Source organism: Haliotis cracherodii, unplaced genomic scaffold (genome assembly GCF_022045235.1).
Source record: "Haliotis cracherodii isolate W230 unplaced genomic scaffold, xgHalCrac1.p SCAF_12, whole genome shotgun sequence".
Lineage (NCBI taxonomy): Eukaryota > Metazoa > Mollusca > Gastropoda > Lepetellida > Haliotidae > Haliotis > Haliotis cracherodii.
In genome coordinates this window covers 8,387,779-8,459,867 of record NW_027266267.1, presented here as the reverse complement: position 1 = coordinate 8,459,867, position 72,089 = coordinate 8,387,779, and the positions used below count along the sequence as shown (strand labels likewise).

Sequence of the window (72,089 nt, the reverse complement as noted above, 5' to 3'; positions counted from 1 at the left end):
AATCCAGTACAAGATATTTATATGACAGGGCATTTGGCATAATGAGATTAAAGGCTCCAGCTGTTATACTTCAGCTGGACAAGATAATCCTACAGTTGATAAGTAGGCATAGCTGTCTGCAGGGATGTCTCTATTAATCTTATCATGTCCATTAATATCATGCAAATTATTAAACTGAAATATTACTTGTGGTTGGGTATGTTGGTTAATGGTGGACCACCGCGAGGGATTAGTGGAAAGAGTGAGTGAGTGAATTGCGTTTAACGCCGCTTTTAACATTATTCCAGTTATATCGCAGAGTATCAGCTTAATGTGGGAGGAAAGCCCGAAGTGATGAGGGTCTCAGACGTTTACCACTTCGGTGAAACCCACAAGCACAGGTATGGTGCTGACAAACCTAGAAACATAATCGGGGTGAACCAGGATTCGAACCCACAATCATAGGGACGCTACTCTGCACAGCAAATCGCGGCGCCTTAGACGACTGGGCCACCCGTGCCCCCTAGTGGAAAGAGAACCTGCAAGTGAGAGGAACATAGTTCGATCCTCTTGCTCATCATACCAAAGGACTTTAAAAGATGTTACTTGTTGTTACCCTGCCTGAGTTTCGGCATTTAGGGGTTAAAACAAGAGCTGGCTGGTTTGGAGTCAGTATACCGTGTCTGAGTGGGGTATTCATGTTAAACTGTGGCATGTATCTCAGTGCTGAGGGACGGTCGGATAGTCTAGTGGTTAGAGCGTTCGCTCGTCACGCCGAAGACCCGGGTTCGATTCCCCACATAGTTACAATGTGTGAAGCCCATTTCTGGTGTCCCCCGCTGTGATATTGCTGAAATATTGCTAAAAGCGGCGTAAAACCATACTCACACTCTATCTGTAGTTCGATCCCCCGATGACAGTTCTTTTACAAAACATGTCACACAAACAAAATAAAAGAATTCAAGGAAATAGACATTTGTAATTCTGCTGAATTTAGGTTTGTTCGTCGTTGATGCAAGTTAACACTGTCCGGACCTAAATAGTAACTTTCCCTTCCCAGCATGACTTCAAAAAACAATCCATTAACTCTTCATGTTATTACAGAAACTCAAACTGTTCCTCAAAAGTGAGTCACATTTTTGTTTTAACTTTATACAGTTATTATATCAGTATTTTCAGCACAAAAAAAACATTTAAAAGTTCAAAGGTCAATAACTTCTTACAGGTGAATAAAGTATTATGTAAAAATATGAAGTATTATTCCATATTTAGATATTATGTTAGAAATTAGCACTTGTCCTGTAGATGTTACAGAAATGCCCCAAAGTTAAGGTATCACAAGGACTAGTAAAAATTTTCCATTTTTAAGGGTTTTGCTCATTCTAAGGACTAGTGGACAGAAAATGTTAGTTTTTTACCGCTGATATTGGTGCAATATCTTTTACATTCTTAAAAATACTTTTTCTCGTTTTTATGGAAGTAGCTTGATAATTATGACAAAGGCCAATTCCAAATATGGACCATATTTGACAACCAGGATTTCTGGTTTGGGGTCTCAAGGTGTTTATTTGGTGTATTTCAACAGTTTACTCTGGATTATATTGTCAACAGGTACAATCCTTTAATCCATTAATCTCTCATGTCCACAGTTCTCCGATTAGGCTATCACTTCTAAGAGTGCATGCTTTCAATGCCAGGCACAACGGCTATACATCATTATCATATTACAACCGTAGGCCCCTGACAAGGCCATTGAAGGTAAACAGAAGTGCCAGCATACGTGTATTATACAATCAAACCTTTTAATACATAAAAACATCATATAGTTAGATTGGGCAGTTAAAGTTTGATCAGAGTTTAGTGAGTGAGTGAGTGAGTGAGTGAGTGAGTGGGTGGGTGGGTGAGTGAGTGAGTGAGTGAGTGAGTGAGTGATTGAGTGAGTGAGTGGGTGGGTGGGTGGGTGGGTGAGTGAGTGAGTGAGTGAGTGAGTGAGTGAGTGAGTGAGTGAGTGAGTTGGTGAGTGAGTGAGTGAGTGAGTGAGTGTGGGAGTCAGTGAGTCAGTGAGTCAGTGAGTCAGTGTGGGAGTCAGTGAGTCAGTTTGGTTTAATGCCACTTTGAACAATATTTCAGTTACTCTAGGATGGGAGAACAGCCTGAAGTAATGCAAGTCTTAGATGTTGATCTTTTTACTGAAATCTTCAAATTGTCTATAGTGCTGACAAACATAGAAACATAATCAGGACTAACCAGGATTTTTATCTCAATTGGACTGATTTTAACCCCAACTTGATTGTTTTAAACCCCAATTGGATTGATTTAAACCCCAATTGGATTGATTTGAAACCCAACTGGATTTTTTCCAGAATTTAATTGCCCATAATTAAGGGTGCATATAACACACGGTTGCGTATAATACGCGAATAAATAAGTCTTGTGTACATTGATCAATCATAAGGGGTGCTAATTGGGATTGTTCACTGCCAATAAATTAGCAACTATCGCCGTGGGCGCTTATTAGAACGGGGCGCTTATTATGTAGAATATGGTAATGTGATTAAAATTTAGGGTAGTTTTCAAAACTTTACAAACTTTGGTGCCTCAGACGAAAGGGCCACCTGTGGCAACTGGTACCAGAGGAAGTCATTCTTATCCATCTTACATACCAGAACCGATTCACCGCAACATATTGGGGTAATAAAACCTAACTCAAGTGATTAAGAACACCATTAATAGGATGGATGTCAAAGATCGAAATCATAAAAGTTTGATGTAATCATTTGGTAGGTCCCGCCATCATCATTGCCGACACCTTTGCAAACGATAGACGAAAACTCTGGGAGAATATAGACTTTCAGGAATCACACGATGGCGTTTATGGACTTGACAATCTCATCACGACCTCGGCCTTTGGTAGCAAATATTGCAGGAACCGCTGTTAATCACCAAAATAGAGTCAAATACTAAAGCAGTAATATCTCGTTGGCCGCGACAGCGAAATGTTATTCAGAGTTGTGACATTGTAATCAACACAGACCGAATTGATTGCAAATCAATATCAGTGATCAATACAAGTGATCAATACTATGTGTAACACTGTCCGATATCCTGGTGATAAATCTGGGAATAGTTCCCCCTCTTGCTACACATGATACTATCGCGATATTCGGTTTTACTGATTGCTTGATAACCTTGTGTTCATGTGTTGTACAACACAAGACTACAGCAATAGTGAGTGGGCTTGAGTGAGTGAGTGAGTTTATGCTTTACGTCACATCGGCAATATTTCTTGGGGCTTGAGACAGTGTTTTATGTATGACTTGGCAGGAACGTAGTCAATGCACGGTATATTATGTACATTTACATGATAAACAGACTGTATTTTCAATGTTGAGCTAGGTTACCAAACTGAGCGAGTGAGTGAGTGAGTGAGTGAGTGAGTGAGTGAGTGAGTGAGTATTGTTTTACGCCGCTTTTAGTAATATTCCAGCAATATATGAGAGAAAAAATTACATTCATTAGTAAGCTAGGTTACCAAACTGAGTGAGTGAGTGTTGTTTTACGCCGTTTTTATCAATATTCCAGCTATATATGATAGAAAAAATTACATTCATTAGTAAAAATAGGAAATGATATACCTGCAATTCTTAAAGCTATTGCTAGTATACAAATATCAACGCAACGCCAAAACAACTTAAAACTACTATGTACATGACTGTATAATACGATGATAAAAACTAATATGTACTTGACTGTATAATACAATAATAAAAACTAATATGTACTTGACTGTATAATACAATAATACAAACTAATATGTACTTGACTGTACATGTATGATACAATGATATGTATCTGCCACAATATCACGGCGGGGGACACCAGAAATGGGCTTCACACATTGTATCCATGTCGGTAATCGAACCCGGGTCTTCGGTGTGACGAGTGAACGCTTTAACCACTAGGCTACCCGACCGCCCCTTATGGCACTGTGACAAAAATACATGATGTCGTAGTTGCCTATAGAAAAGCACTAAGTTTCAATCTCTCTGTTGTTCCAAAAACTTGTTATATACTTTCTACTTGATTTCGTGATTTCAACCAAAAATATTTTGCAACACATACTTTAAATAATGTAGAAACTGCAAATCTAAATTTTGTAACTTATAATTGTACAAATATTTATTTGAAAATGCCTTCTGACAAGTATATGTATTAGGTTCTGCTGTGATGCTGCCATTATATTGTCTGTTCAATCTGAGGTAGTCATTGTGATTTGATACCTCTGAGTAACCAATCAGCATTGAGTAATTTCCAAATTCATGGTAGAATGAACATTGATGTTGAGAAAGGTCAAATTAGACTTATACCACTTTGAACCCAAGATCATAGGATCCTGTCATGCTTAAGGGACACAACTCTGCACAGTGGAGTAATAAGACTGCTGTTGTAAAAAAGCACCAATACCTGTTACCTAAAGTCAGAATAAATACCCTTGCTTCACTTCCATAATAAAATTAAATTGCCAGATGAAAATATGATTTCAGTCTGTGTATCATCGAAACCAAAGACATGTTCAATTCATTTTTATATCCCTAAAGAAAAAATATGTTTTCACCTGTCAGGTTTATTTTTTAAATGTAAAATAATGCCAGATTTATTTGTTAAATCTAAATTGAAACTCAGATGATCCTCCATCAATAGAAATCACGACTTACATCAAAGTGTTTATTAGGGAGTTATGTCCACCATGTTAATGTCCATTTGTCGACCAATGATTTGATCAACAACATCTCAACACTGCCGCCCTAATTTCTAAATGTAATCAAGCTAATCGTGACCCATGACCTGTGTCATGTGGAGAGGCAATCTTGTTCGCTACGCCCCGCCACCTTCCCACAATAATTGCCGTCTCACAGGTATATCAATGATGTTCTATTGTTGGTAGTTGTGTGGCAAGCATGATGTGGGGTCAGCGGTCTGAATTTGTTGACCCGACTGAAGGCGTGGTCACTGAACCGTACGCCAGGCTGGATCTTATGGACAGAAATAGTAAACTGACACTGAATAGAGTGATGTCAATCATTTTCATAAGAGGGTTGGTTATTTTCTTTATTTAGAGAAGTATATGAAGTGAGAGAGAGAGAGAGACTAAGAAAGAGTGAGAGAGAGTAAGAGAGAGTTAGAAAGAGTGAGAGAGACACACACAGAGAGTAAGACAGAGAGTGAGAGAGACAGAGAGAGAAAGAAAGAGAGAGAGACACACAGAGAGTAAGACAGGGAGTGAGAAAGAAACAGAGAGAGAGAGAGTAGGAAAGAGTGAGAGAGAGACACAGAGAGTAAGAAAAAGAGAGAGAGACACAGAGAGAGTAAGACAGAGAGTGAGAGAGAAACAGAGAGAGAGTAGGAAAGAGTGAGAGAGAGAGAGACACACAGAGAGTAAGAAAGAGAGAATGAGTAAGAAAGAGAGAGAGAAACAGTAAGAGAGAGAGTGACACACAGAGAGTAAGAAAAAGAGAGAGAGACACAGAGAGTAAGAAAAAGAGAGAGAGACACAGAGAGAGTAAGACAGAGAGTGAGAGAGAAACAGAGAGAGAGTAGGAAAGAGTGAGAGAGAGACACACAGAGAGTAAGAAAGAGAGAAAGAGTAAGAAAGAGAGAGAGAAACAGTAAGAGAGAGAGTGACACACAGAGAGTAAGACAGAGAGTGAGAGAGAAACAGTAAGAGAGAGAGACAGAGAGAGAGTAAGAAAGAGAGAGTGAGAAAGAGAGTCTTTGATAAGATGATATATATTGCAGACAACATTCAATTACGGAACAGATGCAATACATAAACACAACAAAATCATTTAAAGAAATATCAACATTACAGATTTGATTTGTGTGAGGGTTTCTTTGATAGGCATTTAGAAGTTGGAGTATTATGTAAGGAAAGAATTTATGGACGAACAACTGCTTTATTACAATTTGGAACGACATTTCGGAGTAGGCTCTAACACCTTCATCAAGCAAGTGATAGAACCTACACCGAAACGTTCATCCATACATTCTTATCCTTACATTTGTGTGAGGGGTTGGAAGAGTGGTAAGGAGAGGAGAGGTTGGGAGGTTGCAGGAACCTCTTTCAAATATAACCGCCTCCATGGTCTAGTGGTAGAGCATCTGCCCGGAGAGCGGAAGGTCTGGGGTTCGATCTCCGACCGCGTCATACCAAAAGACGTTGGGAGGGTGCAGGCACCTCTTTCAAATATAAATGTATAATTGATTTGAATAAATATATATTTGTCCTTCTTCCCACCAACTGCTATAAATTTATTATTCCATTTACCAGGTTGGTTGGTTTGTTGTTTAACATCGCACTCAGCAATATTCCATCTATATGACGGCGGTCTGTAAATAATCGAGTCTGGACCAGACAATCCAGAGATTGATATCATGAGCATCGATCCACGCATTTGGGATCGATGACATGCATCAACCAAGTCAGCGAGCCAGACCACCCGATCCCATTAGTCGCCTTTTACGACAAGCATAGTCATCTTTTACGGCAAGCATGGGTTGCTGAAGACCGATTCTTCCTCGGAATCTTCACGGGTCCCATTTACCAGGAATATCACACAATAAATCCCTAAGTACTGCATTAGTACTTCAGGGACACAAGGCACAGTGCATGTACTGATGCCATCTCTCCATTAAACCGATAACGTAGGTATCCTTTCACAGCCCTCATAAACAATTAAAACAATAGGATAAACAAACATCCTATATCATGGCAGCAGCTGATTGTAACGGCCAGTTGATGTGATTTTCTCATATCAACAAGTCAATTTCATTCACGGCCAGGGATCTTAATAGCTTCATTTCTTATCTCGCCCAAACCCATTAAGACCAGACTGTTGCAGTTCCCTTAAAAGCTTTGGTAAAGGTTATAAAGATTTCATTGTATAAATGGCCTGATCGTAAGTGAAGGACGGTTTTTAAAGTCGTGAATTATGTACACGTGAGCCTGATTATCATGTGATTCTTATCAGTGAGTTTCGGACCCTGTCACCTGAAACGGTTACCTGGTGGCTTGGATGATAAGGGATGAGGAGGGGACTTCTTTGATGGGATTATTTTTGATTTCTTATTATCGAAGGATTATCATTTGTTACTGTTACTGTTATTGTTGAGTTTATCATAAGGACTCAACTGATCGTTGTCAAATATTCATGAAGATGTGGATTATCATCTATATCGTGACAGGTATACACTTCATGGTTTTCTGACAGTCATTGTGGCAGTACTTTATATTTGCTGTTTTTTATCACATTATTATTGAAGAAATCATTAGAAACTATAAATATAATCATCTTTATCATTATCATCACCATCGTCAACATCATCATCATCGTCGTCATCGTCGTCATCATCGTCGTCGTCGTCATCATCATCATCATCATCATCATCATCATCATCATCATCAACAACACTGCCACCACCATCATCATCATCATCACTGCCATCATAATCACTGTCATCATCATCATCATCGTCGTCATCATCATCATCAACATCATCATCAACACTGCTACCACCATCAACATCATCATCAACACTGCTACCACCACCACCATCATCATCATCATCATCATCGTCATCGTCATCGTCATCATCATCATCATCATCATCACTGCCATCCTCCTCATCATCATCCTCATCATCATCACCACCGTCATTATCACCATCATCATCAACATTAGTCAAGACAAAGTTATTATAATTACTTGATCAGGCACTTATTGAAGTGGGAGCTCAATACAGCAAATATGGTACTCTACACTTGAATCATTAGGAGGAAATTTGAAGTAGGAATCAAGAATAACACAAACATAAACTTTTCACCAGGACTGTGAAATATCTGCATTTATTTTAATCAAACCCGGTTTAAATAATAAAAAAGGCAAGTCTAGTAATCAGTATCTGAACATCAAAATCAATTTAAAACAAAAAATTATTGTGCAAGAGAATTATATATGGATTATATGTTTGTGTTATAATCGCTGTTTCTTGCTGTTTCAGCTGTAGTTGACAATACCCCAGCTATGTCACAACAGCCTGAAATAATTTAGTCTTGGCCAGTCGATCCAGTGATTTAGTTTCTCAGCAACATCCATTGCCCCAATGGCCCGAATCCACCAAGTCACTTAGTCCGACAACCAAATCCAATTACGCCTCTTACGACAAGCAACACAGACTTGAAGCCAGGTATCCCTAAGGCTACAACACCAGATATGTTTCATCATCATCATCATCATCATCATCATCATCATCATCATCATCATCGTTGTCGTCATTGTCGTCATCATCATCATCACAGCAAGCATCATCATCATCATCATCATCATCATCATCATCATCATCATCATCACAGCAACCATCATTGTCATCATCATAATCATTATCATCATCATCATCATCATCATTATCACTGCCACCACCATCAGCACTCAGCAACATCCATTGCCCCAATGACCCGAATCAACTAAGTCACTTAGTCCGACAACCAAATCCAATTACGCCTCTTACGACAAGCAACACAGACTTTAAGCCAGGTATCCCTAGGGCTACAACACCAGATATGTTTCAAGTACACTGTGGAAGAATTTGACATTTCTCCTGCAGTCTAAAGCGATACACTTTCCCTTTCAAAGGGTTAAAACAGTTTCACAGGTAAGAGAGAAATGCAGCACCTGCACCAGGTAGTGGTCGGGAGCAAGGCGCCACGTGGCACCTGACTGCACACCTTGCACCTGTGTCGCAGAGAATGTTTACAGTATTTACCTGTTGAGGGTAAACGATGAGGACAAACAAGAACCTGGTGACGGGGAAATGTGTCAAATTCTTACAACACCTCATCACACCTGACATATTTAAATAGAATCGAACTTTGAAAGTTTGTCATTCTTGCAAAGTGTGCACATGTATGTCTGTAGAACAGGAGCCGTTTAACCTTGAGATGTCGAAGGTGAATCATCAAATGGGTGTTCAAATGAATGGGAGTGTGCTGCAATATGATTGGTCGAAAACATTGTGTGCTACAATATGATTGGTTGAAAAACATTGTTAAATGGGATTGAATTACAGGAATCTTCAGCATGCAGCAATAAATATATATCAATTTTGATGAACATTTATCAGAATATTTTGTGAGTAAAATTAGAGTAAAGCCACTTTGAAAAGAATTTCCATAATATATGAGTGAGTGAGTGAGTGAGTGAGTGAGTGAGTGAGTGAGTGAGTGAGTGAGTGAGTGAGTGAGTGAGAAATCCACTTTGACCACAGCATGTCAGCTGAAAGTGATGCAGGTCTAAGGAAGAGAAATGGTGCTGACATACCTACACATAACTTGGGAGAACTGGGATTTGACCACAGGTTCCTGGCACGCCAAAGGGACGCAACTCTACACAGTGAAGGGATAGATTTCAACATTGATGACAGACTGACTCTGTGCATGTTATTTTGAGAAAAAAGGCAGTTTGGTAATTTACACCTACTTAATAACTTCATTATGATTCATTATAAAAGTTTTCACAACGTTGTGTGAGTTTGAGTGATATACCCTGAGGAGTGTCTGGTGAGATCGATTCTAGCTTCAAGTTAGTTTGTTTGTTCGTTGTTTATTTCCACACTCAGGAATATTCCAGCTTTTTGATGGCAGCCTGTAAATTACAACGTCTAGCATCTCAAAGTAAATGAAGAAGCAAATTCATAGCTGAATCTGATATAAGAATGAGAATTTTTAGATGTCAACTTCTTTTTTATTGGTGGCCAAGTCGTCTAAGGTGCCGTGATTTGCTGTGCAGAGTTGCTCGCCAGAAACCTATGATTGTGGGTTCGAATCCTGGTTCGCCCCGATTATGTTTCTAGGTTTGTCAGCACCATACCCGTGCTCGTGGGTTTCACCGAAGTGGTAAACGTCTGAGACCTGCATCAGTTCGGGCTTTCCTCCCACATTAAGCTGACACTCCGCGATATAACTGGAATACTGTTAAAAGCGGCGTTAAACCCAACTCACTCACTCTTTTTATAATGAGAAACACAATGTTTTGGAGAAAATACTTACTCCTTCATCAGGTGAATTAATGCTATGGTGAGGTGAGGTGAAATGGGGTTTGACGTCACGTCCAAGATTATTGCACTTATATAGCGACGTGCATGCATGTGTGTGTGTGTGGCTGCTTGTACTAGTCCGGACTGATGCCGATTTATAGTGCTAGCTCACTGAGATACCATGCCGCAGTTTAACATGAACACCCCACTCAGACACAGTTTACTGACTCCGAGCCGACCAGTCCTTGTTTTAGCCCCTTAATGCTGAGCGCCAGACAGGGTAACAACAAGTACCATCTTTTAACGTCTTTTGGCATGACGCGCCCGGGGATCGAACCCCGGACCTTCCGCTCTCCGGGCGGACACTCTACCACAAGACCATGGAGGCGGTCAATAAATGCTAAGAGGCAGAGAGCTTGTACGTGTACCTGTAAGAACAACAAAAGTAATAAGCTGACAAAGTAACAAGGCTAACCAACTGTTAATTGGTGCTGATAGGTGATTAGCGCTGGACAAATGGGGTTAACATTAACAGTTAATAAGCGCTGACAGGTGATAGGGATGGACAATGTTGTGTTTCCCATAATAAAGAAGTTGACATCAATAAATTCTCATCTTTATGTACATCACTTCTAAATGCCATTCATAACTGAATCTCTAGACTAACATCTAGTCTCTGAAATGAACATATCATACAGAAAAAAAGCAGTTGTTCAGTTATCTTAATAAAAATATAATAAAAGGGAGCCCAGTTACTCTCTTCATTTTCAGATACTGCCGTAATCTAGACTTGCCAAACATTATAGACTTGCATGGGCTGTATTTGATATATATTTGTATCAGGGTCTGTAAGACAGACTATGGTCACGTCAATCTAGCCTTGCTCTAAGGCTGTACTGAAAGATAAATCCATGGATGTGTAGTAATTCTATCCTCCTAATAGGCAAGTCTAGATATGTGGACAGTCTAAGTGCTCAAGTCTCTTATAGAGACAACTTGTTCTTATTGTTTACATAATCTAGAAATTATGATTTAAACTAATAATTATTGCCTTAAAGACCTGTGCAAGTCTAATGTCAATCTCAAGATTTTGATGTTTTCAATGTTTCCCTTTGATCTTAAATCAGGGGTAATACCAGGAATACCTACCAACTTAATTTCAATATCGCCAACAGATTTACATACTTTACACTTATTGTGAAGGTTTCAGGGGTAATACCAGGAATACCTACCAACTTAATTTCAATATCGCCAACAGATTTACATATTTTACACTTCTTGTGAAGGTTTCAGGGGTAATACCAGGAATACCTACCAACTTAATTTCAATATCACCAACAGATTTACATATTTTACACTTATTGTGAAGGTTTGTTATAAGCTAAGACGGGTCAATTATAAACAAATGTTCACCATCATCACCACAAGCCAGGTGTTTTACTCGGCAGGTGAGTTTTGATCCTGGCTCGTTAGTGATGGGAGGGCTCGGATCAAAGGAGACCATACCCAGGTAGGTGTGCGTCCAAGTGGTCAGTTTGCTTACCGGACCCCCAACATAGGTTAACGAGCTCCTGGTCAGGACGTACAGGTAACATAATGAGGGGAAATCCCCCAGGGGTGTCTATTTGTCACAGCTATTGAGAGGGATTATTTTTTTCGCCTTTTATTTGTCAGATTATGTCCACCGGGAGAGCTGGTCCTGGGTTAGAGGCGGGGGATTTTAGAAAGGGGTGGATTTTTTAGAGGGGGTGAGGAAAATGACAGGTGTTGCTAATTACAGGTAGTCTTGAAAACGTTTGGCAAAATTTACCTGGAATGTGAAAAGACAAGGTAGAGTAGTTAGGATGACTTACATCTAGTCTCTCCGAGTGTTGTTGGGCTTAGTAGTGTGGTGTGGTGTGGTGTGGTGTGGTGTGGGGTGGGGTGGGGTGGGGTGGGGTGGGGTGGGGTGGGGTGGGGTAGGGTAGGGTAGGGTAGGGGGATAATAAAATGTTGGATTTCAAGGGATTGAAGATTTTTTCACCCTTGGGACGCTGCCACACCATCAGATTACTACCTCCCAATCCTCAAGCCGTGTCTTACCTAACTCCAGGGGTTCCGGGACGGAGGTTCTTGTTTTTTTTAGCAAACTGTCATCACGTACCATCTACGTGCCTCAATCACGCCCCTACCCTGAAACAGGCATGACACCCCCCACCCCCCAACACGGGCGTGTCACAGGTGCTAAAATCCCCACCCCGGTGTGAAGATACCCAGGTCGAGGGGCAGCAAGACACCGGTGCTAAGTTAGCCAAGTCACACATACAAGCATTCACAACTTTTTGAGGCAAATTTTCGGAAACATGTTTTGTGTGAAACATTCACTCAAGCCCATGTGAACTAACACACGGTCGCCGGTTCCGATCTTTAGCAATAGGGTGGCCGGGCTCTAACCCCACCAGCATTGACGACATCAGGGAGTTTAAATATTGACAACAGTGGACCAGTGTGTGGACGTTCTGCAGACACAAATTGACGTGTGAAGCGCGAACTCTTGCCGTTAATTAGAAGAACAAAATGGACAATACCCCCACACTTCCACAGTTGGGAGGGCCAAACGAAAGTTGGCATGAACAATACACAAACGTTTTGTTCTCCTGTAGACTTCTTTGTTAAACTGTTTGTAGAAGCAATTGTCCATATACACAAGCTAATTTAAACGGGCTGTGTCTCGACAGGCACTAGACCTGGATAAATAATAATGTCAGATTGGAAACACAAATTTCTTATTAATTGAGGAAATTCATGCCTCTGTTCAAATTTAATAAATAATATGAAGGTGTCAGTTACCATTTTCGATAAATTTAGACCTGATTATTAATGATTCGTGTTTGTCAGTGAACAGCTTCCTTGTTTCGATGGAGGTGTTAACAAGCGTTTCATGTGGTTCTGACATCGAGTAGAAACATCCCAGATGTATGTGAAGAAACATTAGTAATTATAGCAGTGACTGCACGCCTGTTTACTCCTATAAGCCAAGTTTTAAATATTTATAAAATAACTTAGTCTGAAGTGCATAAAAAAACAATATATTATTTTTAAGATATTTTTTAAACTACGAGTCTCGTGATGTATCTTTCGTCATATGGGATAATTTTTTAGCCGGAATTGTAGGTCTTTGAATTTATAAGGATGGAAATAGAATATTTAGAAACAGATGTTTTGCACGTTTTAACTCTCCATAAGCACAAAATATATTGAAGTTGATTCTTAAATAAGACTGTCACTTTATGAAAATTGGGGACAGGGGTAGCCTTGTGGTTAAAGTGTTAAAGTGTTCGCTCGTCACTCACTCACTCACTCACTCACTCACAATGACTACTGGTTGTTATCATGGTTGTTTTGATCTAAAACCAAACAGTTCATAGCTTGGATGGAAACTGCCAGGAATAAAAATAATGAACAATTGCTGACATTCTGGATAAGGAGTTCTATGAATCAAGTCAAGCTAATTGTATAAAAAGGCCTTTGAGTGAGTGAGTGAGTGAGTGAGTGAGTGAGTGAGTGAGTGAGTGAGTGAGTGAGTGAGTGAGTGAGTGAGTGAGTGAGTTGGGGTTTATGCCGTCTTCAACAGTATTCCAGTTATACCACGGTGTGTCAGCTTTATGTGGGAGGAAAGCAGGTTTCACATGTTTACCATTATAACTCGTTATTGGTCAGGAAATAAAATATGTACCCCTAATATTTTATTAAATGACTTATAAATAATTCGGGGCTGTCGGGTAGCCTAGTGGTAAAAGCGTTCGCTCGTCACGCCGAAGACCCGGGTTCGAATCCCGACATGGGTACAATGTGTGGTGTCTGGTGTCCCCCGCCGTGATATTGTTGAAATATTGCTAAAAGCGGCGTAAAACCATATTCACTCACTCACTATAAATAATTCCTGTGGGTGGAATGCATGGGAATTGTCCTGACATACCTAGAAACATAATCGGGGCAAACCAGGCATTTTAAAGAGACAACGGGAATCCTAAACTTAGTTTTTGATGTTGATGTCGATGTCGACGTTGATGTTGAAATGTACAGCATCCAACTATCATGTAATTATTTTTTAAAAGTTATAACCTTATTTGCTGATCAGTTAAAATTTGATTTTCTTAAACAGATTTCAAAATGAAAAAAGATTGCAATTTTGTCAGGAGTTTCATATCAAAGTTGTTTTTAGGGAAACGTGATCTGTAAAACATGGTTAAGATGTCTGGTCGTTTATGCGATATGTCTGGCTGTAACATAATCGTGATTGTAAATTTGATGATTGAAACACACAAAAACATGGCTGTGACGGACAGCTATGCATGGCGTATGTTATCTGTCACTGTCAAATGCACTGGCTGAATAAATTGCGCTGCATTTTTGTGAAAATGGAGACTTTACGTGTTAAAAAAACAGTTGTAATGTTTTCGAACATTGTAGCTCACCTGGGACATTGTTATCAGTTGTGAAACATTCCATATTATACTGTGAGCAGACTACAAGTGATTACTTTTATAAGTAATAATGATTTTTTTCTAATTTTCATATCAAGTGCTCAATTAAAGAGGAATGACAATATGACTATGGGCTAAAAATAGATTCATCAAATTAGTGTCAAGAATCGGTATATGAAAACTTTATAAAAGTAATGCAACACATATACTGCCTGCAACCAGTCTCTACAAAGGGCTTCAGTAAGTTTTAAGAATGGTATCTTAATTCTTTCTGTTTTAATACTTTGTTTTGCTCATTATTAAATGTAAAAAAGTATTTGAACCATAGAAAATAAATACAAATCATATGTTGCACTCTTAAGTTGATATGTTTCCTCTCATAAGTGAGTGAGTGAGTGAGTGAGTGAGTGAGTGAGTGAATGAGTTAGTGAGTGAGTGAGTGAGTGAGTGAGTGAGCGAGGGAGTGAGTGAATGAGTTAGTGAATGAGTTAGTGAGTGCGTGAGTGAGTGAGTGAATGAGTTAGTGAGTGAGTGAGTTGGTGAGTGTGTGCGTGAGTGAGTGAGTGAATGAGTTAGTGAGTGCGTGCATACATGCATGCATGCGATGCGAGCATGAGTGAGTGAGTGAGTGAGTGAGTGAGTGAGTGAGTGAGCAAGCTGAAGTTGAGCTCAACGTGGGGGAAACATCTTAAGTGACTTCAGATATCTTTAAAGGATGTCATTTGCCAACAATCATTTTTATCAGGATGAATAAGGAAACAAAAACAAGACTGTAATTCCTCTCTGAAAATAATACTCTTATTCCTGATTCCTCAAAGACTTGATAACCCAAGGATGACTAACATCTCCGTTGTTATCTCCAGAGTCTTCCTCATCTCCCACATCCCCACAGGTAGCAAACAGTTTGTTTAATCTGGATACTTTAGAATTCCAATCAAACAGTGAAAAATATGACCGTGATACACTTTCAATGCACAGCACACTTGCAAGCAAAAACAGTCGCTATTTCCAAACATAAACTTCTTCCTCGTCTGATTGTATTTTTTCAGCTGACAGCAACCTGCATCTCCAGCAAACAATGATAAACAGCTTAATGAGTCGTACTTATCTCCGATGGAGATTTCCCCATCAAGGCTGGGCTGATAACGGTTGGTATACAACTAATTACTCAAGTTCAGACTATTTGTGGAATCTACATGGGGAGCTTCAGGTGGAGGCTGGTGTGGAGTGAGGTGCTTGGGGGTGCTGTGGGCATTATTCAACACCCACACCATGCCCTGCTGGCCACCACCTTGAGAGAGGATACAATCAAATCTGTTTTCAACAGAAATTTCATAAGAATATGTTCATATATATAATATCTCTCAATCTCCCTCTCTCCTTCCCCTCTCTATCCTTTTTTTTCATATTTTCTCAATATTATCCCCTCTCTCCTTTCTCTCCCAATCTCCCCCCCCCTCCCTCTCTTAATCTCCCTCTCTCTCCTCCCCTTTCTCCTTTCTCTGTCCATCCTCACTTTCTCAATCTCCCTCTCTCTCCCTCAGTCTCCCTCCTCTTTCTCTTTCTGTCCCCCAAACTCTCTCTCTCTCTTGCTCTCTCTCTCCTTCCTCTCTCTCAATCTCACTCTCTCTTTTCTCTCTCTCATTCTCCCTCTCTCTCAATCTACCCCTCTCTCAATCTCTCCCCCTCTCCTTCCTCTCTCAATCTCAACCCTCTCTCTCATTCTCCCTCTCTCTCATTCTCCATCTCTCTCAGTCTACCCCCTCTCTCAATCTCTCCCCCTCTCCTTCCTCTCTCAATCTCACCCCTCTCTCTCATTCTCCATCTCTCTCAGACTACCCCCTCTCTCAATCTCTCCCCCTCTCCTTCTTCTCTCAATCTCACCCCTCTCTCTCATTCTCCATCTCTCTCAGACTACCCCCTCTCTCAATCTCTCCCCCTCTCCTTCTTCTCTCAATCTCACCCCTCTCTCTCTATCTCTCTTCTTTTCTCTCTCAATCTCCCTCTCTCTCCTTTCTTCTTCCTCTCTCTCTTTCTCTCTCCTTTCTCTCTCTCTCTCCGTCTTTTCTTTAATTCTCTATTACTCTCATCCCTTCTCTCTCACTTGATCTCTCCTCTCTCTTCCTCTAAATATCCATTTTCTAGATTTCTCCTCTCTTGAATGTTTATTTGCTCGTTAGATGTAATTGTACTTTGTGCAGCTTCATCCTCCCAAGAGTTGTCTGTTTTGAGCATGAATGCCCAAAGGATGTCTCGTCTCGATAAGGTTTCACACCACTCTTTCACAATACTGAATATCGCTGGCAAGGTCTCACATCCCTGCAACATTTAAAGGAACAATTGTGTTTGCTGCTGAACAAGAACTCCCAGGGTGGTCATACAGTGAATTAACATTAGTGTTATATCAACAGAAGTTAATTAGCAATATCAAAAACAATACATACACACCAAAAAGTTTTTTTCAACCGGCAGGATTGTTCTTGTACAGCGTCTCATTTTAATGAGCAAGCAGATCCTGGTATAGCAAAGGCAGACAACTCTGCAATGCCTTTGACCACTGTGAAATTTTCAAAATTTACATCAACTTTTGTGTTTTATTTTGTTGTTGTTTACCAATGCAGTTGGCAATATAACAGCTACATTACAGCATCTTGTAAATAATTGATTCTGGGCGAGACGAAGACGAACCAGTGATTGACAGTGAGCGAGAGATTGAATGCAATGCTAAAAAACATCAGAATACCAGACACAAGGGAAAAATCACAGTCTTTGACCAAATAATTTCTTATTCCAATTTGCCTGCTACAGGTGCTAGCTTGAAACAGATTGTAAAACTTGAACTTGTCCAATGCTGACTCTTTAGTAAATGTTTTCAAGCAAACAAATTCGGATACTTGGTTTGCTTAAAATATACAAGAACTGTGGGTGCCATCTTAACATTCACCATATTTCTGAAAATTTACTTGCCTTTGCATGTGTTTGTGACACACTCACTTTTTAGGGAACACTTGGTCACTTTTTGATAGTGTTTCATTAACAGAGGCTCATAATATAGTAGCAATCTCCAATCGACTCGGCTTTTAGCAGAGATTTCTATTGAAAATGGAAAGGGTTGTGACGCTTTTATAGATATGTGGGGGAATAAATGAGACAAAATGAGACAGTGAAAATAACAAGTCCAGACAAAGACAACAATGAAACGCATCCACACAGCTCAGGAGTATCAAATTAATCATTAAGGCCTATTGGGGTATCAAATGATTATAGAAACAATTAAAGGTCTAGATGATTAACGCCGCAGATATTTAAATCCTGTGCATTTATGTTGGAAGTTTCTGTATCATGATACGTCTTGTATCGGGATGCATATTCTCACGTGAAGTAAGTGGTTTGGGATCCCCCATGGTGTTGACTTTGAACTTTGAAGAATCGCGGAAAGACTATTCTTACATAGCAACAGCCAGAGGAAGACATCATATTTCCAATTAAATCTGCAGACTGTTTCCAGATAGCAAGATAGACCTAGGCCGAAATGCCCCACAAGTGTGTTGTTGTCAATCTACAATCTTCAGTTTTCACAATCGGCAAATAAAAGCTTCAAAAGCTGTGATAAAAATCAAGGCAGGATATTTTACGAAAGGATAAAACCACAATCCTTTCAAATAAACTTTTCCAGAAGGGTTCAAAGATCGTGAAATGCACCATGACTTTACCGTATCCAATGTCCTTCCCCCATGGTAAACTTCACACGAAACTTTCAGCTCCTCTGGAAATCTGGAGGGAAAATCAGAATTCTTGATTAACGCACTTGTACAATTAGATTTTTTCCATTTGGGAGACTTTCTCTCCTCAGGAGACTGAAGATCAGAGTCTGGAATCTGAATGCACCTGTTTTGGCAGCTGTGGGATCTGTCGTCTGCTTCCCACTGGCAGCCATATTGGATTCTCGGCGCATCTGTTTCGATGCATATAATGAGAGCCCGGGCTTCACACATGCTTTTAGTGGAATAATTTGAACGAAATGAGGCCAATTTATCAAGTTTAGTTTCTTGCCTGTATTTCAATAGTCAATCTTCTTTTCACTTGATGATATAGACTTCCAATGTGTGAGAGTTCAGATAACTGAATGACTAAGTTTTTTAACCAATCTTGACAATAACTATAGTCAACAGTGTTCTGTCGAAGTTGTAGGGACCTACATGAATACTTTGAGTTTGACAAAACTGAAGATGATAAATAAAGAAGGAATATTCAAGCTTTTACTTCGAGACAACAGTGTTTGACTGTTGATTGTAAGTTTCTGTTGATAGCAAAGCTGTTTTGTTGATTTTTAGACAATAACATATTTTTAGCAATCAGAATTTTGTTACTTAATTTTGTAAATTGTTGTAAAACCTAAGATATTCTCCAGTACCTTTAGGAGCCAATTATTATTTCAAATAAATTGCTGTTTTGTTGATTTTTAGACAATAACATATTTTTAGCAATCAGAATTTTGTTACTAAATTTTGTGAATTGTTGTAAAACCTAAGATATTCTCCAGTATCTTTAGGAGCTAATTATCATTTCAAATAAATTTCAAACATCACCCCCCCCCCCCCCCCCCCCCCCCCTCCCCAACAATACTTACAAATAACCATGAACATATTTTACTAACCTTTTCAAAAGTGCTTTTTTAATTGTATTTTAAGAACTGACTTTATGGGTTGAGCAAAAAATATACAACTATATTAAAACAGGTAATAAAAAAGAGTGTAAGAAAACAACTATGTCAATAAGACCCTTTGTAGCAAACATGGAAGGTGAACTATATGAATCCAATGAATAAAAGTAGTATGTATGAAAAATGATGTCAAACATAATTCATGCAAAATCATATTCTTTAATTTTTTAAAAACAGACACAACAATATATAGAGATATGTTTCTAAAGTTAACCAAGTGTGAAATATGTAACAAGACCGGCCTAATTGTTTATCATACCCCAATGTCACAATGATGAGATCTGATTGGTCCACATGATCTTGGTAAAATACTATGTGTCCCGCCTTGGAGGGAAATACATTTCTCAATGGGAGAATAAATCCCTTATACCCCGCCACAAGCAAGACAGCCTACACATGGATTTCTGAGGGGCAGAATAAATCCCTTATACCCCGCCACAAGCAAGACAGGCTGCACGGGGATTTCTGAGGGGCAGAATAAATCCCTTATACCCCGCCACAAGCAAGACAGCCTACACGTGGATTTCTGAGGGGCAGAATAAATCCCTTATACCCCGCCACAAGCAAGACAGGCTGCACGTGGATTTCTGAGGGGCAGAATAAATCCCTTATACCCCACCACAAGCAAGACAGGCTGCACGTGGATTTCTGAGGGGCAGAATAAATCCCTTATACCCGCCACAAGCAAGTCAGGCTGCACGTGGATTTCTGAGAGGCAGAATAAATCCCTTATACCCGCTTTCAAAGCAAACAGCTGCACCCTTTTTCCGAGTCAATGAAAGTCACGTGACATAGCACGAGTTTACCCCTGCTCAATCGAACAACTGTTTTCTATCAATTTTAAATTTGTTTTAAGTCTTTAACAATGTCATTTTAAACCATGTCGGTAAGATAGATTCGTTGTAGCAGGAAAACTCCGGGTACACAGGGTTTTATGCGTCCCGCGTTAGGTTTTATACCAGGAGTGGCAGGCAAGTGGTATAAAATCTAACAAGGGACGCATAAAACCCCATGTACCCAGAGTGATCCTGCTACCTCTTATATTATCCTGCTACCTCTTATATTATCCATTATCCACCTGAAATATTAGTAACAACAAGATAAAAAGCCAATTAGCACTTTTCAACAACAAAATGCTGGTCTTCAAAACGACTACCTACTTGTAAAACTCACATCCAACCCATTTTCAATTAATATCTGATAAATAAAAAATAACTTTTTGTGTCTCTTTTCAGACATATCATTACCAATATTTTCATAGTTCCACGATGTTCATTCTCAGTTATCTAATATATCTGGAGTTGTGTACCGGCTCTCATTGGAAGCCTTGGCCCCCCAACTAACATAGAGCCAACCCCTGTTGTGACTTAACTCCTATCTCCTACCATTGGGGTACAGTTTCGCAGATCACAGGATAAATAGCTGCGAGAGTTCTCCGCTAATCTTTATAGTCATGCCTGTCAGACTGTTTGGGAAAGGCGATAACAGCCAAGCAGACCACTGATAAAGTTGTAAGTGAAACTATATTATTCTTTATGCTCTTACGATAATTTGGCTAATATTACTGGTTGTGATTTTAAGTGCAGTGAGAGTTGACTTGCTTGGTTTTGCATGTTTGTGAAAGGCAGAATGGCTGTGTGGATAAGTTTCTGTGGTTTTATGTTTTTATTGGAATAAATAACAATGTGCATGAAGAAATAACAAGCAAGGAAAGAAAGAACGTGGGTGAGTGAGTGAGTGAGTGAGTGGCTTGGGTGAGTGAGTGTGTGAGTTGGGTTTAACACCGCTTTTAAAAGTATTCCAGTTATATCATGGTGTGTCAGCTTAATGTTGGAGGAAAGCCTGAAGGTCTCAGAGTGAGTGAGTGAGTGAGTGAGTGAGCGGGTGGGCGGGTGAGTGAGTGAGTGAGTGAGTGAGTGAGTGGGTGGGTGGGTGAGTGGCTTGGGTGAGTGAGTGTGTGAGTTGGGTTTAACACTGCTTTTAAAAGTATTCCAGTTATATCATGGTGTGTCAGCTTAATGTTGGAGGAAAGCCTGAAGGTCTCAGAGTGAGTGAGTGAGTGAGTGAGTGAGTGAGTGAGTGAGTGAGCGGGTGGGCGGGTGAGTGAGTGAGTGAGTGAGTGAGTGAGTGAGTGGGTGGGTGGGTGGGTGGGTGAGTGAGTGAGTGAGTGAGTGAGGGAGGGAGTTTATTGTTTAATGCCACACACAGCAATATTCCAGCTACATGACGACGGAGTGAGTGAGTGAGTTTAACGCCATATACAGCAATATTCCAGCTTTATGACGGCGGAGTGAGTGAATGAGTGAGAGAGAGAGTGGGTGGGTGAGTGTCAACTAACATTGAATCATGGCTGAGACATACAATTCTGCCACTTGCCAAAGAAGACTCAATATAAACAGATAAATACAATAAAACAGAAGTCTTTAAAGAATGGAAAAAAATGTGAGTGTTAAAAGAATGCAGCAAATCAGATAAAAAGTTATCGCAAGTAAGTTTGCTAGACAATGACATAAAGGTCAAATGATGAGAGAATGCCATTGCAATAATCTGGTACTACTGATATTTATCAAGAATTCTCTCATCACTTCAGGAAACATTAATCTCATATTACACTCATCTGTGAAAAATTGTTTTCTTCATTGGGTCTACTTAAAATTGTCATTTTAAATAACTTTGAACCTTAGGTTCATGAAGGAATTTCAAAATGGGTGTTTCCAGGCAACCTGGAATGACAACCTGTCGTCACGGCAACAGTACATGAAACTTGTCAAGACATTCTTCCACTTAATTTCCAAAGACTTAATTGTTAAAATTTTGACACCTCTTTAAAACTCTGGTATTTAAACTAGTTTTAGGAGAACATCACTCATTACCCTGAAAACCATGACCGCTGCAATCAGTTGTCAGGGAGATATCACTCATTAACTTTTCAATCAGTGAGAAATAGTATGCCCATAAATCACCATTCAAAATGGCTGCCAGGAGATTTGAGTCCACTTTTATAGAGCTTTATAGGAAGATGCATTACAAAATGTGTTCAAATTAATCCATAATGTCCCAAATATAATATTACTCCATCTTACCTTCCCTTCAGTATAACTGTTTACTTGTCGGAGTTATATTCAGCAGACATGCGATTGTACAACCATTACTCCACAACAGTGTCATTATCAAGACCAAAGGCACATGTGTGGAAACATGGTGACAATTATCACTTCCCGACATGCAACATACATGTCCATAATGTCCATTTGAAAGTCCTTAAGAAATGTCATGGTAGAAATATGAACAACCAAACACCAATTACTGGAGTTAAATGTACAGTTTCTGCAAGCCCGAGCGTTTGTACCACGACAAAAGGCTGTAATTGTCCTCTAGGAAACAAATCTCAAGACTGATCGCTGATAATTTGAAATTTCTTAAATTCCGTTTCTAGGATCTTTGACTTCTTCATGTCTTGAACCAATATCATTCAAAGGTTAATATATTAATTTGAACATGGGTGTTACTGTCACACAGAATGGGTGAGTGAATGTTGTTTTCCGCTGTGGATAGCAGTAGTGAGTGAGTTTGGTTTTACGCCGCTTTTAGCAATATTCCAGCAATATCACGGAGGGGGACACCAGAAATGGGCTTCACACATTGTACCCATGTCGGGATTCGAACCCGGGTCTTCAGCGTGACGAGCGAAAGCTTTAACCACTAGGCTACCCGACCGCCCCTGTGGATAGCAGTAATACAGTATATATGTATTATGGAGTCTCAGATAACCTGTGTGGTGAGTATGACAAGTTAATGCCTCACCAATTAGTGTGTGAGTGAGTGAATATTGTTTTATGCCGCTTTTAGCAATATTCCAGCAATATCACGGCGGGGGACACCAGAAATGGGCTTCACGGATTGTACCCATGTCAGGAATCGAACCCAGGTCTTCGGCGTGAGGAGCGAACGCTTTAACCACTAGGCTACCCGACCGCCCCTCTCACCAAATAGCCTAGTCTTACCCAAATGCCCAGCTACCCTTAAAGGGACAGGCCGTCGACCATTCTGAAGTTTGTTTGCAAACAACAGGTGATAACCAGCTTACTCGGATCTTCTCGCCTCATACTGTTTCTGCTCCAGTGACCACACCGCGGTGTACACTTACGAGGGGCGTTCAATAAGTTTTGCAACTTCAATATAAGACCAAGTCACATAATATCTTTTGCACTTTTATTTTCAATATAATCTCCATTCACCTCAATACACTTATTCCATTTGTCCTTCAAGCTTTTAATACCACTTTTTATAGAAATCTGCAGATTGGCCCTCTAACTACGCCTCTAGTGAGTGAGTGAGTGAGTGAGTGAGTGAGTGAGTGAGTGAGTGAGTGGGTGGTAGGGTGAGTGAGTGAGTGAGTGAGGTTTTACGCTGCTGTAAACAATGATACAGAAATATCACACCAGGGAGACAAGAAATGCATTTAACGCATTGGAATCAATGACGAGCAAACACTTTAACCACTAGGCTTACCGTTTGTCATCAATAAAAATAATTTCAGCCAATCAATCAATGCTGGATGATAATTCAGAATATTCATAACAATTCCCTTGTGTCAAACTGCAATATCTCCCCACATACATTACATAACCTTACACCCAATGGACAGCTAAACGAACAGCGTTTCTCACATGCTCTGACCACCCAATTGATGGTAGCTGCCAAGTAGACATGGTTACCCAACAGTCATAATTTATGACATTTATGACTGTGTGACTCCTTGGGCAAGCTCTAGACGTAGTTTTACGACACAGAGATAAATTAATAGCATCAACGACACCCTTTAGTAACGTACAGAGACAACTGATTGCCTTGTTGGGATGGTATAAGGGGCCACTTGAAGACAAGCAGACATTGATTGTATTGGGTTGAAAAATTTAATTCACTTGAACTTTATATTGACATTGTTCAGGCTGCAATAAATTGAGTATTAGATTTCCATTCAAGCTTCCAAGAATGTGAGATGGGAGGCATATATTTTTTATAACTTTTTATAACTTTTCAAGACAACTATGTATACTCCTCAAAAGAAGTTTAAGAACACCCAAGTCTTTAATATTATTAAAGTTATCTGTTATGTCATGACAGATTACCTATAGTAATAGGAAAGAATCAAATCTCATTAAAATCTGATCTTAGTTCTTGCTATCCCTGAACAAAGATCTGAGGACATCCCTTTAAGGGTCACGTCAGAACGACCTTTCATCCGACCAATCAGAACGTCGCTTACCAGATCATGAAAGTCACAGTCGGAATGTGTTTTCTAATCATGCAACCACGAAATATTTAACACAGGGTATTCCGAACGACAGTTACTGGTTTTATGATTATATCCATACAATCTAGGCCATCTGTAAGCCATTCCAGAATGTTCTTCTTATCAGTTTTAATTTTTTTAATCGAGAATACGCCAAAATATGTTTCGAGGCGTTGTCGCCAGTTTGAAACTTGTGTCGTAAAGCTCGAGAAAGCTGCCTTCTGATAGGCTAATGTCGATTTCTTGTCAGTCATTTCATTGGTCAGTAAAAGTTCGCGCAAGGTCGTTTTGACGTGACCCGTAATGGGATGTCCTCCGATCTTTGTTTAGCGGCAGCGAGAACTAAGATCTGATTTTAACGAGATTGGAAAGAATCGGGTTTTTTTTAACTTCTTTTGAGTAGTAATATGGACTGTTCACGATGTGTGTGGTCTGTTTCAGTGAGCAAAGAGAGAAAGGAACTAATCAATAGTGATCAGACAATTTATTTTGTTTTCTGCACGGCCCTTCATCATTTTATCTGAATTTTTCCTTAAACAGAAATTTAGCCAGTTATCTTTTCACATACATTTACAAATGACATGATAGATACATCATATCTTTGAACAAGACGTGTTTGAAAGAAGACCACATTTTTAAATTGGTTAAGTAATTCATTTTCTTGAAGGATTTGACAAATACTTGTCTGAAACTAAAATGTATTTACAAGATCACTTGAAACATTTGGCATCTTCAACACTGAACCCGAGGTCTGATATTTGTTAAAATAAATCCACTCAAACATGAAAAAATCATCCACTTGGTTTTGAGCACTGGTACAATGGCACCTAAAGTGACAATGGCTAATTTCAACATTTTCAAGTGCTTTTGTTGTATTTGAAAAGTCCTGCCTTAATACTGAATGTAACTCCTCAATACTTCTGGAGTACTTTAGCTTAATCATGCACCACTTTCCTTCAAACAGTTAACGACACGCACACGCTATTGTTTTATCTCTTTGTTGTTGGATGACTTTGTCAGGTTTCCTCAAAACCATAAATCGCAATCGTGGACTTTGTGTTTAATATATGTTGTAAAGACACGCTTGTGTCGGGTGTCTGTTGTTGACTCTGTCGCGGAGGGGCTCGGAGAGGGGTATATTGTTCAGGTATTACACACACATCGAGACACGCCTTCATATAGGGCTTTATACAAGGAGCACGTTCCCCCGGTGTGGAGGGTTGGGATGGGCGCAAATTAATGAGGGTCTGGTCCTTGGTAGAGTGGAGTGGGGTGGAGGTTGGAGGGTAGAGCAGAGTGGGGTGAAGGGTGGAGTTGAGTGGAGAGGTGTGGAGGTTGGAGGGTGGAGTGGGGTGGAGTGGGGTGGAGGTTGGAGGGTGGAGTGGGGTGGAGTGGGGTGGAGGTTGGAGGGTGGAGGATGGAGTGGGGTGGAGCAGAGGTGGGAGGGTTGAGTGAAGTGGAGTGGAGTGGAGTGGAGTGGAGGTGGGAGGGTTGAGTGGAGTGGAGTGGAGTGGAGTGGAGTGGAGTGGAGTGGAGTGGAGTGGAGTGGAGTGGAGTGGAGTGGAGTGGAGTGGAGTGGAGTGGAGTGGAGTGGAGTGGGGTGGAGTGGAGTGGGGTGAAAGGTGGACTGGAGAGGCATGAGGTGAAGGGTGGAGTGGAGGTGGGAGGGTTGAGTGAAGTGGAGTGGAGTGGAGGTGGGAGGGTTGAGTGAAGTGGAGTGGAGTGGAGGTGGGAGGGTTGAGTGAAGTGGAGTGGAGTGGAGATGGGAGGGTCGAGTGGGGTGGAGGTGGGAGAGTGGAGTGGAGGTGAAGGGTGGAGTGGAGGTGGGAGAGAGGAGTGGAGGTGGGAGAGTGGAGGTGGGAGAGTGGAGTGGAGGTGGGAGAGTGGAGGTGGGAGAGTGGAGTGGAGGTGGGAGAGTGGAGTGGAGGTGGGAGAGTGGAGTGGAGGTGGGAGAGTGGAGGTGGGAGAGTGGAGTGGAGGTGGGAGAGTGGAGTGGAGGTGGGAGAGTGGAGTGGAGGTGGGAGAGTGGAGGTGGGAGAGTGGAGTGGAGGTGGGAGGGTGGAGGTGGGAGAGTGGAGTTGAGGTGGGAGAGTGGAGGTGGGAGAGTGGAGTTGAGGTGGGAGAGTGGAGGTGGGAGGGTGGAGTGGAGGTGGGAGAGTGGAGTGGAGGTGGGAGAGTGGAGTGGAGGTGGGAGGGTGGAGGTGGGAGGGTGGAGTGGAGGTGGGAGAGTGGAGTGGAGGTGGGAGAGTGGAGGTGGGAGAGTGGAGGTGGGAGAGTGGAGGTGGGAGGGTGGAGTGGAGGTGGGAGAGTGGAGTGGAGGTGGGAGAGTGGGGGTGGGAGAGTGGAGTGGAGGGGTGGGAGAGTGGAGTGGGGGTGGGAGAGTGGAGTGGAGGTGGGAGAGTGGAGTGGAGGTGGGAGAGTGGAGGTGGGAGAGTGGAGTGGAGGGGTGGGAGAGTGGAGTGGGGGTGGGAGAGTGGAGTGGAGGTGGGAGAGTGGAGTTGAGGTGGGAGAGTGGAGTTGAGGTGGGAGAGTGGAGTGGAGGTGGGAGAGTGGAGTGGAGGTGGGAGAGTGGAGTGGAGGTGGGAGAGTGGAGTGGAGGTGGGAGAGTGGAGTTGAGGTGGGAGAGAGGAGTGGAGGTGGGAGAGTGGAGGTGGGAGAGTGGAGTGGAGGGGTGGGAGAGTGGAGTGGGGGTGGGAGAGTGGAGTGGAGGTGGGAGAGTGGAGTGGAGGTGGGAGAGTGGAGTGGAGTGGAGTGGGGGTGGGAGAGTGGAGTGGAGGTGGGAGGGTGGAGTGGAGTGGAGGTGGGAGAGTGGAGTGGAGTGGAGTGGGGGTGGGAGAGTGGAGTTGAGGTGGGAGAGAGGAGTGGAGGTGGGAGAGTGGAGGTGGAGAGTGGAGTGGAGGGGTGGGAGAGTGGAGTGGGGGTGGGAGAGTGGAGTGGAGGTGGGAGAGTGGAGTGGAGGTGGGAGAGAGGAGAGGAGGTGGGAGAGTGGAGTGGAGTGGAGTGGGGGTGGGAGAGTGGAGTGGAGGTGGGAGGGTGGAGTGGAGTGGAGGTGGGAGAGTGGAGTGGAGTGGAGTGGGGGTGGGAGAGTGGAGTTGAGGTGGGAGAGTGGAGTGGAGGTGGGAGAGTGGAGTTGAGGTGGGAGAGTGGAGTGGGGGTGGGAGAGTGGAGTTGAGGTGGGAGAGTGGAGTTGAGGTGGGAGAGTGGAGTGGAGGTGGGAGAGTGGAGTTGAGGTGGGAGAGTGGAGTGGAGTGGAGTTGAGGTGGGAGAGTGGAGTTGAGGTGGGAGAGTGGAGTGGAGGTGGGAGAGTGGAGTTGAGGTGGGAGAGTGGAGTGGAGTGGAGTGGGGGTGGGAGAGTGGAGTTGAGGTGGGAGAGTGGAGTGGAGTGGAGTGGGGGTGGGAGAGTGGAGTGGAGGTGGGAGAGTGGAGTGGAGGTGGGAGAGTGGAGTTGAGGTGGGAGGGTGGAGTGGAGTGGAGGTGGGAGAGTGGAGTGGAGTGGAGTGGGGGTGGGAGAGTGGAGTGGAGGTGGGAGAGTGGAGTGGAGGTGGGAGAGTGGAGTTGAGGTGGGAGAGTGGAGTGGAGTGGAGTTGAGGTGGGAGAGTGGAGTTGAGGTGGGAGAGTGGAGGTGGGAGAGTGGAGTGGAGGTTGGAGAGTGGAGTGGAGGGGTGGGAGAGTGGAGTGGGGGTGGGAGAGTGGAGTGGAGGTGGGAGAGTGGAGTTGAGGTGGGAGAGTGGAGTGGAGGTGGGAGAGTGGAGTGGAGTGGAGTTGAGGTGGGAGAGTGGAGTGGAGGTGGGAGAGTTGAGGTGGGAGAGAGGAGTGGAGGTGGGAGAGTGGAGTGGAGGGGTGGGAGAGTGGAGTGGGGGTGGGAGAGTGGAGTGGAGGTGGGAGAGTGGAGTTGAGGTGGGAGAGTGGAGTTGAGGTGGGAGAGTGGAGTGGAGGTGGGAGAGTGGAGTGGAGGTGGGAGAGTGGAGTGGAGGTGGGAGAGTGGAGTGGAGGTGGGAGAGTTGATGTGGGAGAGTGGAGTGGAGGTGGGAGAGTGGAGTGGAGGGGTGGGAGAGTGGAGTGGGGGTGGGAGAGTGGAGTGGAGGTGGGAGAGTGGAGTTGAGGTGGGAGAGTGGAGTTGAGGTGGGAGAGTGGAGTGGAGGTGGGAGAGTGGAGTGGAGGTGGGAGAGTGGAGTGGAGGTGGGAGAGTGGAGCGGAGGTGGGAGAGTGGAGTGGAGGGGTGGGAGAGTGGAGTGGAGTGGAGTGGAGTGGAGTGGAGTGGAGTGGAGTGGAGTGGAGTAACGAGTCAGAGAGTCAGGGCAGAACCTACTAGAATAGAGCAGACTGAAACGAATAGAACTTAAAAGTAGGAAGTCTGGATATTGATATTCGATACTTACAAATCAGTTTATGATATCAATAAATAATGGACACTTTCCTCTGGGAGCGGACATATTCATTCTGTTTAGAAATTCAATCCCGGAATCCTACAACAGTTGTCCCATACACTCAAATAAAACATTACAGAGCTCCGCCATCAAATATCTCCTCTTACAGTCAGACAACTAAAACATTACAGAGCTCCACCATCAAATATCTCCTCTTACAGTCAGACAACTAACTCAAATCAAGGAATAAAAAACAAGAAAGTTATAAAATTATCCCCCAAACTTCATCCTCTCCTTTTGAAAAGGTGATGCTCACAAAAGCAATCTGTTGAATTGGTTCAATAATCGCGTTACAAGTTCCCAGGCAGTCTCTGGTGGACCACTACCAGACAACTGAACGTTACTTCACAAGATATTGTCAATATTTTCAAATCATGAACATACAGTTTTTCCCATTAGTGCTCTCAAAGGTATATTTTCACCATTAAATTCCAAAATTGTCTTTCAGTCGCCTAAACTCTGTGTCCCTTCCATCAACAAAACATTCAAAAATGGTCGTCAATGGTCACCCCCCGTCGAGTTAAACATCTGCCATTAGCCGGGAATATTACACTTGTTTGAGGCAAAACTCCTGCATTGTCCAACATGGGATAATCCTTCCTATTCCCATGTCCCATGATTCAAATTCGTTCCGCAACAGAAAATAACAATCGCAGGGGGCCCTCGGTATGCTGACAAGTAAAATTATATGTTTGGCCCGCTTCCAGTATTCAACAGTCTCTGTGAGATCATTTTCTCGGTCCTTCGGTTACGTTAGGGTATCTGTGATAATACGACCTTCACCTTTGTGAAATTATACGTTGAGGACATATTGATATAATTCACGTTTTAACTATTTCGATCAAGTTTCAGGTGATACTGACATGCTCGTAAAACATGGTGCACATAATCAATGTAATTGAGAGAAAATTGATTTCCACAGTAATAATTACACCCACCCCAGCTCAGTTTGGAAAATTGCTTGTCTTTAGGTCCAAAAATACAATTTTCTTTAAATGTCAATTTCGTGAATGAATCGACTAGTTGTTTTTTAATCTGATGAGGCAAAGTAATTATCTGTTTAATGTTGATTATTTGCCAAGATCTGAACCCAGGAAAGTTTAATTCTGGAGTCACGGGGGCCCAGTGGACAACAGATCTGCAATTCATAAAAGCAGAGTTGTCTCCCTTAGTCGGTTCAGGATCCACTGACGATGTGTTAAATCCCATATTTGCCCTGATTATGATTCTTTGTCTGTCACCACTATATTCAACACATGGGTTTCACCAAAGTGTAAATGGCTATCACATGTGTCTATTTGGGTTTCACTGACATGCGGGGTAGGATATGCTTAGTTCCACAACCTTTTCAAATATTGAACCAAGTGAACTAAAAAATATGAAAAAAAGGTTGACCAGAATATATATTATTCAGATGATGTTGTGCCCCCATAATGATACAAATAGCAACCCATTCATTGAGATGTTAAAAATATTTTTCTTAAAAAAATCGTTACTTGTTTTTAGTCGAATTAGTAAGACAGTTTCATTTGCATTTCAAAAATGGCTCCATTTTGGATTTGTCACAGGAAAATACCTGTCCGTAGGTGAACAAATAATTACAAAGCAGTTCAGATTTGTTTTTAGTTTACTCATCCACTGCAGGTACATGAAGGCTGTCGATAGCTTGTTTACGTTTCTATACGGAAATCTTGTTTGTTTTGTTTGTTTGTTTGTTTGATGCAAAGTTATTAATAGTACTGAATTTTCTTGAGTATAGTGCAGACTTTTTTCCCCAAAAACACAGCTGTGTAGAAGGGGATGCTTTATATCATTGGGTAAGTTTTAACCAAATCACCGGTATATTCCAAGAAAACGTGTGTACAGCTGATTGCTGTTTCTGGCTTAGTTAACGAGAAAATACACAAGGTAGTCTTAATCCCTGCATGTAAAACAATGCATGCAGAACAACAAAAAAAAAAATTTAAACGGTAAATAGTAATTATTTTACATCAAATTTGTACTGAGCAAGTTTCTCATCACCCGTTTGTTTACCGGAATTCGCTGAAGGGGTACGGTGTAATTTTTTTTTTAATTTTATATTTTTATTTTTTTTCCAAAATACTGAATCCGCTAGAGGGGTGTGTGCATTATACTTGGGTGCCACTATACCTACAATATGGTAGGTCTTTATTTTTGGTGCAATATGTTGTCTGTTTACAGTCAGCACATCCATAAAGCCAGTGAGAGAACAGTGGCCTAAGCCAAGGACTAAACAATTAGTGTGTCATAAACTTTCTGACTGCGCTGACTATAATGGATCTGTGGTCTTGGTGTTTACATCCAATTTCTCACAGATTAAATCCTGTGTGTGTTTTACACCAACCAAGGGACTTTGAATCAGGAGATTGGGATTTAAAGTGTCACGGAGGAGGGATGAGCCACACTATGTGTTTTGTACAGACAGGTACAGTGATGCATTACTTACGTAGAAAAACAATCCTCTTATACAAATTCTTAACATGATAAAGTGGGTATGCAAAAGAATCCTCATTTCGAGCTCTTTTAAATGAATAGTCATTTAGTAGGTTTTTGCAAAATTTTATAAATATATTTTTACAAATTAATTCTGATATAAAATTTATTGTTTTACAAATTAATGTTTCCTGCAAATAAAAACATACTATCTATTACAAACTATCCTCAAAGGATATTTTACAATATAAACAATTGGGTTGAGTGAGTGAGTATGGTTTTACGCCGCTTTTAGCAATATTCCAGCAATATCACGGCCGGGGACACCAGAAATGGGCTTCACACATTGTACCCATGTCGGGAATCGAACCCGGGTCTTCGGCATGACGAGCGAACGCTTTAACCACCCGGCTACCCGACCGCCCCCAATATAAACAAAAATATGCAAACTTTTATTAATATATGCTAATATTTTGTGTCCGCGGAAAATGAGACGTAGGTGGGGTGTGCTTCTGTGTACAGGAACTTTCATGTTCACTCTGTCAACACACCTGATACACTACATGCTCAAAACACATGTACATCAATCATGACGTCTTTGCTTAGTGCATGTATTGCTTGTGTGTGCATTGTGTCAACATGGGCTGTGCCCCAACTGCACAAGGACGACGCATGTCGGCAGTGCGCACTCTACAGATATCTGCACGTACATATTCCCCGGCACGATTACGGGACGTTGATTTAGGCTAGTAGACACTCTTGCCTCGGGAATACGATGTATGTACAACACACACAGTTATGTCTTTCAAATATTGATCTAAACTTAAAGAACTATGCATGTCAAATGCATGAATGCATACATAAATAACCCACAACTCCACAAGATAAGTGTCAGGAGTGGGGCGCTTTATATCGCAAATATGTAATACATTTGATCATTTATGTATTGGTAATCATTTTGTATGATTTTTAGATTGGAATCTGTCTATTTTTTTAATCCTTAAAAATGGAGCAGTCAGCCAATAACAATATATCCTGGGTGAGGAATTGGCTTCAGTCGTTCTAAACCATTAACCTCCCTTAAAGATGTTTCTTCTGATTCAGACAGGAAATATTCTCACGATTTATTAAAAAAAATGCTATTTAATATAAATTTGTGTTTTTTCATACTCCCCATCCTAGGACTGTTTGATGTTGTTATTTTTTTAGATACATCTTATCGTTATGCGACATGATAATAAATTTATTATTTTCTACAATAACGACAATTTACACAGAAAATCATACTAATATTGGTTTCTATAAAATTTGAAACCATTAGCCGTATCGTTCCATATGCTGTTAACAGGATATTAACGGCGAAATCGGATTTGAAAAATCTCTCCAGTCCTCAGAGTATTTGACACTGGTGGAATTCGGTTCACATCCCCACACCACAACGACAGCGTGACCTGCTTGTAGGAGTTGCTGTCGTCAAGGCCGGATGAGTTACTGTATCATCTCGTACTACACTATTTAAGTTTTTCTATGCCGACAAGATTGCTGTACCAAGACCAGCCTGGTGTAGGTTAGCCAAGATTTTAAAAGTTAACATTAACTTAACTTTCCTTTTGCTGGGTGACAAGCCATACATTGAGTGAGTGTAGTTTCACGCAACGTTTCGCAATATTCAAGTTGTGTTACCGTAATATGAACAGGGAAGGGTCTACTGGTACACATGTAGACAGAGGGACCAGTGAGGAGGTGGCCTGATACTTCAACAATACTTCAACAATATATTTTCAATACTTCAACAATACTTCAACAATACTTCCACAATATTTCAACAATACTTCAACAATATTTTCAATACTTCAACAATACTTCAACAATATTTCAACAATATTTCAACAATATTTAAACAATACTTCAACAATATTTTCAAAACTTCAACAATACTTCCACAATATTTCAGCAATACTTCCACAATATTTCAACAATACTTCCATAATATTTCAGCAATATTTCAACAATACTTCCACAATATTTCAGCAATACTTCATCAATATTTTCAATACTTCAACAATACTTCAACAATATTTCAACAATATTTTCAATACTTCAACAATATTTCAACAATACTTCAACAATATTTTCAATACTTAAACAATACTTCCACAATATTTCAGCAATACTTCCACAATATTGTAGCAATATTTCAACAATACTTCCACAATATTTCAGCAATACTTCAACAATATTTCAACAATATTTCAACAATACTTCCACAATATTTCAGCAATACTTCAACAATATTTCAACAATATTTCAACAATACTTCAACAATATTTCAGCAATACTTCATCAATATTTTCAATACTTCAACAATATTTCAACAATATTTTCAATACTTCAACAATATTTTCAATACTTCAACAATATTTCAACAATACTTCAACAATATTTTCAATACTTAAACAATATTTCAGCAATACTTCCACAATATTGTAGCAATATTTCAACAATACTTCAACAATATTTCTGCAATATTTCAACAATACTTCCACAATACTTCAACAATATTTCAGCAGTATTTCATCAATATCATGGTGGTGGGCAGACACTGTACCTGTGTGGAGAGTCTACCCCAGACATTCAGCATGAGGAGCGAATACTTAAACCAATAGACTACCCCAGACATTCAGCATGAGGAGCCAATACTTGACCCAATAGACTACCCCAGACATTCAGCATGAGGAGCGAATACTTGAACCAATAGACTACCCCAGACATTCAGCATGAGGAGCCAATACTTGACCCAATAGACTACCCCAGACATTCAGCATGAGGAGCGAATACTTGACCCAATAGACTACCCCAGACATTCAGCATGAGGAGCAAATACTTGACCCAATAGACTACCCCAGACATTCAGCATGAGGAGCGAATACTTGACCCAGTAGACTACCCCAGACATTCAGCATGAGGAGCGAATACTTGACCCAATAGACTACCCCAGACATTCAGCATGAGGAGCGAATACTTGAACCAATAGACTACCCCAGACATTCAGCATGAGGAGCCAATACTTGACCCAATAGACTACCCCAGACATTCAGCATGAGGAGCGAATACTTGAACCAATAGACTACCCCAGACATTCAGCATGAGGAGCGATTACTTGACCCAATAGACTACCCCAGACATTCAGCATGAGGAGCGAATACTTGAACCAATAGACTACCTCAGACATTCAGCATGAGGAGCGAATACTTGACCCAATAGACTACCCCAGACATTCAGCATGAGGAGCGAATACTTGAACCAATAGACTACCCCAGACATTCAGCATGAGGAGCGAATACTTGAACCAATAGACTACCCCAGACATTCAGCATGAGGAGCGAATACTTGAACCAATAGGCTACCTCAACACTGAACTGAATGTGTGGATATGCTGTGCTGTTGGCTTCATGTTAGAATGATCTTGTGAATCAGTCTTGTTGTATTTTAAAGTTTATGTTTGTGAAATTAGAATAAAAAGTGCAAAATTGACCAAACTGCGATAAAAACAATTTTTCATCTTAATAAAACCAAACAAATTTTTGTTATAAAGTACATATACAATTACATCTGCAAGAATTATTTGCAAGTTTTCATCATTAACATAAGGTTGATTGTGATAGATTTTGTAAATAGTTTCGGGTGGAGATAAAAGTCACAAAATATATTCTGTGAAATGATATAGAAGCTGACAACTGTTTTTGTAGCTAGGTATTCCTATCAAGAAGAATAATGGGATCTGTGCTGTCACTCCACATAAAGCTGCCAGACATTTCAGTCTGGGCTGGAGACAGACTATGCCAGGCTCCTCACAACAGTACAGAGTAGGAGAAAGAGTAAAATACTTCTACATACACAAGGGTCTTCATGTATTCAATATATTCAAATTCTGTTTCATATGATACACTGTACCTACATATGATATGAATTCGAAATCAATGAAATTTTCCGATTGTCTTAAATATAAAAACTCTATACCCGAAACATTAAAAGAGCATTCTTTCCTCATTCATATGAATATCTGCACACCATAGAAAAGTTTAGATATCAAACTACATGAAAAATGTTGAATGTCTGCACTCATAGAAAAAATGTCTTAAATATAAAAAATATAAATATAAAAACTCTATACCCCAAACATTAAAAGAGCATTCTTTCCTCATTCATATGAATACCTGCACACCAGAGGAGAGTTTAGATATCAAACTATTCGAAAAATGTTGAAATGTAAATTTTGACATTTTCTTGAAATACATCACCAAAATAAAAGCGAATTCATTTCTGATTCCAATGAATCCCTACACACACCTTCAAAGAGGATTGGTTAACACACAATATTAAAAATGTTGTGACGCAAAGCTTGACATTTTCTTGATGTATGCCCACAAATCAAAAGAGCCTACTTTTCTCATTCAAATGAATACCTACACACCACAGAAGACTTTAGATATCAAATACTGTGTGAGACACTAATTCAAGCCAAAATCTACAACTAGAAATCTTTAACTGATGAAGAAAGGAGAAACTCTGTGTCACCATGTGAGAATAAATAGCATCTGAGCCTTCACGTGCGGCCACAGCCCTCTCCACTTGACCCCCGAAACCATGTCCAAATGACCTCAAACTGTCAAGCGGGTCATGACGCACCTGAGTTAACGAGCTCGCTGTTTGAACAGAGAAGCCAGGTAGACGAGGGCCCAGGGAAGGAGGGACTACCATCGAGGGCTAATTTGAATTTGAGGAGGTGCGTGTAGAGGTATTCTCGTGTAGACGCGTGGTGGTCGCTAAACGTGGAAGTGTGTACCGACGTTCTGATAAGGTGTGAGATGTGGAATCAGCGATTAGGTCGAGCTTGTCAGCAGTTATAATCACCAATGACTGACGACAATGCCGAAAAAGAAGTTAAGGCTTGAATCAAGGCTTCCAATAATAGCTGGAGTCTTCAGGCTAAAGTTGACATGTGAAATGAATTAAATTTGCTCTGTCATGAAAGTTTTCTGGTCTATGTTAACATATGTAAACTTAATGGATGCATTTCAGAGTGTTCTGTGAGTGCAGGTTTAAAATTACTAAGACCTCGAGTGTTTAGTAAACAGGGCGATAATAAAAAAGACAGCATTATAAAACATAGAAGGTTTATTTTTGTCAACGCAGTTTACAATATGAACCTGAATTAAATGTGTTTTTAGGTAAGGTCATCGCTAATCAATATTATCACAGTGGACTAAACATTGGTCTGTGAAAACAATATGTTTAAATAATTGTCATTATTTTTTTTCAAAAGAACCTTTCCTCTACATTTCTTTGAATCAAGGAAACTAGATTAGATTTAGTTTGATTTGGGCTTGCCTGGTCTTTTAGTGAAAAATGATTTAAAAATATATATATTCCATAGTCATGGCTCAGGACTTGCCACCAAACACAAGGTCTTCATAACACACAAGGTCTTCATAACACACAAGGTCTTCATAACACACAAGGTCTTCATAACACACAAGGTCTTCATAAAATACAAGATCTTCATAAAACACAAGGTCTTTATAAAACACACATGGTCTTTATAACACACAAGGTCTTCATAACACACAAGGTCTTCATAACACACAAGGTCTTCATAACACACAAGGTCTTCATAACACACAAGGTCTTCATAAAATACAAGATCTTCATAAAACACAAGGTCTTTATAAAACACACATGGTCTTTATAACACACAAGGTCTTTATAACACACAAGGTCTTTATAAAACACACAAGGTCTTCATAACACACAAGGTCTTCATAACACATAAGGTCTTCATAACACACAGGGTCTTCATAACACACAAGGTCTTCATAACACACAAGGTCTTCATAAAACACTTTGAATTAATTCACTAAGTTAGAAACACAAAATCATGTCAACTTTTGCATCCAATTCAAACTGGTGAAACCTATAGCTCCAAATATTCAACATATTTGTGTAAAATAAGGCAAATAGATATCAAAAGACAATATATTTGACTAGCTTGTGTTTAAATACATTAATATAACAAATTACATGCGAGCTGTGTTTCTTAACAGACTTTTATATGTTGATTGATGCAAGCATCAGGCATACATGAACTCTACAGCAGGAAATAATGCATAAAAGTGCTACCTATTGCTAATGTTAACATAGACAGCTGTCACTGTTGGGAGCTATGTGACATGTGACACATGCAAATTAGAAGTCACCTAAAACTTAATTTTCCACAGAATTGTTTTAGAAACAGGGCTTTTCATTGCTTTAAAATAACCAACAGACTTAACCCAAAGTAGCAAAATTATATTGAATACCGTATTCGACGTAATAAGGGCCCATCGCGCTCTCAAAATTAGGAATAGGGGGCTCTTATTAGAATAGTATTTTGGTGGGAAAGATAAATTTCACGGTTTATGCTGACAGCCTGAAATGTTTATATACAACAGATATATTTTTCCAGAATTTAATTGCCCATAATTAATGGTGCATATAACACATGAGTGTGTATCATACACGAATAAATCGGAAGGGGTGCTAATTGGGATTGTTCACTAGCAAATATATTAACAAATATCGCCGTGGGTGCTTAATAGAGAGGGGCGCTTATTACGTCGAATACGGTACCTTAGAAAACTAACAATACCCATTATGAATAACAACATGGGAGAAGATACCCAATGTCCCGAAAAGTTATCTTGAGCTTGTATGTATTAATAACAACATTATAATCATAACTTTACAATTCTTTAGAATTCGAAAACAGCAGCACATGTGTCAGTAATATTTTCAACACTACACATAGCTTCATGGGCACATAGCTGATATTCTATTCATAAATTCGCGACTACACGCTCGAGGTCTCTCATTGATAGGAGAGCCTGGGGCAGAATAGATTAAAATTTGAAAGGTTTGAATTTATCAAGGCACGTGTTATGTCACAAATGCATATTTATTGTCAAATCTCTGCAAAAGGACTCGGCACGCCCTACTCTGTACATTTGACTTTTACTGAGCAAGTGTTGACTTGTTTCAGCGAACTGTCTTACATGTGACTTTGGTCTGAAATATAAGCCTTCAGCATCTCAGTTCTCGTGTTGACCTCAACAATACTGACCCTGCTTTCATAGGAGTGTGAGTGAGCGAGTTAATGCTTTACATCACATGGCAATATTTCAGCCATATCGTGACGAGAAGTTATACATTTTTAATACATATATTTAAACTAAATAAAACTTGTCATCGATGGACAGTAAAATTATAGAATATCACAGATTAATGTTTAAAACTAGCACACAACCATAAAAAGATATCACTAAATGAAACAGTACAATATGAAAATGGGCTACAGATCGCCAGCAGCTGAAGGTAACAAGTCATCAACTGTGCATAACAGCATCTTTATACAGTTGCCTTTTTAAATACCGTATTCGACGTAATAAGCGCCCCACTCTAATAAGCACCCATCGCGATATTTGCTAATATATTGGCTAGTGAAAAAACCCAATTAGCACCCCTTCCGATTGATCAATGTACACAAGACTTATTTATTAATGTATAATACACACTCGTGTGTTATATGCACCATTAATTATGGGCAAATAAATTCTGGAAAAATATATCTGTCGTACATAACAGTCAGGCTGTCAGCATAAACCACGAAATTTATCTTTTAACTCTGTTTTTTTTAACCAAAATAATATTCTAATAAGAGCCCCCTATTTCTAATTTTGAGAGCGCCCTGGGCGCTTATTACATCGAATACGGTAATTTTGTAACGACAAGCAAAAGTGTCCTCACCACCTATGTGAAAAGCCAGCGCAGCAACAGTAGCCGTTTTCTACGTTCAAACGATTGTGTAACAACCTGCATTATTATCATCGGCAACCCAACCAAATATCTTTACCGTATTCAACATAAAAAGCGTCCAGGGCATCTCAAAATAGAAACATTTTGTCTTATTTGGATTTTTTCGGCTTTTGATTTCATGGAAGTTAGATGACATGTCAAGCAGCTGACGTTAAGTGTGTGAAGATACGAATTCAATTGAATAATATCATTTATATTATTCCAAGCTACAGCTTTTTGTGTTACCCTTTGCTGATGAGTTTAATAGTTCAAGTCTTCATGGTAAGGCTACTTGAATTAATTTCATGACACAGTTTAGGCCAGTGGTCGATATTCATATTAATTTGGGGACACATTTCATGATTTGCTGTATGCAGGGGTAACACGTTCACTACTTTGGCACAGATCTATATACAGGAATAATATTTTGTTTTATTTGTTTGTTTGTTTCTGTGCATCGGGTGTCTGGGTAATATGGCCACTGTTTGTTTGTTTGTTTGTTAGTGTTTAACGCTGCACTCGGCTATATGAAGGCGGTCTGTAAATAACTGAGTCTGGATCAGACAGTCCAGTGATTGACATTATGAGCATCGACCCATGTAATTAGGATACCATATGCATCAACCAAAACACCGACCAGCCAGTCCCGTTAGTTGCCTCTGACAATAAGCATGGGTTGCTAAGGACCAATACTAACCTGGATCTTCACAGGTTTATACGGCCACTGACTCCATCTCAAACACTGCCCACAATTACAGACAACACTTACCGATATGACAATATAATACCAATATACGAGACCGTATCTCACGCCTGTGAGGCTTTATGAGTTTAGGAGTTATGGTGGCAAATAACACCCCACACCACTTAGCATATATCTCTGTCGTCGAGTGTCCGAGGCGGTCAAATACTGTCCACACAGATGGCTACTTTATCTACCTGAGTTATGATTGTTTACCTGTAATTAACTTACCTTTCCAGACACCTGTGGGTTATATGCCAGACCTTTGTTCAATTTGTGTATGGGGTCCACTACATTTATATATAAAAAATGGCAAAAATCATATCTAAATAAGCACAGATTTGCATTCCGAGGATTCCATTAGTGTCCTACAGAATAAAATGCCATTACAAAAGGTTAAAGTGCAAGGCAGTTGGTCTTCAAGGTCAAGGAAACAAGCCTATCTGATACTACTAATATGACAACATATTCAGATAAAGGATTTTTTTGTGAGAAGCCTAAAATTTAAAAAATGTTATATCTAATGTAAGTTTAAAAAAATCTCACCTAATAACCAGGAATATGTGTAAACTCAGATAAATGTGTGGCCTTGATTACAAAGGAGAGGAATGGCCTTACAGAAACTCAAGGTCAGTGACAATTAGTGGAAAATAGAATGATATACCACTCAACTTTTGATAATCCAAAGTGTGATCCGGTGTTAATATACACTTGACATATCATGAGAATCAGATTGTGTATCATGGAAGGAAAATAATGTCCTATCAAGAGTGGAGTAGTATATTTATTTCTTTTCATTGATTGATTGTAGTTTTATTCACTTATGGTGGCTTAAACTCGAAGCATACCTCTTTTCTTCTTGAGTTGTGTTTTCTTTCAGTGATAGGGGCGGTCGGGTAGCCTAGTGGTTAAAGCGTTAGCGCGTCATGCCGAAGACCCGGGTTCGATTCCCGACATGGGTACAATGTGTGAAGGCAATTTCTGGTGTCCCCCGCCGTGATATTGCTGGAATATTGCTAAAAGCAGCGTAAAACCATAACTCACTCACTCACTCACTCACTCACTCACTCTTTCAGTGATGTCTCAGTGTGTCAGCTTCATGTCAGTCTGTCTCCCAGATCCTACAGAACAAATTAAAAAATGAATCCTTCTCAAGTCTAGAGTGATTTGGCAAGTCTAGATTGCCTCAGTTCCGTAATTAAGCATTATCTGGGCTCCATATTGATTTTATATTTTGTAGATATAAATACTTAAATGAGATAACTTCATTTCCAGGACAAAATGTTGTTCAAGCTTCAAGAGAGCAGATGGACCTAATCAGGTCATAGACGTTAGCTGCATGGGTGTAAGTAACCGACCAGGAATCACGGACAGTCGAATAAGTGACCATTGTTGATGCATTATTTATAATATTTGACTTCAATATATCATTTGTCTGCGAATAGACACAAGATGGCTGACACAGTTACACAAAAATGACACTCACTAACTCAAAATATGATTGTGCTTATTTAAGAATTTAAAAAAATATTTTTTGCCTTTGTAGAGTTATAAATGTTAAAACACTGTCTAAATCTGCGGATTTGCCCAAGTTTTGAAGTTTATGCCTTCACAAATGCAAAAATATTGATGTCAATTCTTAAATAATTACATATAAAAATCAAGAAATTCAGCAGGTATTCTGCCATATTTGTGTGTTGGGAGTAAATGCAAAAATATTGATGTCCATTTTAAAAATATTACATATTAAAATCAAGAAATTCAGCAAGTAGTCTGCCATATTTGTGTGTTGGGAGTTTGGTGCTTCACTGTGAGCAGCCTGGGAATATCAAGTGGGAACAAGCAAGCCAATCATTCGAGGTTGTAAGGTGACCCAATGGATCGGTTGGTTGGTCAGACTTGGTTGATTGCATGTAGGGGTGACTAATGGTCTGGAAAACACTATTGCAATAACTATTGATATTGAAAGAAACTATTGCGATAACTATTGATATTGAAAGAAACTATTGCGATAACTATTGATATTGAAAGCAACTATTGCGATAACTATTGATATTGAAAGCAACTATTGCGATAACTATTGATATTGAAAGAAACTATTGCATTAAATATCGATAGTTTTCAGTGTATCATTTTAGATGGATTTTAGAGTTGAATTTAACCTTGGAACTGAAGTTTCCTTTAAATGTGATAACCAGAACAACAACAAAAAAGTAAAGTTTGAGATACGACTGATTTGTTTTTTCTTTACCCTAATAATTTAAGAAAAAGAAACTTCCACATTACCATGTGTAAATTGCTAGCACTCATGATCAAAAGAAAAACAAATTTGATCAGCATTACATGTATTTTATTGATATGGTAAATACAATCAAAACTATCGATATTCCTAACTGAAATCGATAGTATTGATCGGAAACTGATTTAACAATCGATTCATTGACTTTAAGTGCTTACCAATAGCAATATATCGATATTTCGATTTATCGTGACACCCCAGCAATGTGGACCGTTGCTCCCAGTATCAATCACTGGATTGTCTGGTCCAGACTCGCTTACACAGGCCACCATCACATAACTGGAATATTGCTGAATGCGGAGTTAAACAAACAAAATAACCAACATGTTGGTTGAGACCTAGACTGACATCTAGTCTCCGAAATAAACACATTTTACAGTAAAAACAGTTGTCAAATTATAGTTATAAAATATCATAAAAAGGAGCCCAGAGACTTTCTATATTTTCTTCACGGCAGTAATCTAGACTTGCCAAACATTATAGACTTGCATGGGCTGTGTTGGATATATTTGTTTCAGGGTCTGTATGACAGTACCAGTAATCTAGACTTGCCAAACATCATAGACTTGCATGGGCTGTGTTGGATATATTTGTTTCAGGGTCTGTATGACAGTACCAGTAATCTAGACTTGCCAAACATCATAGACTTGCATGGGCTGTGTTGGATATATTTGTTACAGAGTCTGTATGACAGTACCGGTAATCTAGACTTGCCAAACATTATAGACTTGCATGGGCTGTGTTGGACATATTTGTTTCAGGGTCTGTATGACAGTACCGGTAATCTAGACTTGCCAAACATTATAGACTTGCATGGGCTGTATTGGATATCTTTGTTTCAAGGCCTGTATGACGGACTAGTTGATTTGATTACTACAGGTCGACCTGAAAATGTGGAATAAAGCTGCATCAAACATCACGACACTTCATCAGGCCATTGACCAGCACTACCTGAACACACAAAACGATGTTTATTTCATTGTCAGTAACAATGATACATCACATTACAGAATGGCAACACCTGGGGAAACCTGTCAATCACGAAGCAATTAATACCTGATCATGGTGGCCACTGTTTTCACTGATGCCAGCGTATAGTGCTTCTGTAACATGATCCGTCTTAGGCCAATTTATCAGTGAATTAATCCCCTCTCTATGTCAATCTTCGGGAGCTGAAGAGCGATAATCCCCCTAATAGCGCCAATGTCGTCCATTTCCATATTGCGAAATCCATATGCCTGGCTATTGTTGTGATATCGACAACGTCACATTTGTCTAATTGTAGCTTCTATATTCCGACATTATTTGTGTGACCCATTGTGTTATTGTTTTGTAAGGGAGGTGAAGCCGTTGGATTAACCTTTTCTCGGGTTATGACCTTGTGTGACAAGAGCGTGCTTAATAACACAATGTCTTCCCAAGATGCAATGCCAGAACTGATTGATTTGCAATGACGAAGAGAAAATATTTTTACATACTCATGAATCACGACACCACACATGATCAGATGGTCACACTCAGTGACTGTGTAGATCAATGCTCATGATGTCAATCACTGGTTTGTTTGTCCCAGACTTGATTATTAACAGACCGCCGTCATATAGCTGGAATATTGCGGCGTTAAAAAACAAACAAACAAACAAATTCAAGGGAATTTGTGTCGATCTGGTCCAAAATGTAATATTCAGAACGAAATATAACAATATAAATTGTTACAGATGTTATATTTGGGATTACACGCTCTGAATAAAGTACAGATTCTCGTACCTTTTTGGGTTGAGTCCCGTCCAGGATTCGACCCCACACTGCCAGAGTGAGGCACCTAATCGCCAGCACACAAAGACAGCGATCTAACACACTTAGCACCAAGGCTTCCACAAAAAATGAAAGTCAGTCTAGGTCACGCTCTTTGTTATATAAATTATTATCTTTAAAAGAACAAACCCACCAAGTGCTGAGAACAACACCCACAGAACAATCAGATCCATCGTCCCTACCATACTCCATCTTCCACTGCCTACAACGAAGACAAAAAGGGAATTAAATCACAACAAAATAAATCAAATTATCTTTTGATCATCTTACATCACACCATCAGAGATTCGGACATTTACAGATGATTTGAGAAATATGACATTTCCCCATAAAAGTGACAACTTTTGTTACAAGTTGCGAAACAGATATGGCCGCCCTCCCGATTTGCTAATCACATGGGCAATAAAACCAAATGAACCGCATAATCGCAACCATCAAATGTTATTACTCACATGTGAGAGAGAGTCCTGCATCAAAGACCGCCAAATCGTAGGGATGCTGCAGTCTCGCTTCAACTTCATTTAATTCACTTTTTTATTCATCCCCGAAATTATACTTTATGGTGGAAATGTAACATTGGAAACAAATCAAGCTCAAATGTGTGATTAATCAGGTGATACCTTAATATGGTTTATTGGGATTTGATACTTGTGAAAAAAGGAGACTTTACGAAAGTGTTGATGTCATATAGAGACCCTGGAAGAAAAGATTTCGATGTGATTCATGATTGTGAGTTTTTAATATAATAATATCTGATATCATTACCATCAAATTCAGAACTGAGGTCATTATATTTATTTAACAACTGACTTCAATATGTTTTTGCATTTATAGAGTTTATAAACACAAATACATATTGAAGTCAATTTTTATAATAAATATGTCAACAATAATAACAGACTGTCAGTTAGCCATAAACAAACAACTTAGACAACGATATACGAAAACAGGGCCATCGTTACGCACAATAATATAACTCAAGGTGACCCATTTATGTTATCAGCCAATCAGGACGCACTATTCCATTTGTGAAGACCGAGGTTTGCATCGAAGATCGAAAATCACACTCACATGAAGACCCATGAAGATCCGGGGTAGAATAGGTCTTCAGCAACCCATGCTTGTGACAGGCGACTATGCTTGCCGTAAAAGGCGACTAAGGGGATCGGGTGGTCAGGCTTGCTGACTTGGTTGATTCATGAAGTTCTACACCACACATGATCACATAGTCACACTCATTGACTGTGCAAATTGATGCTCATGATGTCAATCACTGAATTGTCTGGTCCAGACTCAATGATTTACCGACCGCCGTCATATTGCTGGGATATTGCTGAGTGCGGCGTTAAACAACAAACAAACAAACACTCACATGAAAAGAAACAATTCAACTAAATGAGAATGACAAATTCCTAGCGACACACACACACTCACAAATCCGATTACGGCCCTTGAGGGGACAGGCACCACACCCTTACATATACCCACCCACCTAATATCATAAAACACCTCAATGCAAATTTAATTATTTAAATTTTGTTCAAACATCCACATCCCCTTTTGAAACTATACCTTTTACTTACATCATATTTTCCAAAAAAGCAAACAAATTCAAAATACTGCAACAGGATACAGTTCAAACAAAAGTAGTTTTGGGGAAATTATTATCACAACACCCACCTACTTTTAAAATGATAACCCCCGAAGCAAGTTTGATCCTTTTAAAATTTCACAATAATATTTTTTGGCAAAATGAAAGATTTATTCACCCTTAATTTAAAGAAATGATAAAAAAATCTAAATTTGGCAACAGGATACAGTTCAAACAAAAGTTGTTGCAGGGGAACCCCTTCTGTCTGTCAAAGCGTCTACACATGTTGTACATTAAAGTAAGTAGTATTTGGTGTACAACTAATCAGTAGTTTCTTCAGCTGCCATGACTCCCATAACTAAACACTAGAAGCTAGCTTTCTAAATTGTGTAATTGCAGCCCAATTTCCTCAGACAGGTTTGAAAGCGTTTTCCTGCCAGCTGCTTCTATCATGTGACGTCCCAGCCGATCCGTCAACATCTTATTTCTGGATTTAACAAACAAGAAAGTCCAAGATGAAATTTTTTTTACTGTATTTGTGTAATTTAAAGTCGTGTGTGAAAACAGTTCCGGTTGATGATGTTGAATCAATGCTGTAATGAAGTGTTTGTAAAGATGGGGGAGGTTTGTTGGTTAATGCCACATCATGTGGATGATCATGAACATGTGCTCAGTCGGGGAAAACGGAAAGACAAGAAATAGGTGTGTTATGAGGGTTGTCCTAATTGTCAAAGAATTCAGTTAGTGTAGGTAGAATTTTAATTTAATGGTTTTAGTGAGTGAGTGAATGTTGTTTTATTCTGCAAACTGCGGTATTCCAGTTATAGAGTGAGTGAGTGAGTGAGTGAGTGAGTGAGTGAGTGAGTGAGTGAGATAGATTATACTGGTCCTTATCGTTCGTCAAGGAGTGAGTGATGATCACAAACTTGTTTCTCTAAAAATGTCATACGTTTAATTCTTGACCCAAGCGATCACTCAACCTTAAATTCAGTCAGTCTTCCATTCTTTTGGCACCGGAACCGTTTCAGAAAGTTTCATACCAAAAGTGTTCATGCACAACCATACCAGAGAATTATACACTGGCACCACATAACATTTGGGCACAGAACAGCATCCATGGTTCCATCCCCAGTGGCTGTCTACATACCTAAAATCAAAAAGTTCAACTCTTAGCGCCTACTTACCATGCTGGCACCAAGTTACCCCAGGCAACCTGGGTTTAATTAGACACGGATGGCCAATCACCCAGTCTCCGCATCAAGGGAGGTAGCTTGGTCAGATGTTATCTTAGTCTCCAAGGGTTTGACGGCAACTGAAGTTGCTGTTGATGTCTTCATATTATCAGATAATCAGGCCCCTTGTTGCCATGGGATACGGGTCACTGGAACCACTGGTGTCAAGACTTATCATTCAATAACTCGAGAAGTTAATTAAGTTTGGAGAAATGGTTTGAAGTTGAGTGTTGGTATTTGTTCTGTTTGCTTAAGTTTGTGGCTCAGATAAGATTCTTTACAGATGCATTGTATGATTGTTGCTGACGTCATCATCATCATCATCATCATCATCATCATCATCATCATCATCAGGAGGAGAATTTATGGATGTCAACTTCTTTATTATGAGGAACACAGCGTTTTAGGAATATATGCTTACTCCTTCATCATTCTCTTCCCTATGTGTATCACTTCTAAATGCCTAACAAAGACCTCATCATCATCATCATCATCATCATCATCATCATCATCATCATCATCATGCAAGTGGGGTACTACTGACCTCTTGTGCCCAGAATAATGACAGAATACTATGTTTTCTTAAACAGATCTTTGCAATAAATATATATTATTAGCTGGGTGTATTTTTGCATTGTCGATTGTAATATGTTAGGAATAAAAATTGTATTAAGCGAGCCTTTGCTGAACATAATACATACTTTTTTATCCTTATATATATTTACGATACAGAAACACCAAGGGCAATAATCGCCAGGACTTGATTTGTGCAAGATATTATTGAAAAATGTAACCTACTATTTAAGTTGCTGATAAAACTTTCAACCCTTACTCATCCACAAAACATTGATCTTTTGAACACATTCAATACCTGATGTGTGTGTGTGTCTTGATATCGTCAATATGTGAGTACTTCAAGATTATGTGGACCGAGTTCAACTTTGATAAATTCATGGGTACAGCGTGCAACCTGGTCTTATCTGGTGCAACTAGCTTTTCATGTCAACATGCACCTGGTGCAACCTGGTCTTGTCTGGTGCAACTAGCTTTTCATATCAACATGCACCTGGTGCAACCTGGTCTAGTCTGATGCAACTAGGTTTTCATGTCAATATGCACCTGGTGCAACCTGGTTTTGTCTGGTGCAACTAGCTTTTCATATCAACATGCACCTGGTGCAACCTGGTTCTGTATGGTGCAACTAGGTTTTCATGTCAACATGTACCTGGTGCAACCTGGTCTTGTCTGGTGCAACTAGCTTTTCATGTCAACATGCACCTGGTGCAACCTGGTCTTATCTGGTGCAACTAGGTTTTCATGTCAACATGTACCTGGTGCAACCTGGTCTTATCTGGTGCAACTAGGTTTTCATGTCAATATGCACCTGGTGCAACCTGGTTTTGTCTGGTGCAACTAGCTTTTCATATCAACATGCACCTGGTGCAACCTGGTTCTGTATGGTGCAACTAGGTTTTCATGTCAACATGTACCTGGTGCAACCTGGTCTTGTCTGGTGCAACTAGCTTTTCATGTCAACATGCACCTGGTGCAACCTGGTCTTATCTGGTGCAACTAGGTTTTCATGTCAACATGTACCTGGTGCAACCTGGTCTTATCTGGTGCAACTAGGTTTTCATGTCAACGTGCACCTGGTGCAACCTAGTCTTGTCTGGTGCAACTAGGTTTTCATGTCAACGTGCACCTGGTGCAACCTGGTCTTGTCTGGTGCAACTAGGTTTTCATATCAACATGCACCTGGTGCAACCTAGTCTTGTCTGGTGCAACTAGGTTTTCATGTCAACCTGCACCTGGTGCAACCTGGTTTTGTCTGGTGCAACTAGCTTTTCATGTCAACATGCACCTGGTGCAACCTGGTCTTGTCTGGTGCAACTAGGTGTTCGTGTCAACATGCACCTGGTGCAACCTGGTCTTGTCTGGTGCAACTAGCTTTTCATGCCAACATGCACCTGGTGCAACCTGGTCTTGTCTGGTGCAACTAGCTTTTCATGTCAACATGCACCTGGTGCAACCTGGTCTTGTCTGGTGCATCGAGGTTTTCATGTCAACATGCACCTGGTGCAACCTGGTCTTGTATGGTGCAACTAGCTTTTCATGTCAACATGCACCTGGTGCAAGTTGAGTCAAGTTCCTAAAATCTTATATAAGCCCTGAACTCTTTATCATATAATGTTCTTCTTGAAATGATAGATGTTTGAAATATAATTTCACTTTGGCAGCCCCATATAAATACCATCTGTGAGTGCCCCGCCCAGTTCATCATATAGTTCCAATGACTTACAGCCATGTTTGTGACAGTAACACAGGCCACACAGTGGGAACCCCTATTCAAGCATAACGTCAGTCAACAGTTTATTGAGGGAGAAGTCATCGCATTGATATATGGAACCTGAAAGTAGTTCCTGCTGGGCAACCTCATTAGCATATTTATCGGATCCTGAGACCAAGTTTATCGCATTGTTTTATTGCATTGATAACACTATTCACTTCATGAGAAATTAATTTCATTATAATAACCATTATAATTCTTTCTTCATGCATATAAGCTAATTTACTTCAACACTAACTAGTTTCTGAAATTAAAGTATTTTATGGAAAAAAAAGAAGTTAATTTAACCTAAGAAAATATGATTTACAGAAACTGTTGTAATCTAGACATGCCAATTATTATACACTTGCATGAGCTGCATTGGATATATTTGTTCAGGGCCTGAAAAGTCTGCACTTAGTCAATTAAAACCTTTCTTTAAAATAATTATAATTTATATTTCTTCGAAAGAACCTTTTCTCTTCTGCTGTTTTCATGTGGAATCAAGGAAACTAGACTTGATTAGTTTGATCTCAACTTGCCTAGGCATTTAGTTAAGAAAATTAAAAAATATATATATATATATATATATATCTATTATATTCCACAGTTATGGCGCCGGACTAAGACTATCCAAGACTCCAATATTGTTCACTCTGTACCGATAATCAACATATTGTATTCGCTGTTAGACCTGGGTCATAATCTAAATAATTATCATTATTAATTATATTAAATTGAATAATCAATTTATGATGCTTATTTAACAAGACCTATTTCTGAAGACTCCACTTTGATTAGCTGATGAGCATAACACAGAATCTAATCTGCATCCTGATTGGCTGATGAGCATAACCAAAAATCTAATCAGCATCTTAATTGGCTGAGGAGTATAACCAAAAATCTAATCTGCGTCCTGATTGGCTGACTGAGGTGCCCAGCCACACACCATCACCAACACCAATGTTGACTGACCACAGACCACCTGTCAAAACATCAGCGGGCTGTTATCAGTCCTGCTGACCACTCATTAACACCTTGGAGCTAATTAACCACGCTTAATTACCAGCAGGCAGGGGGTTAATGCTGTATCAGAAGCAGTCAGTGTAACAACATCAAACAGTGGATATTGGATTACAAACTAGACACAATTTGTGGATAACAACTTCTTTATTTACTGTAAAGGCGCCGTTTCTGTATAGATCTTTATTTTGTTGTCAAGCAAGGCTGATTATCACAATTTGGCCATTATAAGTAGTCCTGCACCATGACCGTGGAATATATGTATTTTATGAAAAAATGATAATCTAGAAAGCATACAAAAGCAAGTCTAGCCAGCTCAAGCTAGCTCTATTCCACAAAATCAGCATAGGGAATTTTTTTTATAATTAGAGTCAAGAAGGATATTGTGTAATATAAGATTTCAGAGACTAAATGTAAGTCTAGTGGATAAGAGGTGGTTTCATTTGCAAGAAATATATGAAATTTCTTTTTAACAAAACCTTTGAATAAGAACTTTTTGGTCTATCACATCATAATCATCATTAGCAGAAGCTGTTTTTAATTCTTAGCTTAAGTCATACTTCATAATATAATTATATCGTACATATACACCCATTACTGATGAGTATAAACAGTTAAAAAAACAAAGTCGACCCTGCCCCACTGGTGGCATCCATCAAAAACACTTGCAAAGGCAAGTCAAGTGTTTACCTGAGTTATAATCCTCCCACCCCATGTCTTTTGTTAGTCTGTCTCCTTGTGAATATATTAAGAACAGAATTCAACACGAGTCTCAATTTAAGAAATTAAAAATTGTTCCTGGCTCCATTTGGGTTATAATTTATATTTTACAGATGTAAATTTATAAATAAGATAACTTTATTTCTGAGGCTGAATGTGTGTCTGGTCCCCTTTAAGTATGCTCCCCTAATACCAGAGGCGCTGCCAGCCACGTGGAGCATGTTGATATTATTGGCCATGCTTGATAAAAACCAGCTCAGCTAGAACATATATTGCCATGTGAGCATTCCTTATTGGCAAAACAATTGAACGTTCAGGAAAACACTAATTGTGAAGAAGTGCATAAAGCCTATTGTTTTTGTGCGTATAAACACAAACTTGTTCAGAATGTAAACATTCTGCTACTCTTCCCCCTCCACAAGCATTGAACCAACTTTGGTAAACTCTTGGAGGGACCATCTCAAATACCTTTATGATTATTTGGTCTTGTCCATTTTTATTAATTTTTTAATTTGATGGAATTGAAATCAACTTCAATAATTAATTTTCAATTAATGTCGCTTTCAAATTGTTTCTATTGCCTTGTATGGATTTAAAGTTCTTCTTTGTGAGAAAAATCATGTTAAGGAGTTCTAAATGAGGGAAACTGTATGAGTGAGTGAGTGAGTGAGTATGGTTTTACGCCGTTTTTAGCAATATTCCAGCAATATCACAGCGGGGGACACCAGAAATGGGCTTCACACATTGTACCCATGTCGGGAATCGAACCCGGGTCTTTGGCATGACGAGTGAACGCTTTAACCACTAGGCTACCCGACCGCCCCGAATCTGTATGAGAGCACTCATGGACAACTAGAGTCTCTGTTACACACATTAAATAAATCAATCACATTTTCATTCCCTTCATAACTTAAGGGGGTGGTTGGGTGGTCTATTGGTTAAACCATTTGCCCATCATACCGAAGGCCTGGGTTCGATTCCCCACATGGGTACAATGTGTGAAGCCCAATTCTTGGGTTCCCCACCTTGAAATTGTTGAAATATTGCTAAAAGCGGTGTAAAGCAGAGTATAAGCGGTGTTTGAGCGGTGTACTCACTCATTCTAAACTCTAGCATTCCTAAACTAACATCTAGGCTATGGTGGTCGTAGGAGGCTATGTCATGGATCAGGCTGTCAGAGACTCGTTGAGTGTTATAGCTCCCCCCAACCCCCCCGCAAGGATTATTCATCACTGGATTGTCTGGTCCAGGCTCTATTATATATAGGCTGCCGTCATACAGCTGGGATATTGTAGTGTTTAACAGCAAAAAATAAACTAACATTTAGTCTCATTAATGAAAATATTTAAGATTTATTAGTTGAATTGTCTTTTAATGAATAATATGATGGAGCCTTGATCGTTTCTTTAGTAAAATTTGCCAAAGTATTGTAGACTGGCTTGGGAGTTTTCAGATAACTACAGTTATGAAAGACAGCTAGCGTTTCAAAAAATAAATTTATTAAACTGTCAAAATGATAATAAAATTTTATCAATAAGTATCTTGAAACCCTTTTCTGAAAAAGCTAAATCTGTCCAAAACATTATTATGTTTATAAAAGAACCCATTTTGTAGACAACATCTAGATATGATGTTACCGTATTCGACGTAATAAGCGCACAGGGTGCTCTCAAAATTAGAAATAGGGGGCTCTTATTAGAATATTATTTTGGTGAAAAAATTGAAAGTTGAAAGATAAATTTCATGATTTATGCTGACAGCCTGAAATGTTTATATACGAAAGATATATTTTTCCAGAATTTTTTTGCCCATAATTAAGGGTGCATATAACACACGAGTGCGTATTATACGCGAATAAATGTGTGTCTTGTGTACATTGATCAATCGGAAAGGGGGCTAAATGGGTTTGGCCACTAGCCAATATATTAGCAAATATTCCCGTGGGCGCTTATCATAGAGCGGGGCGCTTATTACGTCGAATACGGTAATCTTTAATACAACTATTGTGACTCACCAACACAGTATCTACACTTGCTTCATGACAGATATAAACCTTTATGAATGTATATATCTAGAAATTATTGTGATTTGTGAACCTTAATATGAGCACTATTTGTATTCCATTGTGTATATCAATATTTCAATTATCAACTTTCCATTATATCATCATCATCATCATCATCATCATCATCATCATCAATTACTTCTTTCAGTGGCATTTAGAAGTTGGTGTGATGAAGAAGGACAAGTTCTATGGATGAACAACAAGTAAACACTTGCTTGATAAAGGTGTTAGGATCTACACCGAAATGTCGCACTAAGTGTAATAAAGAAGTTGTTCATCCATAGAACTTGTCTTTCTTCATCATCATCTATTATGGATCATCATCATCATCATCATCATCATCATCATCATCATCAAGAAATCTTCCTGTTCCTCTTCTACAATATTGTCACATCAACTTAGAATGTATAGCATGGTTGTAAATTTCATCCAATCAGACTCTAGCTCCTCCTTCTCCTCCATGGCCATGCTATCAATCACTGGTTGGACTGGCCTTAATAATTACAGGCAGATGTGATGTAGCCAGAATATTGCCGGCTGCAAGAGGATTCACTCACTGCTTTTAATCAATAATCATTCTATTACCTGTGAGGATGTTCTGTACAATACAAATTCTTTATTCTTTATTCTTGATTCCATGTTTATCCCCTTCGCAATTCCTGGAAATTAGGTCGAAAGAATTGACGATCCCTTTATAGAAATATGTAATGAAATATTAAAAATAACCATATAATAGTCTATAAAAACACATGTGACATTCATATACACGTGTGTTTGTCACATATGCACTAAGGGGCATGGGTGGCCCAGTCGTCTAAGGCGCTGCGATTCGCTGTGCAGAGTTGCGTCCCCTGAGCACGCCAGAAACCTATGATTGTGGGTTCGAATCCCGGTTCGCCCCGATTATGTTTCTAGGTTTGTCAGCACCATACCCGTGCTCGTGGGTTTCACCGAAGTGGTAAACGTCTGAGACCTGCATCACTTCACTCAACTCACTCACACATATGCACTACTGATTTTGTTAAAGAAAATACTTTTGAGAAGGTCCCTTTTGGGGAAGCTGTATTTCACCGCAACCAGTGCAAGACTTGCCGCCTCTCGAGGCAGAACCATGTACAGAATTCCCAGAATGCCTTGGGTGTTCCTGACATGTGCAATCAATGCCAAGACAGGTTATTTATCACTGGCAATGAAAGAATCACTGGTGTCTCGCTGAAAGATGGGCAAGCACACCCCTTTAAGAACGGATTCCTTGATGCAAATTTAACATTTCCCATGAGAAAAGATTTTGGGTTTTTTTCCAAAGCGTTTCACTTTTTTTTAAAACATTTAAAGTTGCTAATTAGTTTAAACAAAGAAATGTTCGTTTAATTTGTTCTTTGATTGATTGGCTGGTAATAGCCAAATTAATCATATTTTTAAACATTCGCTAAGAAATCAAAAGTAGTCCGCTAAATTGATTACCAGGCTAAATCCAATGAGTTGTGGGTAATTGCATCAATACAAGATTTTCATGTTAACGGCATATTCATTTCAGCTGTCATGGGACGATCCCTTCTTTGGACGGTGCTTCTCTGAAACGCTAGCTTTTGTTTGAAATGTAATACAAATTATTAGCAATAAATTTCTACATAAAATAAGGACCCTATCAAATATTTTCTAATTTGTACATTCAGAGTAAAAATGGTCTGACAGTTTGAAAAGAACAAGATGTACTTCAAAGCTTTTGAGTTTTTGTATTTGAGTTGTCCAAGATATGGAAACACAAATTCTACGATATCTCATTTACTTCTTGATTCTTTATGACCTTTCTCTGTGTAAAGATTTTGGCGTTAAAGTGGAAATCCCAGAATGATTATTGATTAAAAGCAGCGAGTGAATCCTCTTGCAGCCGGCAATATTCCGGTTACATCACATCTGCTTGTAATTATTAAGGCCAGGCCAACCAGTGATTGATAGCATGGCCATGGAGGTGAAGGAGGAGCTAGAGTCTGATTGGATGAAATTTACAACCATGCTATACATTCTAAGTTGATGTGACAATATTGTAGAAGAGGAAGAAGATTGGTGATGATGATGATGATGATGATGATGGTGATAATGATGATGATGATGATGATGATCGATGATGATCAATAATAGGTGATGATGATGATAATGATGATGATTGGTGATGATGATGATGGTGATAATGATGATGATGGTGATGATGATGATGATGATGATTATCGATGATGATCGATGATGATAATGATGATGATGATCGATGATGATTATCGATGATGATGATCGTTGATGATTGATGGTAATCAATAATAGGCGATGATGATGATGATGATGATGATGATGATAATCGATGATGATGATGATGATGATGATGATGATGATCGATGATGAGGATGATGATGATGATGATCGATGATGAGGATGATGATGATGATGATGATGATGATGATGATGATGATGATGATCGATGATGATGATAATCGATGATGATGATGATGATGATGATGATGATGATGATCGATGATGATGATAATCGATGATGATAATGATGATACAGAGGGCATTGCAACAGAAAGTGTTCCTCATCCTCTATTTTATCAATATTACAGAAGGTACATATCCTTCTGCTGACGGAGTGTTTGAGCAAAGACATATATACAATTGTATATACGTCTTTGGTTAGAGTATCTTCCTCTCTCCATTTGAAAGTCGAGAGCACTGAGTCTTAACCTTGTGTTGTGGTGTTCTGATTGTGTCGTTACTTTCCGATATGGTTTAATTTCAAATTTGTCTCAATTTCCCAGAGGTGTCTGAGCCTATGTGGTTTAGTGGATGGGGCTTGTGACTGTGACTCTGAATGCAAGAAGGGCACCTGCCAGTAGTGTGAGAGGGCACCAGGAGGTTCGGGGACATAGGAAAGCCTTTCAGTTCTACTTACAGCGCCATCTGTCTGTGGGTGGTAGGTATTAACCCACTGTGACACACTTCCAATGACACGTGACAGAGTGTGGACAGACTGGACACAGCTCTGCTGCTTCTGATGGCCAAGACATCCCTACTGATCACATCACAAGATGTCAAGGCAGGATGCTGGAGCTATCAGATGATAGTCCTTTGTTCAGCTCCGGCTGCTGGATACCCATGGAAGAAGATGGTGTCAGATTCTGTACCAGACCCCTTGTGTTCTGGACAAAACATATTCCCGATTAGAGAAAATAGTTTAGTAGAAAAGTTTATAAAAATAATTATTTCATTCAGAAATATACTCTTTGAAAAATTATCTAGACAAAATGTAAATGTAAATGTCCACTGTCATGAAGATAAATTATTTCAATACATCCTGTCAAATAATGAAGCAGTCAATATCAACTGCATTTGTTTCCACATCTATAATTTCAAACAATAAATACCCCTCCAATTTTGACAATTTTATGTATAAAAAAAAATATCATCACATATATAATATTGATTATTTTGTTTGTGTCTACAGGAATGTAAATTATGTATGTCTGTATATATGTTTATATGGATCATAATGTCTTGTCTTTTAAAATTGCATCTGTCCCGTAATGGAACGATTCTGCAATAAATATTATCTATCGTAATAAGTTCTATGTTAATTCAGGTATAAATGTATGTCTGTATAGATGTATGTATGAATCAAGATGTTTTGTCATTTAAAGGATTGCATCTGTTCCGTAATGGAATGCTTTCTGCAATAAAATTAACGGGATTTGACTGTATATATTTTTTTAGGAAAGAAAATTAACTAGGAAGTGCCCTACGCCTGACTACAAATTTTCTATTGTATTTACTACAAATAGTGCTCTTCATGTTGCATGGGGGCGGTCGGGTAGCCTAGTGGTTAAAGCGTTAGCTCGTCACGCTGAAGACCCGGGTTCGATTCCCGACATGGGTACAATGTGTGAAGCCCATTTCTGGTGTCCCCCGCCGTGATATTGCTGGAATAATGCTAAAAGCGGAGTAAACCATACTCACTCACTCACTCATGTTGTATGACTTCCAGTGATCACAGAGCAGTCATTATTTACATGGTAAAAAGTACAGGCTGATAAGTTAAAAAATTACGTAAATATCATCATACACAGTGCAGTAAGTTCTTTCTCATACATGTTCATACTATGTGATTTTTATCATTCATAACATTTTTTCCCTTGCGTGAACGAGTTTGGTTTTACACTGCTTTTAGCAATATTCAATCACCCATGGGGGCACACATAAAATGGGCTTCACACATTGCACCCATGTGTGGAATCGAACCTGGGTCTTTGGCATAACAGGCCAACGCTTTAACCACTAGGCTACCACACAGCCCCTATTTCCCTTGTATACAAACTGATTAAACCCTTAAATGCTTAGTGTCATGTGCGTATTACTCAAAATAAATTTGATTTTGATCATTTAAAAAAAAGAAAAGTGATATATTTTGAACAACTAATTGAATTGTCCCCTCAAAATAAATTTGATTTTGATCATTTAAAAAAAAGAAAAGTGATATATTTTGGACAACTAATTAGGTTTGTCTCCTCAAAATAAATTTGATTTTGATCATTAAAAAAAAGAAAAGTGATACATTTTAGACAACTAATTAAGATTGTCCCCTCAAAATAAATTTGATTTTGATCATTTAAAAAAAAGAAAAGTGACATATTTTGGACAACTAATTAGGTTTGTCCCCGCCAAGTAAAACAATGATTATACCGTTACTGCCTTTGTGACATGTATTGCTCAAAACATGACTTTGATCATTCTCCAAGCAAAATGCTCACCAACCTGTCTTAACAAGTAAAGCACATTGTATTTCCCTAATTGAAACATCATCAAGAATATTTTCTGTCAAACAGATGATTGTAAATATTTGTACATCTTTGTGCACAATTAGAGATGGAAACACCAAGCTATTAAAACACTGTACCCAGAACAAGAACATTAACGTTTTTTAACCGTTATTTTCTTTCCAAGACATCTCTTTAACATGGCATTTAGCTGTAGGAGCAAGGTGTAGAAGATGTTTGCCTGAAACATAGTCTTGACTTGTAAACATGTTGTCTTTTGTCCAGTCTGAGAGGTTTTATAGCAGTTTGATGTTTGAAGCATCGTGTACGACAACATTCTTCAAACAAAATTATTTTTCAAGATGGGAAAAACATTCACACACGTCACACGATATTGACGTCGAGGTTTCTATGCTTATGAAGTGATGATATTCCTTAAGGAAAACGTCATCAAAACAGGATTCTTTTACAAAAAATGTACATCTCTCAAATGAAAATACAAGTTAAACTTTTTACTGCTCCTCGTAGAGAAGTTAAAGCGATCTGAAAAGAATCTAGAATCTTTGTGAATGTTTACGAAGTGTTAATATGCATTCCTCTGTAATATTACACCAACGGCGGCCATATTGGTTTGGAATTTCAGCCAATCAGGACATCATCCATGTGACAGCCAACCAATCACAGTAACTGTAACATTAGGGCTTGGATGATTCATTCAAAGGACTTAAACATTTTTGTCTTTGAGGACGGTTTTAAGGCAAAGGAAACCAAATATTTTGTCGGTCCCAGAATATCGGTCAGAGTTTTGGTCAATCTGGCGCTATGAAAGTCAAACCTCTAACAGTGATATGGGAGTTTTTTTTGCTGGAATGTTTTAAAATTCTTCAGTGTCACAAACTTCTTGACGCCTTAGTAGAATAATTAACTCTAGGTCAAAGGACATCAAACTGGGACATTATCAGAAGCAACAGTTCTAACAATCAAAGAATCTTTGATCCGTCTTTAATGCTTCAAGTTTTTTATTCGACTAGTCTTGAGAAGATATGCAGAGGCACTGATGTATTTCTTCACTAACAGTCTTAATCAACATGAGATCACTGCATCTTCTTCATCCTCTGGGGATTCGGAGCAGGACATGTTTTTTTAGTCCTACCCTCTATTGTATTAAATACTACTGAGCTAGGCATCCGAGGGACAAAGTGACTTCAGGCGATGGACAGTTCTCAGTCATCTGGCCAGAAGGGCAAAACACCCCCCTCATGGGATTCCACTTGCTACGTTTAGGCCCAAGTCTTTGTTTTATATAACTTTAATCCTAAAAAGTTTTAGACAGGACTGGTGATAAAAAACAAAAATGTAGCATTTTACAAATTCATAGTTTTTTGTTTTCATGTTATTGAAACATGAAAAAGATAGGTAAGGATATGGTATATGGATGAACAACTTCTTTATTACAATTAGGAGTGACGTTTCGGTGTAGGTTTTAACACCGTTATCAAGTAAATGGCTCTCAAAGAAGTCATGAAAAAGATGTACTTAAAGGCTTCTTTTCAACTTTATCCAAGAGTTTCAAAGACAGCTCGCCTGGGGCCAATTCGACAAAGTGAGTGAGTATTGTTTTACGACTCTTTTAGCAATATTACAGCCATATCATAGTTGGGACCACTAGAAATGGGCTTCACACATTGTACACGTCGTACTCAAGTGGGGATCCTGCCCGGGGTCTTTTATAGACTTGCATGGGCTTTATTGGATATATTTGTTTTAGGGTCTGTATGAAAGTACTAGACTTGCCCACTGTTATAGACTTGCAAGGGCTGTATTGAATATATTTGTTTCAGGGTCTGAATGACAGTACTAGACTTGCCCACTATTATAGACTTGCATGGGCTCTATTGGATATATTGGTTTCAGGGTCTATACAACAGTACTAGACTTGCCCACTATTATAGACTTGCATGGTCTCTTTTGGATATATTGGTTTCAGGGTCTGTATGACAGTACTAGACTTGCCCACTATTATAGACTTGCATGGGCTTTATTGGATATATTTGTTTCGGGGTCTGTATGAAAGTACTAGACTTTCCCACTGTTATAGACTTGTACGGGCTTTATTGAATATATTTGTTTCAGGGTCTGTATGACAATACTAGACTTGCCCACTGTTATAGACTTACATGGGTTGTATTGGATATATTTGTTTCAGGGTCTATACGACAGACTAGTTACGACTGTCATAAGTCTCACATAAGCCTACAATAAGTTCGCCACTATAACTGCTTAGTGGAAGGGGCCCTGGCTCTTAGAAATTTTATTTCATTTTTTTTAAATATCAGAAAATGACACATTTGCATTTGTCCCCATTTGTTTCCCTGAAGGATGATTAGCTTCTTGCTTCCAGAAGGGATTTACAGCTGGTGGACCGGAATGATTGTCCAGTTTTTAGTAAATGCTGGCTATGACCTCGTTCACTCATTATCTCTGTCATAAAAAATATTCTTATCCAACATCAGATAACACACAACTAGACAACAAAATACAGAGTTAAATGATCCTTATCTCGTATCCCACCCAGTAATTATTCTCCACCAAGCATCTTTGTTTGGAGGGATGATGAAAGGGGAGAAAATATGCTCCAGTCAAGTGAGAACGAAAACACCATAAACTTGTCAGATGATCTAAGATTAGGATACATTGAGCACTGGCTACACAAGCTGCACGCTTCGTCTGTGACGGTCATCAGTGCATGGATTCGTCAACAGGCGGAATTAGATCGGCAATTGTTTCATTTCATGGATGACGGACACTGCCACGTATCAGGTGTCTCGAAGACATCCGGACAGTTACCTTCTTGTCAATTGCCACCTGTCACTCAGTACAGCTATAATCTCTTAATTACAGGTGTGTGTTACACCTGTTATCAAAACCCAATTTGGTCATGATGGTGTGATTGTGATGCTGGAATGATTACAGTAGTGAACAATTGGAAAAATTGTGGATGAGTGCTTTGTTTTTTGGGAGATTTGTTAATTATTATCACTATCAAGAATATCATCATCACTATAATCATCATCATCACTATAATCATCATCATTTACAAACGTTTACAACATTACAAATGTTTATAAACAATTTACAAGGTTCTACTACAGCAAATCAGAACCAGTTGGGACAGTGCGGTTTTCGTAGGGTTTTCGTAAGCCTTCAGTGCAGATCGAGAGATATCTGCAGGCTGTGATTGGAGGATATTGTGTAAAAAAATTATGTCTTTTAAATGTACATCCACCAAGTTATTAAAACTGACCATGTTTTTCTATATTTAGTACTGTCTTTTTCAACATGATGACTTATGCTGAATGTGACCACAGATATTTTCAAGTAGGTGACATTTGGTGCGAAACTGGGGGTGGTGTGTTTGGCTTCCTGTACTCGGAAAAGGAGCTGGCTAAACTAGTCATTTTTTTTGTTTTTATTGCTGCTCTAAGGCCAAACTGTGCACACACGTACAGGTAATAGCTGTAGAATGCTTAGTTATTTAAAAAAAAAATATAACCTTACAATAGAAGTCTATGGGAAAACATTTGGTTGTGTTTGACCTACAAAACTACCCCCACAATCGTTCAGAATATGACTCCTTAGGGCCCCTGGTTTTTTAAAAAAGAGGATTTTTTTAGCCAGTGACAGAGACCCATGTCCAATATAACCACATCAAATACATTCATGTCTCTTCAGAAGTTTATATTCTTGGACAGTTTTTCAAACTGATTGGTTGTATTTCAATTTGAAGAAAAACAATTGTTTCTTATATAGTCTTGAACACCTTTTAATAATATTGCGATCCCCATGACCGACATCTACATCAGTGTAACCATGTTAAGCCGCACTAGCATCTCCTCACAAGTATTTTGTTCTTGAAAATAAGTCAATTTCATCTATTTTTTTAAATTGAATTTTTTTTTTTTACTCAAATTGTATAGTAGATCTGAAATGTCTTCAGGATGCTTGAACAGTTTTCAATAATTTCAATTTGAAAAAATCTACCATTTTTTAAATATTTTATTCCATGAACAAGTTCCAGCCATATCATAGACTATCTTACAGGTTTATTTACCGTATTCGACGTAATAAGCGACCAGGGCGCTCTCAAAATTAGAAATAGGGGGCTCTTATTAGAATATTATTTTGGCGAAAATAACAGCCATAATTAAGGGTGCATATAACACACGAGTGCATATTATACACGAATAATATAAGTCTTGTGGACATTGATCAATTTCGGAAGGGGTGCTAATTGAGATTTTCACTTGCCAATATATTAGCAAATATCGCCGTGGGCGCTTATTTGAGCGGGGCGCTTATGACGTCAAATACAGTACTTCTCTTGGTGGGTTATGAAGTTGTTCCTTAAATTAACATATTTGCTACCATGGACAAACGAGAATCACAGACTTGCTAACCACGATCATACCCCAGACCCAGCTCCCTTGACCTTGTGGTCTCAGAGTAGACTGACATCTAGTTTCTGAAATGAACTATTTTACAGAAAAAAGCAGTTGTTAAATTATAGTCATTAAATAATATAAAAAGGAGCCCAGGAACTTCCTTCAATTTCTGTTGTAATCTAGACTTGCCAATGATCATAGACTTGCATGGGCTGTATAAGTTTTTTTTGTTTCAGGGTTGTATGACAGACTAGTCTCGAAGGACAAAGATAAGTTTCCAAACTAAACTCACAGGAATAGGAAAGTATACACTCAAGAATCTTCATTAACATTTTGTTTCGAAAATAAAATATTTAAAGATTTGTTTTGTATAAAATTGTCTTTGGCCAGGCGTTTTATATTTCTTGGATTACAGACCTGCATCTGACATTTTTTATTTTTTTATTATCCCTCCTCCAACCCTGGACTTTGGGCTGAAAAATCCGTAATCCTAAAAATAAAATAAGCCTGGCCTTATATATGAGTGAGTGAGTTTTGGTTTTAAGCCGCTTTTAGCAATATTCCAGCAATATCACGGCGGGGGACACAAGAAATGGGCTTCACACATTGTACGAATGTCGGGATTTCGAACCCGGGTCTTCGGCATGACGAGCGAACGCTTTAACCGCTAGGCTACCCGACCGCCCCACTTATATATGATAAAATAGAGCAATGGGAATCTCTTCATTTTCAGAACTGAAGAAATCATCCCAAAGTATTGAAGACTTGTTCGAGATTTTGTCACATACGTACATTCCAGGGCCTGTATGAGAGGCCATACAAGTATGTCTGTCTCCATCAGTACCACAGTGTTTAATATACCAGCACTCAATATCTAAACTCAAAACCAACCAACATTCAAAACTGAGTCTTAATAGCTTCCCTGAACACTCTTTCCTATACAATTAATTCAGCGTAAAGACAACCATTCTACATTCATAAACCCCTTTTGAACCCGATTCCCAAATCACACACTCGAATACCCTCATTACTTAAAATGTATCCATTTTATTTTTTTTATTAACAAACACCCCATCACAAGTCATCTTTTAAACAAGCTGTTGCCGTACAGTATTGGGTCAAGTTCAAACAACCTTCTTATCCTTGAATACAATAGGTCACTTCTATGTTTGACCTCTTTACAATTCTTTGATCTTGTGTAGAACACCCTTATAACTTGCTCCATCTTTTAACAAAACAGCCAGAGACAACAATCAACCATCGGACACATTTTCCAGTCTCCTGCTCTACCTATCGCTGCATTATTCCGGAGATAATCCCGATGTGGTTAATCACCCGAATAACAAACAGCATCAGTGAGAACGAAGCATCAAATGTTTGACACCTGAAAGGGACGTCACTTTATTAAACTGTGATGAACTTTTTCGCACTTTGAGAAGATTTGTCATTGAGTAATAGGGAATTAAACCTTCCAGGTCAGTGGCTGGGAGATCTATGTTGTTAGGAGTTGTAGTAAATCAACACGATTTTATAATCCTTGGACAATTGTCGAACAATGCTTGACACATCTGTTATGTAAGCTAGGCTATTGTCGGGGCCATCAATGGTGGCTTTTCAGAAGAATTTCTTAGACGACGTTGCAGGCTGACATCACCACTGAGTCTTGTTTGACAAGAAACTTTGTCCAGTTCCTTGGATACCGTAACAATGAAAGCGATTGCATGCCGTCTTCATTAAAACTAATTGACACGTTAAATCTTTCCTGATTACGGAATCATGATACAAGGATACATCACTCGTTTGATAGGCATTGCTTAGAAGTTGACGGTTGACTGCATTAAAGAAGTTATTATCCAAAAAATTGTGTCTATCTTGTGATACATCACTTAATAAGAATAAGAAAAAGAATATAAAAAGAATGTTTGGATATTCTGAGTTTTCATTCAAATACTATCGAAAGCTACTTGACTGTGGGGCGGTCGGGTAGCCTAGTGGTTAAAGCGTTGGCTCGTCACGCCGAAGACCCGGGTTCGATTCCCGACATGGGTACAATGTGTGAAGCCCATTTCTGGTGTCCCCGCCGTGATATTGCTGGAATATTGCTAAAAGCGGCGTAAAACCATACTCACTCACTCACTACTTGACTGTGTATTGATAGTCCCTAGTCACTAACCATTATAACAGTGATCTTCTCAGCTTTAGACAAATGTCACTACGGCACGATTCTCATGACCAGATTGTACAATCAACATTTTGGATGACACTCAGTCAATGTCCTAGACAATGAACCTATCTGAAACTCAGATTAATAACTAAATATAAATGTAGTGAGTGAGTGAGTTGGGTTTAACGCCACTTTTAACAGTATTCCAGTTATATCGTGGCGTGTCAGCTTAATGTGGGAGGAAAGCCCGAAGTGATGCAGGTCTCAGACGTTTACCACTTCGGTGAAACCCATGAGCATGGGTATGGTGCTGACAAACCTAGAAACATAATTGGGGCGAACAGGGATTCGAACCCACCATCATAGGTTTCTGGCGTGCCCAAGGGACGCAACTCTGCACAGCGAATCGCGGCGCCTTAGACCACTGGGCCACCCCTGCCCCCAAATGTAAATATAAATTTCATTTCATCTTCAATTCAAATTAAGGCATTTGAATCTAAATAACTGATATATGACATGTGCATTTCAGTTGATTTAGGGTAGGGGGTGGTGGGTGAGGTGTTTTGGATGAGATGTAGAGAGGGAGGGTGAGATTGAGGCGTGGTCGGGGATGGGGGTGAGGTGTTTGGGATGAGGTGTGGTGAGGGAGGGTGAGATTGAGACGTGGTCGGGGATGGGGGTGAGGTGTTTGGGATTAGGTGTGGTGAGGGAGGGTGAGATTGAGACGTGGTCGGGGATGGGGGTGGGGTGTTTGGGATTAGGCGTGGTGAGGGAGGGTGAGATTGAGACGTGGTCGGGGATGGGGGTGGGGTGTTTGGGATTAGGCGTGGTGAGGAAGGGTGAGATTGAGGCGTGGTCAGGGATGGGGGTGAGGTGTTTGGGATGAGGTGTGGTGAGGGAGGGTGAGATTGAGGCGTGGTCGGGGATGGGGGTGAGGTGTTTGGGATGAGGTGTAGAGAGGGAGGGTGAGATTGAGAAGTGGTCAGGGATAGGGGTGAGGTGTTTGGGATGAGGTGTAGAGAGGGAGGGTGAGATTGAGGCGTGGTCAGGGATGGGGGTGAGGTGTTTGGGATGAGGTGTAGAGAGGGAGGGTGAGATTGAGGCGTGGTCAGGGATGGGGGTGAGGTGTTTGGGATGAGGTGTGGTGAGGGAGGATGAGATTGAGGCGTGGTCAGGGATGGGGGTGAGGTGTTTGGGATGAGGTGTAGAGAGGGAGGGTGAGATTGAGGCGTGGTCAGGGATGGGGGTGAGGTGTTTGGGATGAGGTGTGGTGAGGGAGGGTGAGATTGAGGTATGGTCGGGGATGGGGGTGAGGTGTTTGGGATTAGGCATGGTGAGGGAGGGTGAGATTGAGGCGTGGTCGGGGATGGGGGTGAGGTGTTTGGGATTAGGTGTGGTGAGGGAGGGTGAGATTGAGACGTGGTCGGGGATGGGGGTGGGGTGTTTGGGATTTGGCGTGGTGAGGGAGGGTGAGATTGAGACGTGGTCGGGGATGGGGGTGGGGTGTTTGGGATTAGGCGTGGTGAGGGAGGGTGAGATTGAGGCGTGGTCAGGGATGGGGGTGAGGTGTTTGGGATGAGGCGTGGTGAGGGAGGGTGAGATTGAGGCGTGGTCAGGGATGGGGGTGAGGTGTTTGGGATGAGGTGTGGTGAGGGAGGGTGAGATTGAGGTATGGTCGGGGATGGGGGTGAGGTGTTTGGGATTAGGCGTGGTGAGGGAGGGTGAGATTGAGGCGTGGTCGGGGATGGGGGTGAGGTGTTTGGGATTAGGTGTGGTGAGGGAGGGTGAGATTGAGACGTGGTCGGGGATGGGGGTGGGGTGTTTGGGATTAGGCGTGGTGAGGGAGGGTGAGATTGAGGCGTGGTCGGGGATGGGGGTGAGGTGTTTGGGATTAGGTGTGGTGAGGGAGGGTGAGATTGAGACGTGGTCGGGGATGGGGGTGGGGTGTTTGGGATTAGGCGTGGTGAGGGAGGGTGAGATTGAGGCGTGGTCAGGGATGGGGGTGAGGTGTTTGGGATTAGGTGTGGTGAGTGAGGGTGAGATTGAGACGTGGTCGGGGATGGGGGTGGGGTGTTTGGGATTAGGCGTGGTGAGGGAGGGTGAGATTGAGGCGTGGTCGGGGATGGGGGTGAGGTGTTTGGGATTAGGTGTGGTGAGGGAGGGTGAGATTGAGACGTGGTCGGGGATGGGGGTGGGGTGTTTGGGATTAGGCGTGGTGAGGGAGGGTGAGATTGAGACGTGGTCGGGGATGGGGGTGGGGTGTTTGGGATTAGGCTTGGTGAGGGAGGGTGAGATTGAGGCGTGGTCGGGGATGGGGGTGAGGTGTTTGGGATGAGGTGTGGTGAGGGAGGGTGAGATTGAGACGTGGTCGGGGGTGGGGGTGAGGTGTTTGGGATGAGGTGTGGTGAGGGAGGGTGAGATTGAGGCGTGGTCGGGGGTGGTGGGTGAGATGTTTGGAATGAGGTGTGGTGAGGGAGGGTGAGATTGAGGCATGGTCGGGGGTGGTGGGTGAGATGTTTGGAATGAGGTGTGGTTAGGGAGGGTGAGATTGAGGGGTGGTAGGGAGTGGGGGTGAGGTGTTTGGGATGAGGTGTGGGAAGATTGAGGGTTACAGTTAGGGTGAATGGGGATTAAGTTTTAGAGTCGCAGTGGAAGAGTAGGTGGGTCGGTGTGTGTGATGTCTTCAGATGATAAAGACATTCACCCCACCCACCACTTTTCTCCACAAAGAGTCCCAATTACGAGCTAGTTATGTAAGTAAGTACTCCTATATTCAGAGGGGTGGCTCCCTACCTTCTGCTCCCGGGGGCAAGGGATTCACAGTGTGCCCAGGGGCCAGTCATACCTACAGTGTCCAGCGGGTCCATTCAGGGGACGTATTCATCCCCACGGTGCCCGCTGTGAGGTGACCAGGGTCACACTTACATGGAGGAAGTGTGATGAACGTGTCAGGGAGCTCATGTATTGTGCTATGGCAGCCTGATCTAAACTCTGAACCAGCATGTCATTACACGTGTGAGAACAGTTTATAAGATTATCCACTGCACCAAAGTCTGAGTCCCATAGCTCTGCGACTATCATAAGCCTATGTTAAAGTATGGGAGTTACGATCACCTTAGCACTATGACTATCATAAGCCTTTGTTAAAGTATGGGAGTTACGATCACCTTAGCACTACGACTGTCGTAAGTCTATGTTAAAGTATGGGAGTTACGATCACCTTAGCACTATGACTATCATAAGCCTTTGTAAAAGTATGGGAGTTACGATCACCTTAGCACTATGACTATCATAAGCCTATGTTAAAGTATGGGAGTTACGATCACCTTAGCACTATGACTATCATAAGCCTTTGTTAAAGTATGGGAGTTACGATCACCTTAGCACTATGACTATCATAAGCCTTTGTTAAAGTATGGAAGTTACGATCACCTTAGCACTATGACTGTCATAAGCCTATGTTAAAGTATGGGAGTTACGATCACCTTAGCACTATGACTATCATAAGCCTATGTTAAAGTATGGGAGTTACGATCACCTTAGCACTATGACTGTCATAAGCCTATGTTAAAGTATGGGAGTTACGATCACCTTAGCACTATGACTATCATAAGCCTATGTTAAAGTATGGGAGTTACGATCACCTTAGCACTATGACTGTCATAAGCCTATGTTAAAGTATGGGAGTTACGATCACCTTAGCACTATGACTGTCATAAGCCTATGTTAAAGTATGGGAGTTACGATCACCTCCCATTATATTGTAAAATGTAATCTGACCCTTATGGGTTTTTTAATATTAAATATCAACAATTGTAGAAAAAAGGAGTGAGTGAGTGAGTTTTGATTTTACGCCGCTTTTAGCAATATTCCAGCAATATCACGGGGGGGGACACCAGAAATGGGCTTCACACATTGTACCCATGTCGGGAATCGAACCCGGGTCTTCAGCGTGACGAGCGAACGCTTTTACCACCAGGCTACCCGACCACCCTAGAAACAAGGAGAAAATTACTCTGGAAAATCTTAGTTTTGCTACTTCATTGACTTATGTTAAAATAATTTCTACCAAAGAAAAAGTGTGAGATTTTCCTTATTGGCATTTGAATGCATGAATGAGACTTCGGTGTCACATTTGTTCTTATCAATCCTGTGAGGACCTGGGTTAGAACAGGTCTTCATAAACTGGCATTAAGTCCCAGACATAAAGTTATTTTTACTTAAAAATATATATCAACAAAATTCAACAAAATAAAATCAATTGGAGCCCAGAACAATCCTTAATTTCAGCTGAGGCAATCTAGACTTCGCCAAATCATGTCTAGACTTGAGTTGGACTCCTTTTTTAATATTTTTCTCAGGGACCTGGGAGACTCAGGCCTTCAGCAACCCCTGTTTGTCATAAGAGGCCACTAACAGACCCGCTGACTTGTTTGAGGCATGTCATTGTATCCCATTTGAGAAGATTGATGCTCATGATGCCAATAACTGGATTGTCTGGTCCAAACTTGCTTATTTTCATACTGACGTCATGCAGCTGAAATATTGCTGAGAGCGACAAACAAGACATTTTGATATAAAAAAATATATATCAATAAATTTAAAAAAATAAAATCAATTGGAGCCCAGAACAATCCTTAATTTCAGCTGAGGCAATCTAGACTTGCCAAATCATGTCTAGACTTGAGTTGGACTCCCTTTTTACTTTTTTTCTCAGGGACCTGGGAGACTATGGCCTTCAGCAACACATGTTTGTCATAAGAGGCCACTGACAGACTCGCTGAGATAATGCTGAGTGCAACAAACAAAACATTTTGATATAAATATATCTCGAATTCTTGCATTGACAACTTCATGGAGTTTTACATGGTTTGAAACTTACGAGTTCAAATAGTGATGAAATTATTTATAGTGACAAAATTAATTTTTTTTAAAATGATTGATTATAAAAACGTAACTAATCTCAAGAAATGTACATCAAAATCCAGTCTCACCATCAATCACTCCAAACTACCATGAAATAGACCCACGTCCAATTGAACTGAAATACCTCTGAAACAGACATACCCCATTTGCTAACATCACACAAACACAAATTGATCATTTGGATCACTCTCAGTACCTATAAAACAAATCATGCTGAACAACATGAGTCTGTTTGTTGAAAACCATGTCTTGTAGTTATACAACGTCAACCGATCAGAGCAATATATTCCGCCTACTGGTGTGATAATAAATGTCATGCTGGTAACTTACCTGTGGGCTCCGGAGTATCTCTCCGAGTAGAAGATAATACAGGTTCTAGGTACAAAGCAATAAACAAGTCTTAAAATACTACTTTCCTGCTTTACATAGCAATAAACAAAATACTACGTTCCTGCTGTACAGAGCAATCATCAAAATACTACTTTCCTGCTATACAAAGCAATAAGTCTCAAAATACTACTTTCCTGCTATACAAGGCAATGAACAAAATACTACTTTCCTGCTTTACAAAGCAATAAGTCTCAAAATACTACTTTCCTGCTATACAAGGCAATGAACAAAATACTACTTTCCTGCTTTACAAAGCAATAAGTCTCAAAATACTACTTTCCTGCTATACAAGGCAATGAACAAAATACTACATTCCTGCTTTACAAAGCAATAAGTCTCAAAATACTACTTTCCTGCTATACAAGGCAATGAACAAAATACTACATTCCTGCTTTACAAAGCAATAAGTCTCAAAATACTACTTTCCTGCTATACAAGGCAATGAACAAAATACTACATTCCTGCTTTACAAAGCAATAAGTCTCAAAATACTACTTTCCTGCTGTACAATGCAATGAACAAAATACTACTTTCCTGCTTTACAAAGCAAAAAGTCTCAAAATACTACTTTCCTGCTATACAAGGCAATGAACAAAATACTACTTTCCTGCTTTACAAAGCAATAAGTCTCAAAATACTACTTTCCTGCTATACAAGGCAATGAACAAAATACTACTTTCCTGCTTTACAAAGCAATAAGTCTCAAAATACTACTTTCATGCTATACAAGGCAATGAACAAAATACTACTTTCCTGCTGTGAACAGAGGGATGCACGGTTGAGATGTATATCCTGCTGTTCGTAGGGTACCTACGATGTTCATAAATGAAGATCAGGGTTTATCTTCAGAGGTGTGTATGCATTTTGCAAATGAATCTTAAGTACACAGTCCAGTTCCAGAAAGTAATTTTAGCGCTAGGATGAGAGTAACTTCTAGGGCTGGGAGGAGTCCAAATTTACTACCGGGTACCCATACCCCTACTACCCGTCCCTACCCGGGTACCCCTACCCCTACTACCCGTCCCTACCCGGGTACCCCTACCCCTACTACCCGTCCCTACCCGGGTACCCCTACCCCTACTACCCGTCCCTACCCGGGTACCCATACCCCTACTACCCGTCCCTACCCGGGTACCCCTACCCCTACTACCCGTCCCTACCCGGGTACCCCTACCCCTACTACCCGTCCCTGCCCGGGTACCCCTACCCCTACTACCCGTCCCTACCCGGGTACCCCTACCCCTACTACCCGTCCCTACCCGGGTACCCCTACCCCTACTACCCGTCCCTACCCGGGTACCCCTACCCCTACTACCCGTCCCTACCCGGGTACCCCTACCCCTACTACCCGTCCCTGCACGGGTACCCCTACCCCTACTACCCGTCCCTACCCGGGTACCCCTACCCCTACTACCCGTCCCTACCCGGGTACCCCTACCCCTACTACCCGTCCCTACCCGGGTACCCCTACCCCTACTACCCGTCCCTACCCGGGTACCCCTACCCCTACTACCCGTCCCTGCACGGGTACCCCTACCCCTACTACCCGTCCCTGCACGGGTACCCCTACCCCTACTACCCGTCCCTACCCGGGTACCCCTACCCCTACTACCCGTCCCTACCCGGGTACCCCTACCCCTACTACCCGTCCCTGCCCGGGTACCCCTACCCCTACTACCCGTCCCTACCCGGGTACCCCTACCCCTACTACCCGTCCCTACCCGGGTACCCCTACCCCTACTACCCGTCCCTACCCGGGTACCCCTACCCCTACTACCCGTCCCTGCACGGGTACCCCTACCCCTACTACCCGTCCCTACCCGGGTACCCCTACCCCTACTACCCGTCCCTACCCGGGTACGCCTACCCCTACTACCCGTCCCTACCCGGGTACCCCTACCCCTACTACCCGTCCCTACCTGGGTACCCCTACCCCTACTACCCGTCCCTACCTGGGTACCCCTACCCCTACTACCCGTCCCTACCCGGGTACCCCTACCCCTACTACCCGTCCCTACCCGGGTACCCCTACCCCTACTACCCATCCCTACCCGGGTACCCATACCCCTACTACCCATCCCTACCCGGGTACCCCTACCCCTACTACCCGTCCCTACCCGGGTACCTGATGTAGGTCTTAAGATATTCGGGTCATGCATACACTGAAGTTGACAGAAGTTTTATCTATATTCAAACATATAAAAGTCTGAAGGAATGCGTGCATAGTC

General features: G+C 40.3%; 2 protein-coding genes across 2 annotated transcripts; one reads left to right on the top strand and one right to left on the bottom strand.

The window, feature by feature from the left end:
* Window positions 1–26,315: 26,315 nt before the first annotated feature.
* On the top strand, window positions 26,316–55,266 carry LOC139456963 (uncharacterized). The gene is made up of 3 exons (XM_071238429.1): window positions 26,316–26,442; window positions 27,337–27,578; window positions 55,189–55,266. The coding sequence occupies exons 1-3, from the start codon at window positions 26,316–26,318 to the stop codon at window positions 55,264–55,266; spliced, it is 447 nt and encodes a 148-aa protein (XP_071094530.1).
* Window positions 55,267–65,079: 9,813 nt separating this feature from the next.
* LOC139456962 (uncharacterized) lies at window positions 65,080–67,038 on the bottom strand. Its single transcript, XM_071238428.1, has one exon. The coding sequence runs from the start codon at window positions 67,036–67,038 to the stop codon at window positions 65,080–65,082; it is 1,959 nt and encodes a 652-aa protein (XP_071094529.1).
* Between the last annotated feature and the right edge of the window lie 5,051 nt (window positions 67,039–72,089).

Coding starts and splice junctions, on each gene's coding strand:
- LOC139456962 (XM_071238428.1), bottom strand. CDS start 67,038: ATGCCTCAATCTCACCCTCCCTCACCACACCTCATTCCAAACATCTCA.
- LOC139456963 (XM_071238429.1), top strand. CDS start 26,316: ATGGGAGGGTCGAGTGGGGTGGAGGTGGGAGAGTGGAGTGGAGGTGAA. Junction 26,443..27,336: donor GTGGAGGTGGGAGAGTGGAG/GTGGGAGAGTGG, acceptor TGGAGGTGGGAG/GGTGGAGTGGAGTGGAGGTG. Junction 27,579..55,188: donor GGTGGGAGAGTGGAGTGGAG/GTGGGAGGGTGG, acceptor ACAATATTGTAG/AAGAGGAAGAAGATTGGTGA.